The sequence below is a fragment of the Nicotiana tabacum genome, chromosome 12 (genome assembly GCF_000715075.1).
Source record: "Nicotiana tabacum cultivar K326 chromosome 12, ASM71507v2, whole genome shotgun sequence".
Lineage (NCBI taxonomy): Eukaryota > Viridiplantae > Streptophyta > Magnoliopsida > Solanales > Solanaceae > Nicotiana > Nicotiana tabacum.
The window spans coordinates 35,772,037-35,844,125 of record NC_134091.1 but is presented as its reverse complement, the minus strand read 5'-3'; the positions used below and the strand labels follow the sequence as shown (position 1 = coordinate 35,844,125).

At 36.7% G+C, this 72,089-nt stretch overlaps 1 protein-coding gene and 1 non-coding gene across 2 annotated transcripts; both read right to left on the bottom strand.

Annotated features, from left to right (window-relative positions):
- Positions 1-18,926: 18,926 nt before the first annotated feature.
- TRNAY-GUA (transfer RNA tyrosine (anticodon GUA)) lies at positions 18,927-19,014 on the bottom strand. Its single transcript is given in 2 exon segments — positions 18,927-18,962; positions 18,978-19,014. It is a non-coding gene; the product is annotated as a tRNA-Tyr (tRNA).
- Positions 19,015-21,209: 2,195 nt separating this feature from the next.
- On the bottom strand, positions 21,210-28,371 carry LOC107831723 (putative pectin methyltransferase QUA2). Its single transcript, XM_016659519.2, has 9 exons — positions 27,832-28,371; positions 26,619-27,345; positions 26,399-26,531; positions 25,831-26,071; positions 24,520-24,745; positions 24,212-24,387; positions 23,800-24,103; positions 22,347-22,485; positions 21,210-21,721 (listed from the first exon to the last, which is right to left on the bottom strand). The coding sequence occupies exons 2-9, from the start codon at positions 27,335-27,337 to the stop codon at positions 21,566-21,568; spliced, it is 2,094 nt and encodes a 697-aa protein (XP_016515005.1). The 5' UTR covers positions 27,338-27,345; positions 27,832-28,371; the 3' UTR covers positions 21,210-21,565.
- Between the last annotated feature and the right edge of the window lie 43,718 nt (positions 28,372-72,089).

The window sequence follows — 72,089 nt, the reverse complement described above, 5'->3', positions numbered from 1 at the left end:
TGGGAGGGGAAAGGATTTTGGTTTCCTTTCTCTTTGGTGGTTTGGGGGGGGGGGAGCTGGGTAGGATTTAGGTGGAGTTGGCATGAGTGTATTAGGGATGGGCCGGAAATTTTTCAATTTCTCTTTCTTTTTTTTTTCAAAAAACTTACCTGATGCGTCGCATAGTGCGACGCGCTAATGCATTTTGCTGTCTGCCCATTCTCTCATGTTTGTAATTGTCTGATGAAAATATATGCTAATGTGACGCATAGTGCGTCGCGCCCTGCGACACATTAGTACATTCCGGGATCTGCCAATTCTCTGATTAATTCTAAACTCTAACATTGAATTGCAATAATGTGACGCCTTATGCGTAGCATTAGGTGACATAAAAAAAGCAAAAACTTTGCATCGTTTTTATTTTTTTCTGCTTCTTGAGTCCTCCCTCGTGCTCGAGCTTCATTCTGCGTCAAATTCATTCCGATAACTCCTAAAACACAATTAGTCCTAATCTATAATCAATTAAACTATTCTAAAAAATAAGAAAAAAGATAGGTGAAAAAAATTAGAAATAGTTCTGAGTTATAGTTGTCAGCTTGACTCCGTCACTTAGGCTCACGTGAGCACGATGCTAGAGGATTGCTTGTCAAATCCTCCAACAAGGTACGGTTTCAACCTATGCCCATTCACTTTAAAGCTCTCATTCCCCTCCTCGTCTTGTATCTCAATGGGGCCATACGGCGAGACATATTTTACTACATACGGACTTGTCCATCTTGACTTGAATTTTTCGGGGAACAACCTACGTCTACTATTGTATATTAAGACCTTGTCCCCTTCATGAAACTCCTTTGGCTTAATCAGGCGATCATGCCATCTCTTTGTCTTTTCCTTAAAGATTCTCGCATTTTAATAAGCGTCCAGTCTAAACTCCTCTAATTCATTCATTTGCAACAACCTGTGCTCAGTTGTAAGACTAAGATCAAGATTAAGCATCTTAATTGCCCAATAAGCTTTATGTTCTATCTCAACATGTAGATGACACGATTTTCCATACATTATTTTGAATGATGGAGTCCCTATGATTATTTTGAACGCAGTTCTATATGCCCATAGAGCTTCATCCAACTTTACTTATCAATCTTTATGAGAAGCACTAACCGTCTTTTCAAGAATTCGTTTAAGTTCCCGGGATTAGTCACATCAACTTACCCAGTAGTTTGGGCATGATATGGGGTTCCTGTTTTATGTGTGACCCCATACTTGGACAGTAGTGTAGCAAACTGCTTGTTCACAAAGTGTGACCAGTGTCACTGATAATCACTCGAGGTATCCCAAAGTGGGTAAAGATATTCTTCCGTAAGAACTTACACACCACCCGAGCATTATTGGTCCTAGTAGGGATTGCTTATTTAGAGACGTTGTCAAAAGCTACTAGAATATACTCATAAGAATGCGACGATGGGAACGGGCCCATGAAGTCAATGCCCTAAACATCAAAAATTTCACATACCAGAATGGAGTTGAGAGGCATTTCGTCCCTCTTGCTAATATTATCTGCCCTTTGACACTTGTCATATGCAGCTACATATGCTCGTGCGTCTTTGTACAAAGTAGGCCAATAGAAACCAGCTTCCATGACCTTTGTTGTAGTGCAATTTCCACCATAGTGTACTCCAACTGCTCCATCATGGCAATGAGACAGAATGGTTGCCATATCTTCCTCGGGTACACATCTTTGTATCACACCATCTGCACACAATTTAAACAAGAAAGGGTCATTTCAAAAATAACTTTTTACCTCACCTTGAAGCTTCCTTCTTTGATCACGAGAAAGGTCACGAGGCAACCATCCACTAGAAAAAATGTTGGCTACATCAGCGTACCAAGGCGGTCTTTTGGAAACTACAACAATGGAGAATATCTGCTCATCAGAGAACTCTTCCATTATTTCAACTGTTTCAACCGGAGGTCTCTCAAGTCGAGATAGATGATCTGCGACTTGATTTTTTGTGCCCTTCCTGTCTTTGATCTCAAAGTCAAACTCTTGGAGCAACAACACCCACCGCATCAGACGTGACTTGGACTCCTTCTTACTCAGCAGGTATTTCAAAGCCGAGTGATCAGTGTGTACTATCACTTTACTCCCCACTAGATATGATCTAAACTTGTCAAAAGAAAAGACCACAACAAAGAACTCTTTCTCAGTAGTGGCATAGTTGACTTGAGCATCATTCAATGTCCGTCTTGCATAGTAAATGGGCCTAAATATTTTATATTTTCTTTGCTCCAGAACTGCGCTCATAGCTACATTACTGGCATCACACATTATCTCAAATGGCTGGGTCCAATCAGGTGTCACCATAATAGGAGCACTTACAAGCTTTTCCTTTATCAATTTGAATGCTTTTAAGCACTCTACATTAAAAACAAACTTGACATCTTTCGCTAGCAATGCAATCAACGGTTTGGTAATGCTGGAAAAGTTTTTGATGAACCTTCTATAGAATCCAGCATGTTCCAAGAAACTTCGTATGCTCTTCACAGAAGTTGGTGGAGGGATCCTAGCAATTACATCCACCTTGGCTCTGTCAACTTCAATTCCATGTGTAGTTACTCTGTGGCCCAAGACAATTCCTTCTTTCACCATGAAGTGACACTTCTCCCAGTTAAGAACTAGTTATGTGGCTTCACAACGTTCAAGCACGAGCTCCAAATTCTTCAAGCAGTCCTCAAAGTCATCACCAAAGATGGTGAATTCATCCATGAATACTTCTAGACACCTCCCGTTTAAATCAGAGAATATAGACATCATGCACCTCTGAAAAGTGGCAGGGGCATTACACAATCTAAACGACATCCTCTTGTAAGCAAAAATACCTGACGGGCAAGTGAATGTGGTCTTCTCAACATCTTTTGGGAAATGGGTATCCGATTGTAGCCTGATTACCCATCCAAGAAGCAGTAGAATCCATGTCCAACCATTTTCTCGAGCATTTGATCAATAAAGGGGAGTGAAAAGTGGTCCTTCCTTGTTGCATCATTCAGCCTTCTATAATCAATGCACATTCTCCACCCAGTAACTGTTCTTGTAGGTATCAACTAATAATATTCATTTTTCACCACTGTAATGTTCCTCTTCTTAGGTACAACTTGTACTGTACTAATGCACTGGCTATCAGAGATGGAAAAAATCACTCTCACATCTAGCAATTTGATTATCTCTTTGTTCACTACCTCCTCTAATATTTTGTTCAGCTTGCATTGGGGTTGCACCACTGGCTTGATATTTTATTCCAATAGAATTTTGTGCATGCAAATGGCTGGACTGATTATTTGAATATCAGTTATACTGCAGCTAATGGCCTTCCTGTGCTTCTTCAGCAGCTCCACCAGCTTTCGCACCTGTGTACCTGTCAAGTCAGCAGAAATAATCACAGAAAAATTATTAGTTTCAAGAAAAGCATATTTTAAGTGAGTGTGGAGGACTTTTAATTCTACATTAGGCTTAGAAGCCTCCTCTTTTAGTTCCTCGTCGTCAACCACTTGATCCTAAGCTTCAAGAGCTTCAACCTCTTTCTTTATTTCATGATCTTCATCCTCTATTGTGCTAGACTGAGTAATACACCTCTCCAGAGTATCCCCCACAAGCTTGTCAAACTTGTATTTTCAACCAATTCTCCAACAACATCTAACTTGAAACACGAGTAGGCGGACGCCTCATTACTGGGGTATTTCATCATCCTCTTCATCTGGAACACTACTTTTTCAGTGTCCACTCTGAGCATAAGTTGCCCCTCGTAAATATCAAGGATAGCTCTACCTGTACATAAAAATGGCCTCCCTAGAATTAGAGGCACCTACTTGTTTACCACCATATCCACCACAATAAAGTCTACTGGGAACACAAATTTGTCCACCCGCAGTAGAATATCCTTAAATGGTGGTCTCGTCATCCAGTTGTAGGGACACTGTCACGGCCCGGAATCTCACTTGTCGTGATGGCGCCTATCTTAATACTAGGCAAGCCGACATAATCAATAACCCACAATATCTTTTAAATACGGAAACATCATAATTAAGTTTAATAAAAAATCCCACAAATTCTAGGTAAAACATATTCCCACAAAAATCACTGAGTACTTGAGCATCTATACATTATAAGTTTGGAAAACACGGTCTATAATAGTCTAAGACCAAATACAGTAAACAAGAGATAGGGAAGGAGAGACAAGGTCTGCGAAACACGGCAGCTACCTCTGCATCTCCAAAAACAAAAATCAACCGTGCGAAAGAATCAACACCTACTATGTCCGGGATCACCTGGATCTGCATACGAAGTGCAGAGTGTAGTATGAGTACAACCAACTCAGTAAGTAACAATAATAAATAAGAACTGAAAGTAGTGGCGAGCTTCGCAGCTAAGTCCAAATACAGTAATTTTCAACATAAAAGGGTAGGCTTGCTCTCGGGTTCAACATTTAAAATTTCACAATAATTTCATATCAACTTTGACTAAAACAGCAGAAAATGTCTTTTAGAAATTTTTCCAAAACAATCATATATGACAGCTGAAATGCAGCAACAATGAAATCAATGCATCCTCTCAGAGTAACAGTCACTCAGTCCTCCCATTCACTCCAACCTCACAGTCATTCTTTCCTCACAATCACTTAGCACTCGGCACTCAGCACTCGCACTCGCACTCAGTAGGTACCTGCGCTCATTGGGGGTTTGTACAAACTCCGGAGGGGCTCCTTCATCCCAAGCACTATATCAAGCCAATCATGGCATATAACAATGAAACATGCTGCGGCGTGCAGCCCGATCCCAAAAATTTACTCATAATTAGGCCCTCGGCCTTACTCAGTCATCAACCTCTCTAGTCTCTCGGGCTCAAGATGTCATGAAAATCAGCCCCAAAATGATAATATGATGCATCAATAAATAGCAACGGAGACTGGGATATGATATGAAATGAATGAACATGACTGAGTGTGAAATTACAATTTGAACATATAACTCAACCACAGAAATGACCCTAGTGGGTACCAATAATAATAGCATATGTCTAAGCATGATTTTTAATACGAGTCTCAGCTCAATTTTCCTCTAACACGTAGAGAATGTACGGATATCAACAGATTATTCAACTATACAGTTCTATGGAATTTGACCAAGTCACAATTCCTACGGTGTATGTCCACACGCCCATCACCTAGCATGTGCGTCACCTCAAAACCAATTACATAACACATAATCCGGGGTTTCATACCCTCAGGACCAAATTTAGAACTGTTACTTACCTCAACCCGTGTAATGCTTTATTCCGCTATGCCCTTGCCACGAGAATTGGTCTCCTAAAGCCTCGTATCTAGCCACAATTAATTCGATTCAGTCAATACCAATTATTGTAATTAATTCCATAAGGAAATATAAATTTTCCAATAAAAATCCGAAATTAACTCAAAAATCGTCTGTAGGGCCCACATCTCGGAACCCAACAAAAGTTACAAAATATAAACGTCCATCCAACCACGAGTCCAACCATACAAATTTTACCAAATTCCGACATCAACTCGACCCTCAAATCTTCAATTAAAGTCTTTAAAGATTTCTACCATTTTCAACCCAATCTTTACCCTTTTGAACTCAATAATCTTTCCATAAACCTTATTGATACGTATAAATAATACTCTTACACCCAAGAATTATATTCTTAATCACCCATCTTTACCCAAACTCGAAATTGAAGACTAGGGGTTAGAACCTTACCTCTTGGGTGAAGATCTTGTGATATTTCCTTGTTGGATTTCAAAGCATGAACAAGATCTTGATGAACAAAGCACTTAAGCTTCTTCCTCTCTCTAGAACACTCTTCTTTCTCTCTAAAAATGTTAGATTTTTGCTCTAAAATGAGCTTCAAGGGCTATAAATCAAAGTTGGATTGGGTCAAAAATTAGAAAGAATTGAAGCCCCGACGCAGATTTGCGATCGTATAACACGTATGCGGTCCGCAAACTTACCGCATAATTGAAGCTCCAAAATGAGGGTTGTCTGGACAGGTTTGCGGTGATTATGCGGCTCGCATACCTATTTAGCGATTGCATAATGCACCGCAGATTTCCTCAAATCTTGCCTCGTATCTGCTTCACTCTGCGGCCATTATGCGATCCGCAGAGTGATTCTGCGATCGCATAATGGGCCGTAAAAATGTCCTCTTCTGCCAAAATTTTTACTTTACTCCTCAGTACATTGTTCAACCTAAGAAGTTCGAGCCGCGAACCTTTGTATTAATTGATCTACCTCGGCACCATAAAACCTTAATTTTCTTAGCAAAAAATTCTCCGGGGTCGTTACACATAAGTTAACATCTGGTCAACCTTTTCAACTTAAATTCTAAACCTTGGAACTAAGTGATCCAAATCATTCCAAAACCTCACGAGACCCGAACTAATTACCCCCCGACAAGTTACATAACAAATGTAAGGCATAAATTGAGCAGTAAATGGGGGAACGAGGTTGTAATACTCAAAATGACCGGCCGGGTCGTTACAGACACTGGTATTGATTTGATCACTCCAACCTCACCTTCCAGTTTCTAGAATACAGACAAAGGCATTAGATTTATAGACGCACCAGAATCACAGAGGGCTTTGTCGAATTTCTCACTCCCCAACGAGCATAGTATGGTTAAGCTTCCAGGGTCCACACACTTTTGGGGAATTTTGTTTTGCAATATGGCACTGCAGTGGGCATTCAGCTTGACAACTGTTGTCTCTTCTAATTTTCTCTTGCGAGACAGGATTTCCTTCAAGAACTTTGCATAAGCAGGCATCTGAGTGAGTATCTTTGTGAAGGGAATGTTCACATAAAGTTGCTTGAGCATCTCCAAGAATCGCCCAAAATATTTGTCAAGTTTCTCCCGCTTCATATTTTGATGGAATGGTAGAGCTGGCATATGTCTGTTTTCTTCAATCTCCTTTTGTACCCCACTACTCTAGCCTTTTTTCTCTTCACTTTTTTCCTCTGCTGGTGTCTCAGTCTGTTTGTTAACCACCTCAGGTCTAGCTTTCACTGCTGAGTCAGTCAATATTTTGCCACTTCTCAGAGATACAACTTTGATTGTTTCCTTTGGGTTCTTTTTAGTGTCAGTGGGAAGAGTCCCAGGAGCCCTCTCAGAAAAAAGAGTTTGCAATTTGTCCCATTTGTCTTTCTAAATTCCAGATAGCCGTGCCCTAAGTCTAGAATTTTTCATCTGTTTTGTTGATGAATGCATTCATAAGATCTTCCATACTATACTGATTTGCATGCTATGGTTGGTATTGCGGCCTCTGGTGGTTTTGAAAACCTGGTGGTCCTTGACCCTGGGGTCTAGGATTATTTTGCTGCCATGAGTTCAGACTCTCACTAGGTGAACTCCACGAAAACCCTGGATATCTTTGACCTATAACATTATAGTTGGTCACGCCTTGGTAGTTTTCTCTATTAAAGTTCCCTACTACGTTGACTTTCTCAGCTGATGCTTGACACTCATGTGTAGGGTGTCCCAATCCACAAAAGTCACATGCTGCTTGCGACTCACTCTGTACCTTGGCCAATGTAAGCTTTCTTATCTCCTTGGCCATGTTGTCTAGCTGGGGTTGCATGGATGTGTTAGAGTCCATCTGGTGAACCCCAACTGATTTTCTCCTGTCATTACTTTCATCCGGCCACTGATTAGCATCCTCAGATAATTCATCAAGGATTAAGACAACCTCCTCCGGTATTTTCTTCATTAATGGTCCTCCACATGCAGTATTTAGAGTTTGCTGTGAAGACGGTGTCAGCCCATCTCAAAAATCTTGGAGTTGCATCCACAAATCAATTCCTCTTGAATCTCCCACATGCTTCGAAAACCGTCTCTATCTCCTTCTAGCAGAAATTGTGGATTTCCCTTCTGAACTTCCCTGTTTCTGCAGCTGAGAAGTACTTGTCAAGAAACTTATTGGTCACATCTTTCCATGTCCTGATCGAACCTGTGGGTAAGCTACAAAGCCATTGCTTTGCATCCTCTTTCAATGAAAAGGGAAATGCCCTTAAGTAGACTGCATCCTTTGATACTCCATTGTATTAGAAGGTGTTCATGATTTCTTCAAAATTCATCAAGTGAATATTAGATCTTCGTTCACCTTCCCTCTGAAAATGCAATTGTTTTGGATAGTTTGAAGAAAGCCTTACTTCAATTCGAAGTTGTTTGCTGCTATGAGTGGACGTTTGACACTTGAAAGTCCTTGATTATAGACTAGCCTATCATAGTCACCCAATGATTTTACAGGCCTGGGTGCTGCATTCTTGAATTTGTCTTCAACCAAGGGTCGGTTTAGATTGAATCTTTGACCCCCATCATCGTTGATGATCTCATCAGCAATTCTCTATGCAGCTTCTAGTTGTGCTTCCTCTCTTGTAGCTAAGTCTACTCCATCATTCTCTTCGTTTGCCATGGTATCTTGAGTCGAAGTTTGACCCAAGAATTTTTCTCTTAAGTCTCTTTCTTTTCTCAGTTGTCGCAGGTGTTTCTCCAACTCTGTTTCATAGGGTATCACTTCCTTTGAAGAGGATCGAGTCATACACTAGAGAAATCAAACATGTATTCTGCACAAGTGAGAAACGTGAATACACTAAAGTAAAATCTGGTTCCTGGATTGGTGCTAAAAACTATTTGAAACACTACTGATTGCCAATCCCCGGTAAAGGCGCCAAAATTTGACGAGCGCAAAACACAACACAAAATTATTGCGCGCTAGTCAAAGATAGAATAGATTACTTATCGTCTCCACAGGGATTGGATTTAAACAGTATCGAATAATCTCCAGTTGATTACTATCCAAAAAAAATTAGCACTTGATTTGACGACTGTTACTACGGTTAACTACTAAAAATTAAGTAAATAACAATTGATCACGAAAGACAGCATATGAGCAACAAAGAAATATTAGTGAGAGGGATAAGGGTATTCGACTAGATTAGTGAAAGATAACTGCCTCGGGATCCAATTCTTGAGTTAATTCACTCTATAATATGGTTGATTCTCACGAATTCAATCGATAATCAGATTGCACTTGAAGTTAATGTTCCTCTTTCGATTAAATGTTAATTTAGTAATTAATCCAATTGAAGCGCGGTAAACAATTGCAACAATCAAATGCTGGTTATAATCTAAAGGGTAACTTCTCATGAATATTTTCCTATTTTCTAGTTCGATTAACAATTCAAGAGGCTCATTCGATTACCTATTCGAATCACGAATTTAAACTAGAGCATAAGATATGAAGAAAATCAATATCAAACTCCTCTTTCGATTAAGCAAAAAAAATAAATAACTCACAATACAAATTAAAGGTCCATCAATTAATTCTAACAATTATCAAGAATCGAATCCCTAATCAAGTTATCGAAACACCGTATTTGTCAACACTCTAATGAAAATTACTCCATAACAATGGAGTAATACATCTAAAATAAGTTTAAGAATAAGTAAAACACCAATTCTAATGATTCGATACAAACTCATGTATTGCACCGATTGCAGGTTGTAATATTGATGAATTCTTGAGTTTTCTTGCCTTGCCTGGTTCTCCAATCTCCCGTAGGTCAAAAGTCCCTCAAAAACATGTTTTCAGTATATTTATACCAATTAGTAATGAACTCAGACAAAACTACCCTCTTTGAGCCGAAGTGGGAAAACCATCAAACTTATTACTCTTCATGCGTCGCACACCGTGCCGCAGCCTGCGTCGCACACCGCGCTGCAGCCTGCGTCGCATCGATGCTTTTTGCACTCAGTTGCAATCTCTCTGAACTCTGCATGTCTGACAAAATTTCCCCTTAGTGCATTGCACTATGCGTCGCAGGCCGCATCACAACAGTGCCTTCTCTTGTCAGAACAAAGAAACCCAGTCTCTGAACTTAGCTAACTTCTGACGCATTTTTACACTAATGTGTCGCACCCTGCTATGCTTAGTGCGTCGCATTAGTGCATTTATTCTTGCCCTTCCAGTTTCTTCCTGTTGTCGTATGCAACGCCTTTCCAAGGGTCTCGGATGCGATCCCGGTTTAATTTTTTGACTTTTACTTAGACTTCAAAGCTCCAATTATTTGATTTAGCTCCAATTTATCCTTTTAACTCGGAATCATTTCTTGCAAGGCATAAAACACATAATAAGTGAAAATCACCATTGTTTAAGCTCAAACACACATAAAATGCAGTAATTTAGAGTGTAAACTACGGCTAAAACACAGGTTTCTAACCTACCCTCAACTAAAACAAAAGCTAAAAGGCACTAACATGCAGTCAAGATCCCCACTTATCACTCCTCCTAAGATGATCATGTCCTAACCTCGGGCTGAACTGGGACAACCCAGTTGTACTGGTATAACCTCTGGGACCTGGTCAACATGGACCCACTGCTCTGGGGTATGGGATGCCGGAGTCTGTGCTCCTCCCCCAGCCTGAGATGTGGCCAGTGCAAGTGGGATCAACCCGCCTGAGCTAGAGTACCAAACATGCTCAAGATTTGAACAAGAGTCTACTGAAGTGCAGGGGTAGCAACAGGCGCCTCAGGTTCCTGCCCCCCCCCTAACTGGAGCTACTGGTGGCTCCTCTGTCGCAGCTCGGGCAGGTGGTCTGGCTGTACCATATGCCCCTCATCGGCCTCTGCCCTAGCCCCGGCCTCTCGCGTCTCTACCAGGGGCCGCAGGTGTCTGATCATCGGATCCAGCGGTGTGTTTTCTGACCATCGGTGAGAGAATAGAAAGATAAAGTTTCAGAATTTTGAAGTCAACAAATTCGCATGACAAGGAATCAAAGAAGTGAAGTTTCCTCGAAGATAAGCACAGACGTCTCTGTACCGATCCGCGAGACTCTACTAAACCTGATTGTGACTCGTAACACCTACGAACCTACAACTCTAATACCAATTTGTCACGACCCCAATTTTCTTCCGTAGGATGTCATGATGGCACCTAGTCTCTAAGACTAGGTAAGCCTAACATACATGCAGAATTTAACTGAGATAATGATAAAACTTTCAAATTAACCAACTACTATCATAAAAAGAACTCTGAAACTCAACAGAACAAAACTCCCAAAATTTGGTGATACTAAGTCACAAGCTCTACAAGAGTATACTAAACATCCCTATACAAAAGGGCAGCCCGGTGCACTAAGCTCCCGTTATGTGGGATCCAGAAAAGGGCCGGACCATACGGGTCTATTGTACGCATTCTTACCCTGCATTTCTACAAGAGTCTAATTCCACAGATCAAAAAGGGAAACAATGAAATAGAACTAGATAGAGGGTGACTCTGAGGCCTGCGGACGCCGGCAGGTATAACTTGAAGTCTCCAAATCCGAGCTCGACTCACTGGCGCCTAGGCTGGTAAGAGGTATCTGGATCTGCACAAAAAAATATGCAAAAGCATATTATGAGTACACCACAACGTTACCCAGTAATTGTCAAGCCTAACCTTGGTAGAGTAGTGACAAGATCAGGTCAAGACCCTACTGGAATAAATAAGAAAACTGAACAGGTATATGACAGTATGATAAAGATAAACAATGAAAATGAAACAATGAAGAAATAAACCAGAATAGCTACACTAAATTAAGGCAATTAAGGCATCACAGAAGAAAACAAGGAAATATATTCCAAGGAAACAAAGCAACCAAAACACAAGTGATGTAATAGAAAGGTATCAATAAGAATCACTACTGAGGTACTGCCTCGTAGTCTCATATCACAAAATAAATCACAATCATTCCTTATATCACCGCTGGAGCCTTGCATTTAGTTTTAAATTTTTTTAATTTTTTTTTTAAATAGCTTCTGGCGTCTTAACCCACCTTATTACACTGCGTGGCTTCAAGTAGTTCCTTTACTAGAAACATGCGTATCAAGCCCACCTTATCTCACCGTATGTTTTTCAACCTCAATCCTTATACCACTGCATGCGTATCAATATCACAACGTATCACAAATCGCACCTCAAGTGCCCAATATCACAACTTGCCAAAGAAGTCAACAATAATAGTATTTCCACAATAAATAGCCCATTGCTCAACCACAATATGCACAAGAGTCTCAACAATAGCAACCAAAAGTGAATAACTCAACAAGAATGGTATTTCAACAATTTACAACTTTGCCTCAATGTGAATCACGACCTTTATAATTCAATACCAAATTCAACAGTAAGATATTCCAAGAAATAACAACTTCAAGTAAGAAACTCAACGATTAAATAATGAGAATATAGAGAACAATAACTTTAACTAAGCATGTAAAGACAATTTGCAAGTAAGAGTTAAGACAAGTATTAATGATGACAAGAAAAGCATGTGAAGATAGACTAATGATGATGAATATAACATATTATGGCAACTCAATTAAACGCATGAAAGGAATCTACACAACTAAAACCGGTCAATTATCATATTTAGCCCGTGTACACACTCGTCACCTTGCGTATACAGCTTCTACATATCACAATTAACACAAAACAACACTAATCCTAAAGGGTAATTCCCCCACATAAAGTTAAGCAAGACACTTACCTCAACACACGCTAACTCAATCCACTAGTAAGCCTTTTCCATGATGGTCCAAATCCGAACAGCTCGAATCTAGCCAAAACAACTTCATACCATAAATACAAATTATAGGAAGCTATTCTGAACAATAAAGTTACAATCTTTAAAGAGAAATAAAAAGTCAACTCAAAAAATCAACCCCGGGCTCGCTTCTTGGAACCCGACCAAACTCACAAAATCCCAATACTCATTCGATAACCAGTTCAACCATACAAGAATTACTCAAATCCGACTTCAAATCGCCTTTCAAATCCCCAAAATTTAGTCTAAGAAGTTTCATAATTTTCCCCCAAATTTTACAACTCAAACTATTTAAATGACAAAAATAACGATGGATTCATGTAATATAGCTAAATTCGAGTTAGAATCACTTACCCCAATGATTTCCTTAAAAATCCCTCGAAATATCGCCCCAAACCGAGCTCTCTAGGTCCAACATATGAAAATGAGATAAAATCCTTGAACACCCCCTTTTCTGCCCAGCAGTATCCGCTTCTGCATTCAAACAGTCGCACATGCGCCCCCACACCTGCGAAAAATCCATCGCATGTGCCGTTCGAACTAAGGCCAGGCAAGTTCGCTTATGCGGAAAAAATGTGCACCTGCGCATCCGCTCATGCGGAACCAGGGCGCACCTGCGGAACGATCTCCTCTTCTGCGACCCCATGCTTGGCTAGCCCTTTCCGCATCTCTATGACCATGTGGCACCTACGTGTCCGCACCTGCGGCCAAACCCTCCGTATGTGCGATGACACCAGAACAACAACAGTTAAGCAAATCAACCAAGGTCCGAAATGATCCGGTTTCAATACGATTCACCCCTGGAACCCCGTCTGAATATTCCAATAAGTTCTAAAATACATAACGGACCTACTCGAGGCCAAAAATAACATCAAGCAACATCGTTTCTACGTCGCAACCCAATTTAATCCTATTAAAATTATGAACATCCGACTTCTAAAACTAACACCGATTCATACCAAAATAACTCCGATTGACCTCAAATTTTGCACACAAGTCATAAATGTCATGACAGGCCTATTCCAACTTCCGAAATTGGAATCCGACCCCGATATCAATAAAGTCAACTCCTAGTGAAACTTCTCAACCTTCCAAACCTTAACTTTTTAACTTTCGCCAATTCAAATCGAAACGACCTATGGACCTCCAAATCAATATCCAGACACACTCCTAAGTCCAAAATCACCATACAGAGCTATTGGAACCGTCAAAAATTTATTCCGTAGTCGTCTACACAAAAGTCAAATTCCGGTCAACTCTTTCAACTTAAGCCTCAAACTTAGGGACTATGTGTCTCATTTCACTCTGAAACTCACCCGAAACCAAAACCAACTACCCTGGCAAATCACATAACCATAATATAACATAGATGAGGCAATAAATAGAGGATCGGAGGTAAAATACTCAAAACGACATACCGGGTCGTTACAAGTATGTATTTGAATCAACAAAATTTAAGTTATTCCCTTTAAATTTGAGAACAAATAATTAACTCCCTAAATTAATTAACTAATTAGCAATTAAAAGTATCCAAAATAATCCCTTTCCAAATTCATTATATAAGTAAAATTAACTTTAAAGTTGACAAAACTCTTAGGCTACATAAATTATTTTTTATAAGAAGAGCATTGACAATGAACGATATTAGAAAACAGTATTAAAAGTCTAATTGGTAAAAATATAAACTTAAATCAATAAGGATAAAATAGTAATAGACAAAATGCATCCTAACTGAGTTTCTATCATTAACGTTTTGTTCCTTTTCACATTCATTTCAATAAATAATATCTCCCTATATTTTTTTATATATTGGGTTATTTTTGGTCAAATATTAATTCAATATTAGTCATTTCTAGACTTTGTATCATCACTTTTCAATTTTTTCTATGAGCTATAGGGCCAACTTCTTCTTTCTTAATCTCTAGGGATTTTTTCATTCCTATACACTATTTGAAACCTTATTACGAAAAATGTTCATGTTTTGGTATTTACCCGACCTAAACACATTTTAGTTACAAAATGTATACAATCCACCTTAAAAGGCTCTCAATCCATTATTTGTGCCTTCAATCAAGGGATTTAGTTACACCATTTTTTTTTTCTCTACTCTCTCCTCTCTTACAATAAACAAGATCAGTGAGCACGACTGAGAAATTTAAACATGCGTAAATTTCACCGAAAGCAATAGTAAAATACAGGAGGGGTCATTGAAAATATCTCAGTATTAATAGTCAGATCGTGAATTACCTCTTCAGGTCTTCCTTCAAGATTATTCACTAAATCTATCATAAACGGGTTTTGTCTAGCCTTTCGCAAGTTCATTGTCTCCTTCCTCGATTTATTTTTCTCCTACCTCGACATTTTATCTTCTTCCATAAGAGCAGGTACAAGTTTGGGGGGTCGATATACATTGCTGCCATCCTGTAGCTCAAGACAAGAAACATTCAACCATCTCTTTTACTTTAGGAAATCATATGGGAGAATGAGAGTGTAAAATCATAATTTTAACTTTTTGAACTGCTAATGATCGAGTCAACTCTTTGAACAGGAAAAGGAGAAGGGAACTAAAATGGTCATTTCATGGTCAAGTACCAATCACCCAACAAATTTAAATATATTTTTTATACAAATTTTATACAAATATATCTTTTGTATATTTTGTATCTGATTTATACATAGTAAAAATAAATTTCATACGACTAATTATATATTATACAACTTATCTACAACTTTCATATATTATTTCTACCCCAGTTATATACAACTACAATATCATACAATTGAAATACAATTTTTATACAATATTGTTCAACTTTCATACAAGATTTAAATAAAAAAAATATATATAAACAACATAATATAATTTTTCTATAATTTTACTACAACTTTACTACAATTTCGTAAGTATAATGTATGTCATGTCTTCTTCTTCTTCTTCTTCTTCTTCGAGTTTCAATCTGAAATTCAACCAAAATCAAGTCTAATCTTCACCAAAACACCCTCAAAATTGAGATATAAACTACAAATAATATTTCTAATTGCTTGCAACAATACCCAATCCAAACAAATCATGGTTTTTGAAAATTCAAATTCGAATTCAAAGCTTCAAAACTTTTTAATGGCTGTCAATAGTGGAATTGCTGCTCTTTTACTGGAATTAGGGCCGATCTTCGAAAGTGTTTTCTTCTTCATTGAAAGTTAATCAAGCAACATGTATTAATGGAGGTGTGTGGTAGAGTATTTAGAGCTTAAATCTATAAAAATGGAGAGAGATTTTTGAAGAAGAGTGAAAAAATATAGAGGGATTTTTAAAGAAGAGTGAAAACAGGCGTTAATGGAGGGAGTTAATGGAGGGAGATACTGAAGGTCCGTAGGGGGTGGAGAGAGAAACGTGAGGGGAGTGGGATATAGACATTAGAGTGATTTTAGGATTTAATTATTATAATTAAATGCCTAAAAATGTACATAATTGGTAATTTTGTATATATTATGTAATTAGATTAAAACTTAAAACTTGAGTAGGGAGGGTAATAAAGTTTGAAATAGTGTATAGGAATGTAAAAATTTCATCTCTAAAATACCAAAAAACTCAACTTGTTAATTTATTTTATTTGACAAAGCATTAAAAATAGTGATAAAAGTATCGTTGTGATTTATTTGTTTTCAATATTTGGTAATCGAAATAACAATAATTTTATCACAATAAGGAATCTAAGGACTTTGGTTGGGCAAGGTTTCTTCTATTGAGTTAGCTAAATAAGATAAATATTCATCATTTTCAAGAACTTACCCTTTTTAAATTTTTATTTTATAACTCAAATACATTAGCGAAATGTTGTTTCCTTAGCGAAATATCGTTTCCTTTTTTACCTTTTAAAAATAACGTTCACAAATTTAACTATTTTTTTTAATATTTAGGATTTCGAAATCAACTAAATTTTTTATATTAATTTTTATTTAAAAACCTATATAAATATACCATATTTATAAAAGAAATACCAGCAAAATTAAAGTAGGAAACTAGATGTACTTAGACTCCTTTTTAATTGGTTTACGAGTTTTATCTTTGTTATAGAATTATTGCTTTTATAATTTTTACTATTTTCTTAAGAAAGAAAAGAAAATTAATTGAACGAGATTAAGTAGGAAGCAATAAAGTCTCGAAAACAAATTAACTAAAGGAGATTAAGAGTCCGTTTGGCCAAACTGCCAAAAATTGCTTATTTTTAAAAGTACTTTTAAGAAAAGTATTTTTGGAAAGTAACAGTTTGTGTTTGGCCAATTAATTTAATTAATGCTTTTTGTAAGCAAATTGTGTTTGGCTAATCTTTTCAAAAAGTACTTTTAAGTATCAAATTACGAAAAAGGAGAATTTAGGTTCACTTTGCAATTAGTATTATTTAAAATAGAGAAATAAATTCAATTCAAATATAAACATAAAATAAAACACAAATTAAAATGTATTTTATTTATAGTAGAGAGAATATTCTAAAAAGGGATAGAAGAAAGAGAATAAAAATATGATGAAAATAAAAAAGAGAAGAACAGTATGATAGAAATGAAAAGAAGAAAAAAAAGGAAAAATTTATATATAAGGGATAATTTAAAAGATATAAATTTATTGTAAGGATATTTTTGTCCTAAATAAAGTAATTTTTTTTCTGCTTCAATTTCAGCTTCAGAATCTCTGCATTCTGCGACTGTTGCACCAGGAAGCTGAGTTTAGTTTAAAAGGTCTGAAAAATGAAAATAGGTCTTTTAAGGGGTATGCCCAATCCATGTAGCATACCCAAAAAGTCTCTTGCTGCCTTTACCAATTCAGTTCTTGCCAAAATTCATGCCACATCTGCTTTTGCTCTTCTAAAAAGAAAAATTGTATGAAGCTTTGACCACCTTCATTTATAATTTAGAAATGTCCAAAGAATGTAGCGCACTGTTCGAAACTTTGTGAATAATGGGTCCACCTCTCTATCTTTCACCACTTGATACCAAACTTTTGTCTATGGTATGGTTCAAACCTATGACTCCCGTTTAGCTCACACATCATGCATTACGCTCTTATGACTAGACTAATACCCCGGGGAATGAAGCTCTGACCACCTTTCTGGACCATTGCCCTTACGTGCCATACTTAGTTGCAATAACATTTCTCCACAAAAACTCTTTCTCAATGTTAACCCTCCAAAACCATTTCATCTGCTATGTTTCCTCAAGTCTTTGAAGCCCAGACCTCTTGCTTTTGGTTAGAATAACTCCTTTTAACAAAGCTAAAATGTTTTCTCTTGATTACCTTGCACAAAAACTCTCTTATCTTGTCAAGCCCTTTCTCAATCTTGACCGTAAATACATGACATACATCGGCAAGGAAACCAAGACATTGTTGATCAATACTAATTTTCTCCCAAGTGAGAGATTTTGTTTCTTCTAACTTGCTGATCTTTTCTCACACTTCGCATTTCACTTCACTTCTGATGTGTGCTTAGCTCCTATCTGACACCCCGCAAATCACAATACTAACCATTGTTTCTTTTAGAAAAGTTGCTATTAGTAAGAATGTGGCTTAGCGGTCAATAAAGTGAATGAAAATCATGTGAGATTAGAATTCAAATCCCAACGAGATACAAAAACACCTACGTGATTCTTCGCATCTTATGCCTTAGTGGATAAAGTAATCCAATATCTATATTGGTGAAAGATAGTTGGTACCCGGTGAAATGGTCAAAGACTTGTGAAACTTGTAATCTTAAAAACTTAAAAGGGTTAGAAGTTTTATGGGGATATTTTACATTTGCGTTGCTATAAAAATTTCTCTCAAATGGGTAAAGTAGAAAGTTAAAAATTAAATTATTTTCAAATATATGAATGTGTCATTATTTTTGAAACAAACTAATATGAAAATGTATCACATAAATCGAAATGATCGGAGTATTAGTTTTAGCACCAGAAGTTCAAAGCAGTGCAGTGAAGGGAAAACAATACTCCAAACAATATTTTGGAAAAAGTTTTCCACTCACCAACCAAACAAAGAAAAATAAGTGATAAAATCATTCATTTTCCTTCGTACCAAACACACCCTATATCTTGTACAACTTTTGGAATTGATGCCATGTGGTAGCTAGCTACTGGTTTTGATCGAATTTAGTTAGTATGTCTTTCTTCATCCAAGTATTTTGTCATTGATTTTTTAAAAATAACTTTGTAATGCAGTGTGATAAAAAAGAAAACAAAGGGTTTAGGATTCTGTTTACAGAAACCAGAAAAAGAAAGAGATGAAATTAATTAAAAATATAAAAACTCCGACCTGCCGGATTCGAACCAGCGACCTAAGGATTGCTATGAGAGCATACTACAGTCCTCCGCTCTACCAACTGAGCTAAGGTTGGCTTGGTAATTAAAAGATATAGAATTTTTTATTATATTTGTATATTTTCTTAATATCTAAATTTAATTTCAAAAATTTGATGAACTAGTACTTTAATATATACATAATATATTTGTTTAGATCTTCAAGCTCCAATTATGTCTTTTTCCTTGGAAAGCGAAGTATATCACTACGCTGATACAATTGTGTACCCAATAATTTAACTTATCTATTGTAATTTTTATGTTGAGATAATGCGGTTTATATCCAAAATTTCATACTCGTTACCGTTTTACTAATATTGTTTAACAAATTTGTATAGTTATCTATTTTTCAAGTGATTTTTATCGTTTAATGAAAATTTTCTAGCATTGAATTGCGAAATGTGACTTTATGTCATCACTCACAGCTTAATACGTGGAATTCTGCCCATCTACCATTCAAAATGCAACTAAAGGCCACGAATGTTATATTAAATATTAAGATATTTGAATATGAATACATATCTAGATCTAAATACGGGATAATTATAACTGTTTTTCTTTTTTAGAATCTGCTCGAGTATAATTCACTTTATTTAAAAATTAATAAAAATAAAATTCAAATAAAATATTAGTAATGCTTAATTACTACATTAAGAACAAAATCTTAATCTACATGGTGATGGCTGGCATCCTATATTCCTACAAGCATTTTACAACTGATTATCAAAGTACAGAATTAAAGCCAAAAGAACTTTTAGGGTGTGTTTGGTATAACGGAAAATGTTTTTCAAAAAAATATTTTCTTGGAAACAGGTAATAATTTTACTCATTTTTCGGTGTTTGGTATGCAAATTAAGGAAAATAACTTCTCAAGAGTATTTATAAATAATTTAGATACAATAAACATGAAGCCATAAACTTTCGAACCAACAATCTTCTGAACCCACAAATTTCATAAACTTCTGAACCGCTAAACTTTCGAACCCGCAAACTTTCGAATCCGAAAACTCTATAATTTCTAAACCCCCAAACTTTTAAATACATAAACCTCTGAATTCATAACTTTGGAACTCGAAAAATGGGAGCATTGTAAGCCAGTTGTAGTAGTTGATGGCACCTTCTTGAAGTCGGCATATAGGGGAATCATGCTAACAACTGATTAATTATAAAAATATTATAATAAAGTTATTTCTGAGACTGTATTTTTTATATTTTCAAGTTTTATTACTGAAATTGAATTTATTTTTGGTACCTATGTGATAGGTAGCATATTACCACTAGCATACGCTGTTGTTGATTCAGAAAATGACACATCATGGAAGTGGTTTTTTGAGCAATTCAAACATGCATATGGTGAAAAATCAAATATGTGTGTTGTTTCGGACCGGAATGAGAGTATCTTGAAGGCAACATCTACGGTTTATACTGGCATGCCACATTATGCTTGCATGTGGCATATTTGGACATCTAAATTCAAGAAAGGCCATCTAAAGTTAAGCGAATTGTACTTTGACACGGCACTTATACACGACTTGATGAATTTAATGAAAGAATGTCAAAGATTGAAGAGATCGATATGTGTGTTAAAGATTGAAGAGATCGACACGCATGTTAAAGATTGAAGAGATCGACACGCGTGTAAACTGAAAAATAAAAAAATCAGAACTGAAAATATTTAAAAAGAAAATAAAAAAATTGCAGGGGGGAGTGAGGGGTTTGGGTGGGTGGTGCAGAAAAACGAAAAAACAAAAAATTGAAAATACAAAAAAAAAATTAAAAAAAATTTGCACGGGGGTGGTGCAGAAAAAATTTTCCAAACTATTTTTTGCAACAAACAGTGAAAAATGGGAAAACATTTTCGTCATACCAAACACACCCTAAAACTTAAATACCTTGATTCTCATTTTTAAACTTAGATACAAAAACTGATGATGTGGCAACTAAGTAGTAAATTTCTAGATAAGTTAGGTTGAAATTCCTTTGTTTTGGGGTGAGTTTCATGAGTTGTATTTGAGCTACTTAATAGGTTAGTCTAAGGAAATCATTTTCCTTCAATTTCAGAAAAATATGATATCTAGAAAAATATTTTTCAAACTATTTTATGTAACCAAACAGTGAAAAATGAAAAAACATTTTCCGAAAAATGCCAAACACTTGCCAAAGATTATTAAGAATAAACTACCAAAAAGGAGAAAGAGTGCGGGGAAAGATGTCAATGCCAAAACAATTGATATGTTACAGTAGCTAAGATTGCCCTTATTGTATAAAATGCCTTCACAATTTTAATCAACATATGGCTCGTATAGTTATAATGAGACATCACAAGGAAAAACTATAGCCCTATCAATTCTCATTTGCCCTGTGCCTCAGAATGTTTAATTACATGGCCCTATGTACACCTTACGGCTACATAGGAGATGTGGTTGGTGCATTTGCAGAACCATTTGTTTTCTTCTGTTATCTTGTTTCTCTGAATGTCCAAAATTTTTGGTTCCACCCTTCTGTTGTGAACTTTATGCTGTTTAATAATATCATCAAACAAACAAATGAGTATTATCATCTACATCCTTGAGATCCCGGCCAATATTTTTAGCTTGCTTGTCTTCTAGAAAATGGTTTCTGGCAAATTAGTAGCTTCTCGTCACTGCTTTCAACCTCTACAACTCTCGCGTCCCATTTTAAACGTGATGCATGAACTCTTGCTAACTCAATAAGAGGGACAGTATCACGTATAATCACCCAGCCCTGCAGCATGTAATTAGAGGTTAGCGAAAATAACATAGACAGAGTCTAGCCAAGTGATTACGACTTTCCTAAATGAGCATGATGCATGCACTATGTTTGATTTTAGTCAGCATTCAGCTACATTAACAATGACTAGAAGTGGGTGTGTCGGGGTTTTAGTACACAAGATCGGAGGGTAAATGGCATGTTGAGGTAGAAATAATAGATATCTCATAAGTAGGGTATAATGTTCAGGTTGTAAAGAACGAATATAAACCATAATAACCTCTACGACCTCATTCCAAGTTGCAGTCTAGTGCACATGAATGGGAAGAAGAAAAGAATGCTTATAAAAAGGAAGACGGGAAAAAATGGGAAAAAGACAAGTGATGGGAAAAGTGACTACTAAGAAAAAAAGGAAATATAGTTCTCTTTGGTTCCATACCACACTTTGGTTGCTTATAAAAGAAGTGGATATATCAAAATAGAGATATCTTAATTCTATCTTGTTGCACCATTATAACCATTAGAGCTTGAAAAGTCAATACCCGTTGACCATAAATAAGTTCATCTAACTTCTGCATGATTTCAAAATGAGGTTATGCAAGGTATAGCAACAAATAAACATAGCAACAAATAAACATACCTCTGGACGAAGAACACGATCTATCTCAATAAACAGATCAAACATCAGACATCTGCTATGTTGGCCAAATTCCACTGACAGAAGTCCATTAGCATGTACTAGATCATAAGTTCTCGGATATGTTGGAAATGCCTCACACCTGCAAAGGAAATACTACGCAAAATTAGTCACTGAATCCAACCAAAAGAAAATAAATAAATAAACAGATAAAAAAGGCCGTTTTGATAAAGTTTATGAATCGAGATGAATTGCTTTTATGTGACTCGCAATCAACTATTTTGATAAGTCAACATTTTCATTACTGAAAACCAAGTCGGTTTCAAAAGTATTTAGAAGTTCGCTTATGTGTGTTAAGATGAGTCATCAACAAGCATGTATCAATCTTGCCGACTATCTATGCAATACGGTATTCCCTCTTAACAACAGAAATATAAGTTGAATAAAGAATTTTTTTTTGCTGCTTTGTACATCATTTTCACAGTTTTGAAGCAATATTCATATACACGGAAATTTGCCCTGAGAACTTCCAACACTATAACTCCAAGTAGTGAAAAGCTATATCGCAAGCTCTGTCCTCCTGCAATTCTTTCAAGACTACCTATTTTAGCCCCAAATCACACAGGCCGTTAAAGAAAAGACATTTTTTTAGGAAGCATGAAATGCATGACAAAGCTGTCTAATTAGTTATCACATCGTTACCTCCCCACCTGATTTTGTATCTCTGGTAGCTACTAAAGAAACCCCAGATGAAGATTATCCACTGACTAACTAGCACAATTTATTTTATTTTATTTTTTGCTTTTGATTAGTCAAGCACAAACCAGTACCTATAAGTACCTTCAAGAGGATAAATAAAGCTCCCAAAAAGCTAATAAAAGTGACAAGAGTTTAGACTGACAATCATATTACTCAGTTATCAGTACTTTGTTCTTTATTATGGTACACACTAACCCTCTTCATTTCAATCACAAAAAATGAGTTAATTAGCATAAAACTTCTCCAACTTTTAAGTGTCTAAAGTCAAAGCTAAAAGATAAATTTCATGTAAATAGGTGGAAAGGAACTCTGTGGGACGGTAGCTTGGTTAGGGAAATCTAGTCACTGAACATAGTTATGAGTATGACTGAATAGATTGCAGAACCAATGAGTTGTGAAAGGTGACAACTCTAAGGGAAGGATCAACCTTGAATAGAACCGACGAACATAGGCTTAATAGTGATCTGGTAATTCCAGTTCGAGATAGTACTGGTCAACCAAATAATATGACTTGTGAGGCTCATCAATTATAAAAATCAGAGTTAGGACGATCAGAAGCTGTCATCCAAATTCAATTTACTCACAGATTTATGCATCTAGCATTCTCTATATCATGTAAACAAGCAAATGTTGCATGTATTAAGAGTTGACCTTAAACAAGAACATTCCTTCACTAGAGAAAGTGAGAAGAATTTACCAATCATGCAAAACACCAACAAATCCCCTGTCGAGAATTAGGGGAAGATAATTAGGCCCACTACTGGGAATCACATTCATGACCCACGCTGACTTTCTTGCATCCAGTAGAGCAGCATTCAGACCACCAAAATGGGCATTCATGTCCAACACATTTCTAAGCATATTATAGGGAGGAGAAGGATCATCATCACCAGGTCTCTTTGGGTGATCGGAAAATATTAAAGGTGAAAGAAGTGACCAATAATTGTTAACTGCTGAATTCCAGTTAAGGGAATCCTCAGCAAGAGCTTCAGATTGCAAACCTAACAAAACACAGAGCGTTATCATTAGATGTTTAGAGGAAACTAAATAACAACATGAAACAGAGTGCTTCACATTTGAAACTTTTGAGAATGAGGATAGCCCATTACCATGAATCTTAAGTTCGCTGGAGTTTAATTTTGCCCTAGAAGGCCACTTTGTCCTTTCTTCAATTGGAATCCACCGGCGGCTTTGAGTTCCTGCAATGCATGCTTGGAGTGGTCGATAATACGGGGATTCAATGTCCTGTCCTTTACTGCAGAGAGAAGGCCCAACACCTGGTCTCCTGTAAATAGAAGCAACTTTTCATAGTCACACAATCATTGCTCACATGCCCCTTGATTAAAGATATTGCACCTATAGAGGGTCAGGGAATGGTAAGAATCAAAATGAAGATATGTGGACATGGTCTGCGCACCTTGCAAAATAACATTTCTTTAAACTTGTCTTTTTCCATACAACAGTTTCATCTTGTTGTGACAACAGCTCCCAGCACATACTTTCAGCAAAACTCCGGACGAAGTTCCATATTTTCAAGCTCACTTTGTTGCGGAGGGAGCGCTGAGTATTCGTAACAGTTGAAGTCCAGACAAAATATCCACCAGGCCTCAATAATCTATCGACTTCAACAAGAAGAATACCATCTGTACCAGAATTCAGATTTTATTAAGGTAACAAATAAATCATATAAAAGATTTAAGTTGTACATTAGTTATAGGGCACATATTTGAGAGGTGGGAAGAAACTTTATGAAGCTAATAACTAGTATAGTACCGAATCACAGAGACTTTGAAAAGTTTGCTCCTATGTCATATCAGTTCCTAAAAGGAAAGAGAAGCATTACACCCAAGAGTATGGCTTAGTGGTCAATGAAGTGGGAAGAGAACCATGAGGTCTTAAGTTCAAGTACTGGCGGATGCAAAAAATACTAGGCGATTGCAACTCTTCCCATCAGCCTAAACCTTGGCTAGTAGAGTTAACCGATACCTATGCTGGTGGGAGGTAACAGGTACCTAGTGGAATAGTCGAGGTGCGCGAGACCTAACCCGGACACTACCATCTTAAAAAAGAAACAACCAGTTAAAGGAAGCACCAACGACAAGGCCTCCCCCAAGATTCATTACTCTTCAGTGAAAATGTGAAGTAACATTTGAAAGGATCAATATAAACTAGATTATTCCCAAACTTTTGTTACCAATCGCAGTATGCAAAAGATACTGGACATCAGATTACTTGTTAAATGGCTAATGTCTAAGAACTTTTGTCAGATCCCTCTTCTTCAGGGGAGGAGCAGAGAAACCAGATAACAAATCTGTATTTGAGAAAACAAGGTGTTATTTGTGAAGGTTTATGGGATCAGCCTTGGAACTGCATCACAACATATATAATATATAAATAATATGTATAGGAGCATAGTCTGGTTGAGTAAAACACTATTCGTCAAGTTTCCACTTATTTCATTACAAATCGCCTGATGCATTTATAGAAGCTTCTTCTATGTTCCTAATGCCATTTTTGAATTATGAAATATCACTTGGTTACCAATTTATACCAAAGTGAGACCGAAATGAGGTTCTACCCGAACTTTGTACTAAACATGCGCATATGCGTAATTTTCCAGATAACGAGAAATGAAAATATTAACAATATACATATTTATGCAAGCGTCTTAAAACAAATTGGTAAATATCAGAAATTGTCACTTTCTCCAACTGGCTTATGAAAGTACCTTTCTGATCCCAGTCAACATGACATTCTGCACAATGTATCATATCAAAGGAAAGAGATGGATAAGGCAACTGCTTTGAATTGAATGATCCAATCATTGCGGGAAGACCTCTTTCAAGTGTTAGCTGAACTTGACTTCCCGAAGCTTCATAGTTTGCAACACACATGGTCAATAGTTGACTAGAAAAGAGATGTGCCCCAAAACTGCCATAACCACATCCAATATCCAAGATAGTTCGGACCTGAAAAGGAAGCAGGAATATCAAGTAATTAGAGTTTGGTGCAACTTTAACAGCACCAGACAAAAAGGAAAACTGGGGCTAAATAGAACTAATATTTCCAAATCTGATAGATAGCCGTCCTTCAAGAGCCGAAGTGAAATTTAAACGAATGTTCAATGAACAAACTATGGAGAATAATAAAAAAGATTTCATAACAAACTACAAGAATGAAAAATTTCCTTAACAGAAGATGATATAAGAGAAGGATGAAGGATGAAGGATGAAGGATGAACTTGCACAAGTGAAAGTACAACCAGAAACCAGGCCTAACAATTAGAATCCACTTACTCCAGCTTGTGCAAAATTCGATTCATTCCGTAATCCAATCATTTCTGCTATTTGATGTGAGTAGTCTTCAATGCTGTCAAACATAGCAGAGTCCGAACGAAAGGAAATTTGCTCTTCTTCTAACATCATCAACCTAAGATTGCATGAAATGAGGAGAATAAGCACAGGAGCAAATAATACAGCCATAGTTAAGCAAAAGAAACTTGTATTTTGCACTCACCTTTTTGTCAAACTTCCAGAGGAGAGTACCTCCTGTGCAGTAATATTAACATTTGCATGCCAAATGACGTCTCTACCGGTAGGCCACCTAAGAGGAATCTTGTAATTGACAGGGGGAAGTACCAAGCAAGTTTGTCTTGAACCAGGTCCACATCGGCGGTCAAACTCCTCGCCTTTAGAAAGGCCCAAATCAAGATTTTCTGACACATTGAAGCATGGAACAAAGTTCTCGGATTCGGGAGGACAGTATTCCATATCTTTCACATTTGCAGCACCAAGAGATAGCTTCCCTATGTCCCTCAAGTCCGATACTACTTGCTCCTGAAGCTGTCTGTATCCATGGTATATTTGACCTCTCGATGAAGAAGTTATCGAAATTGTCCACCAAAAGGATCCGGTAAGAGCAAGAATTATTATGACAACTAAGCTCAGCCTGATCAAAAGCAAAGTGTACTTAAGCCGATTTCGGCCAGTTCCAGGGCTAAATGGATCAGATAGTAAGCCATTTTCACCCAAACTTTGTTTTGAAGGAGAATTATCCGGAAACAGAATCCGGGAAAGGAATTTGATAGACAAAGGAGTCTGATCGCCAGCTGAGCGATTACGCTCCAAATCTTCCTTTTCTGTTTTATCTTTCATCTGAGAATCATCCCAAATATCAGGGCCATTAACTGATAACCTCCCCCCACCTAACAAACCTCTATGGAGTGGCCTTGACATGTTCCAACCTGTAACCCCCAAGAAGAAAACGTTATTCAAATAAATAAACAATAACATGAATAAATAAACTCTATCTATAGGAACAAGATCAAATCACACTTTTCCAACTAGATCCATAAGACCCCCAAATGAACTTCCATAACAGTATTATTTGCAAAGCAATAAAATGTAGCAATCCACAGTCAGAAACAGTTGAACAAAAGCAGATACATTAAACTAAACTAAAATACTAAATGCTTATGCTACTATAAGAGTGTGAACAAGTTCTTTCCTTAACCACCAAGTAAAAGCTGAGATTTAGTTGAGTAAAAATGGAAGTAAAGTCAGTTCAGTTTACTAAACAAACACAGAAATAAAAAATCCAGAACACCCCATTTTAGATCAATTCAATAAGTAAAAGCCATTGAATCTTTTTACAAAAACAAGCAAAACCCACCAAGGAAAAAACCAAGAAATCAAAGGAAAGTAGTTGCAAAAAGAGAAGCTTTGAATACCTCAAGAAAAAATAAGTGAAACCCAGTTTCTTAATAGCAAAAAGCCTTCAACTTTGCTAATCAAATTCCCAAAAATCAAGAATTGTCTTCTTGTTCTTCCTGAATTTCAGCTCCCACTGGAAAACACCACAGTGCTCTTCACATTCAAACAATTTTCACAATCTCTGACTATAAGCTTTTACCAACGCGGTTTTGGATTGTTTAGAGAGAGAGAGAGAGAGAAAAAGAGAGAGAATATAATGCAGTAGAAGTATGGATCCAATCAGTACAGGTTTGCTCACTCGTGAAAAAGAGTAAAAAGACACTCTTTCAATCTACTCCTCCTGCAAATGAGAACTGTGTACATATACATGTAGACATAGCTAATAAAATAATCAAATTTTAATTAATACGTTGCAGTAGTAATACTAATAAATTAATTAATCAAGAAACTACATGTTCTGAAAGAGGCATACACATTTCAGGCTAGTTAAGGCAGAGAGAGAAAATGAGATTACTAATAAAGACGCTAAGTGGGGGGTATTAGTAGCTTAGACTTCAAACACAACTGTAATTCTTCACTATTTTAAGATTTTTAGAGAGTGACGCAAGATGATAGGAACCGACTTTATTGAAGTCACTCGTCTTTCTTATTCTAAGATTTTCTAGTGGGTGAAATACCATTGAATAATCTTTCATTGGATCAATTATCATTTATATATATAGATTTTAAATTTTATATACTGAATATATATATGTAGATCAAATCAATATACTTAATTTTTTTTCTTTTACACAGAGGTGGATCCAGGATTTGAACCCTATGAATATGCGAGATAAGGTGGGATAAGATGTGATATTAAATTTATACCATGTTTGATTGATGGTATAAATTTATTCCAGGATAAATTCATACCGTCAACCAAAGATGGTATAAATTTAATCTCAGACTTAGTACTGAATATCTCACCTTATCCCATCAAAGTTGGGATTATTCTATCCCACATCCCAGTTGGGATAAATTAGTCCTTAGCTTGCGTACTAAACGACCCATATGGGTTCAACTTTTAAAACTTTTAGCATTAAATTTATTATATTTTTAAAGTTATGTGTTCATATCTACTAATTTTTGTAATTTTAATAAATTTTTAAATATAAATATTTACTCCGCGTTAAAAATTATGAATTCAATTGAACTCGTCGGTAATACACTACATATAGCCCTTGCTACATGTAGTTATTGTTGTAAGTCACTTTAACTTATACAGTGACGATAGTTTACTACACATTCTTCTGTAATACGTGAAGAAATACTAATAGGCACAAATATATATTATTCAAAATAGGCTCTTGGCTAAAGGCCAAATTGAATGTTTCTAATTTTCTTCTTATATAACAGCTTATGCACTTTTAACTTATATATATGATATTGATTTATGGGAAGAGTGAGAATTTGAGGGTGAGTGAAATAGTAGATCTAGGAAGTTTCTAATTTTAACAACTTGCGCCGGATTTGCCGCACCCTATTATCTTTGCTTACCCCATCCTTTTTTTTAAACATAGATAACATGGGAGTAAAATGGTCCAATTGCGTACATGGTATTGGAAATTATGTTATATGATTCGAATTGATAAACATTTCAACGTCAAAAAAACTTCATACTGTTTGTAAAATTATTAGGAGTCTAAGTTGTGGTCCAGCTGTTATGTCCACCTATTTCAGATTTTTATCAATTAATGATTGTTTTGTCACATAGACTTCCTAAGTTTATATATCTTCACCCACTAGATAATTTCAATGATTAGAACTTTCTAATTTTCAAAAATCAAATAATTACTATTTTATGTTGGACTTATTTCCTATTTGCCCCAAAAAGGATACTATTAGAAATAGTTGGAAAGGTAGTGATTCCTTCACATCTAACTACAAATCCTACGAATTTGAGAAGTTTTAATCGCCAAGCCTAATATGCTTTTGGACATAGCGAAAAAGTTATTGTTTACCCGTAAAACGGTACAGTTGAATTTGTTCGTGATTTCTAGATAAGTGAATTAATTTTATCCAACAAATAATGAAATAATTGATAAAATATAAAATATTTAGCCTTAGAATGTAGATGGAATGACAGAGCTGATGAGTCCGTGAACAGGATTTTCGGGCACAACAATGATGAGACCAAAAGCGAGAAAATGAAATTGTATTAAAATGCTGTATAGAATGTAGTTTAAGTTAGCCAGAAAATTCGTGTCACTTACAATGATAAATGAGCTCTCTATTTATAGTTATGTCTAGGGAAGGAAGTCCTAGAATCATGTCATTCTTTAATGTCAATTATGAGGGTCATTGATGAAGATGTAACGTTAGACATAAATGTCAAATTTCTTGTAACGGGCCATCATCCTTAATGTTGCAAACTATTATGTATTAAATGTTACCGGGCGCAAAGCATTTAATACTCCTTTTATGATCGTTATTCCTTCCGGTGACAAGCGGAATAGCTATGTTCGGTGGCCATCCCCATCTTGTGTTCCACGTGTCCTTCCTTTAAGCAGCCACGTGTCATGTCATATTTTTCCCTATACAGATAGTCCCACTGCTTTCCGGTGACACAATCTTGAGCTATCGGAAAGTTGGTAGAAAGCACCTTTTTGGCAGGAATTACTATAACTCTCTTTGAAGTTTTCTGACAGTTGATTAGACGCACGTCTCTCCGCATTTAATGCCCCGAACATGCGTCATCCCACGATTTCAGCACAGCTTTTGCCGATTTTCGAGGTAATCATGGCCATGAATTTAGCCGCCAAATTACTTATACGCATCATCCTCCTCTTATGTACTTCATAATTTCTCAAACTTCTAACCTGCATCTCTATTTCCCAACCTTTCTCTGGTCTTCTTCGAACTAGAAATTTTCCTTCCTTCTATTCCAATGGCTTCCTCTTCAAAACGTGTTAGTTCTTCATAGGACAAGAACAAAACCGAGGATTCCATTCCTCCAACAGTGGTTTCCATCATCCCAAGTAGTCTTAGTACTTCGAAGGATTTTGAACAAAAATTTTCTAATGTTAACCCTCGCACATGGGTTGGTAGTAGGTACCCTTCTTCTATTCGTCCATCCAGTATTCCTGCTGTGAAGGGGGACTGTTACTTCCCCGAGTTAGATATTATTGCTCCTGATTTATCGGAGCGAGTGACCCTTCCCAAGGAAGGTTTTACGTATTTTTTCACGTATCACTTTACTTTGGGTGCTTTTTCTTTGAGCGGAGAGCTCGATCCCGTGATTGCAGAATTTTGCCTTCGCTACCAATTGTGCTTGGCACAAGTGAGCCCTTCAGTATGGAGGATGGTTGCCTGCCTTCGACGCTTGTGTCAGGAAACTGGAGAAGAGCTATCATTAGCTCGTATGGTGAACCTTTATTCCCCAAAGATTTTTCGGGAAGGTATGATAATCTCTATAAATATGGCCCCCATGCTTTGTTGACTAGCATGGATGATGACAACGACCGTGGGTAGATGGAACGGTTCGTTGCAGTTGCCACCAGTGACATTATTCCAACAACGGCTTCATCCTTTCTGGTTGCTTGGAACTGTTCTCATAAGTTCCCTTTAATACACTTTCTCTTACTGAATATTCTTTCATGCCTGTATTTATCCTTCAACCTTCGTATGTTACAGCGACTCGATGGACCCCACCAGTGGTAGAAGGCTTGGACCGGTGGGTTTAGAAGATCTTGGACATCACAACACCCGAAACTCGTTCGTGGAAAGAGTTATCCCTTAAATACGGGTGGAAGGCCAAATATCATGGTAACTTTATTTTACCTTGTTTCCACTTTTTGTATATGAAGAACTTAGTTGAACCCTTCTGACTTGTTCACGAAATAAGGTCTACCTGCTGGCTCAGTTGATGTCCCCGAGGAGGATGTTTTGGCTGACCCTGCTGATGCGACGAGGCTGCTTCAGGAGGCACTTACTCGAACAGGCATCTCCGGGCCTGCTTTGGGCGCAAACGTTTCTTCACAGAGTCCCCGGCCAGAGAACAAGCAACCAAAGAGAAAATGTTCCTCTACGGTCAGGGAAAAGAATAAAAGGGCAAAGATTGATGCCCCCGAGTCATCTTCGATGGCAATGATGACTGGTCCTCCTTCCGGGCCGGTCATAGACACTGTGATGATCGATGATGATGATGAAGCTAGTGATGAGGGAGCTTCTTTACATATAAGGATATGATTATCATCATCTCAACAGGATGTTCAACCTGTTGAGACAATTGCACTAACTGACGATGACGTCTTAGCACTTTGGGGAGAATCTGATTTAGTTGAATATGCTAACTCCCACTTCTGGTCCCCAATTGTCGTAACAAGTACCGCGGGGCTGAGTACCGGGTATGTGCCGTCTTTGGTTGGCGAGCATCAAACAACCAACATTGCATTTAATGCAGCTGCTTCTCACTCTTCAACTCCATCATCTTCATCTCCACCTTCACCACCACCAGCAACTGCTAAATCATTTCCATCTTCATCCACTCTTCCAACAACGGTTGCTACATCATATCCATCGGTCGTACCTGGCCATGAAGAAGGTATCCCTCCTCCACAGTCCCCAGTTCATGGGAATTTTGGGCAAAATTATGATGCCCCTTCTGAAGATCCACAAAGGATGAGGAACATTACTCTTTTGGTCTCTACTGGGTGCAACCTGCTATCCCGGCCGGTGTAGCTTGCTAATTATCTGAAGCGTTTGGCTTCAGAAAAAGACTGGGAAAAGATTCAGACACTCTCGGGGGAGTGTTTGTTGAACAATACTATGCACAACGCCGCAGCGGTACGTTGCTTTCTTCTTCTGTTATTCTTCTACTTTTGAACAAATGTACTTGAATTTTTACCTCCTCTTGTTTTGTAGGCCAACTTTCTTGCTTCTGATGGACTTCAAAGGTTGATTCGTGAGAAGGAAGAACTTACTTCTAAATGGGATTAACTTTTGACAGAACGGGACCAGACTGTTCTCTGCCTCTCGGAACTGGAAACCAAGGCTACCGAGGCCATTGTTTTGGAGGCTCGTTTGCAGCAGAGCGAGCAATATGTTGTAACCTTAGCCAAGAAATTGGTCCGCTGAGGCTTAGATTTGATAAATTCAAAGCTTAATGGGCAGAAGTATAGAACGTCATTCTTGCTGCAACCGATTCTGAGGTTGCCTCCATTGAAAGAGTGATTAACTTGAAAGCAGCCTTGAGCTCCAAAAGTGAAGAGCATACTGATGTGGTGACAAAACATGCCCAGCTAGAAGAGAAGTATAGGAAAACTATCGAGCATAATAGGCTCTTTAGTTCAACTGTCTGTGAGTTCGATGTTAGTCTCAAATCTGCTGGGTCTGCTCGGGAAAACCTTTCCGCCAAAGGTACTCAACTCAAAGAAGAACTCAAGCGCTCAACGGCTTCCCTCATTGTTGAAAAAACTTATTCCATGTATAGCATGAAGAGAAAAACCTTGGAAGAGGACAAGACTGGTATCATTGACATTGATGCCGAAATTGCTAAGGCTCGAGAGCTTGAGTTGGCTGCAAAAAATGGGCTCCCGACGCAGTCTGACGCTCCAGGTTCTTCTGATTCCAGTTCCAAGTTTTCGGAAACTGAAGAAGGATCGGAAGGCGATGATGCCGAAGACCAAGCTGGGGAAAATGTTGAGCCATCGGTGGAACATCTACTACTCCCGGGGATGCGGATACTTCTCTTCCTCCTGATTCCGGAGACGTTGCAGTTTAACTTTTTGTTTCTTTTTCTATTTTGTACCTTTATCATTTTGACGCGTCCTTGTAAATAAAAATATATTTTTTGCTCAAGTATCGTTTGAGTCTTACTTTTGTTTGAATATTCATGCAAGTCTTTAACTTTCGTACTTGCTCAAGTATTCTGTGCAAGTTTGCTTTTTGCGTCTTTTTCGTATGTGGCTTCGGGTGTATTTTTCCTCGATGGCATTCTAGATTCCGGACATTGATTCTTTCGGAATCAACCCTTTAACGAGAGGGTTTTTATAAGAGAGGGCCCTATAAGGTTTATGGTGCTCTTAAAGAGGACCTCTCTTGTTCATTACGGCACTAACATTTGAAGTATATGTTTAACTTTCAAATGGCAAAATTAACTCATCGTTTAGATAAGAAACAAGATTAAAACAAAAGGATTTCTTTTAATTTAATTCCTTCTATTTTCAAAAGTACATAAGCATTTTGCTATGCAGAAAAGAAATTGACATGACTTGTGGTTATCTTGTACAACTTTTTTCTACGAGGCTGGCTGCGTAGTCCCCGGTCCCGATGATATATTCTATTCCCGAATTTTCGTTACCCGGTTGACGTGGCATTCAGTGTTGTCGTATCCTCATATCATTCCCCCCCAATGTTTGAATGTGAAGAATGCGAATTGGAATGCTGGAAGTCTTGTATCTTCGAAGATTCCACCAATGAATTGTTAGGTAATACTTTACTCGACAACATATCTTGTTTCCCATTAGGAACACATGCTATCAAGCGAAATAATACCTAACAGTCCTCTAGTGGTTTGTGCTCGTGAATGATCGGGTAACCTCTATTCGGTAGCAAACTTAACTTCCCGGTGGGAATTTGCTATCGAACCAAATATTACCTAATCGCCCACGAGTGAAGCCTTGGCATCGGAGATCTTATTGCTGTTGTCTTCGTAGTATACTTTCCGTCGCTGCCTCGTTAAAAACGTTGCCAAAAAACCCAATTGGGAAAAAAACTGAACGAAGGGAAAAAGAGTGCAACATATACTTTTCGTTTGACTGTTGTTTTTCAGTAGTAATATCTTTTGAGGTGAGCCACGTTCCAGTTGTTGGGCAACTTATCTCTGTTCTGGTTCTCCAACTAGTATGATCCTTTCCCAGTGATAGCTGAAATTCGGTAAGGGCCTTCCCATGTTGGGCCTAACTTGCCTGCGTTGAGTTCCCGGGTGTTTTGAGTTACCTTCCTCAAGACCAAGTCTCCTACTTTGAAATAACGGAGGTTGGCTCTTCGATTATAATATTGCTCCATTCTCTGCTTCTGAGCTGCCATTCTGACATGCGTCCAGTCCCTGCGCTCCTCGAGCTGCTCCAAGTTCATTAGCATTGCTTCATTGTTAGATTCTTTGTTCGCCTGGAAATACCTTAAGGTTGGTTCCCCTACTTCCACCGGTATCAAAGCTTATGTGCCGTACACAAGGGAAAAGGGTATCTCCCGTGCTTGACTTGGTCGTTGTTCGGTAGGCCCATAGAACCCCAAGTAACTCTTCGGGCCAGTTGCCTTTTGTTGCTTCCAACCTTTTCTTTAGATTTTGTATAATCACTTTGTTTGTTGACTCTACTTGACCATTCGCGCTCGGATGATAAAGTGAAGAGGTAATCCTCTTTATCTTCAAATCTTCAAGAAACTTTGTAACTTTTACGCTGATAAATTGAGGCCTATTGTCACATGCAATCTCTTTTGGTATTCCAAACCTGCAAATTATGTTTTTTCACAGGAATTTAACCACTTCGCGTTCTCCGATCTTATGATAAGGACCTACTTCCACCCATTTAGAAAAATAATCACTCAAAATTAAAAGAAATCTTACCTTTCCGGGAGCCGGTGGTAGTGGCCCGACGATGTCCATCCCCCATTTTATGAACGGCCACGGGGAAAGAATTGAAAGTAGGGGTTCTGGCGATTGATGTACTAGTGGTGAGTATCGTTGGCACTTATCACATTTTCGTACGATGTCTTTGGCATCTTGTTTCATACGGGGCTAGTAATATCCTGTCCGAACTAATTTCAGCACCAATTAATCTGCACCTGAGTGGTTGCCGCATATCCCTTTGTGGACTTCTCTCATGACATAGTTAGCTTCTGATGCTCCTAAGCACCGGGCCAACGGGCCTTGAAAGGATTTTTTGTACAATTGGCCTTTCTTGAAGCTATAACGTGCAGTTTTGGCGCGTAACGCTCTTAATGCTTTAGGGTCTTCGGGCAACTTTCCATGCTCGAGATAATCGATTATTTCGTTTCTCCAGTCCCAGACCAAACTAGTCGAATTCACCTCATAATATCCAAGACTGAGTTCATCAGTTGTACTACCGTTCCTGATTCTGATCCCTGGACTTCCGTTGATGAGCCCAAATTTGCCAATGCATCTGCTTCCATGTTATCTTCCCTCGAGGTATGAGTAATTGACCATTCTCAGAATCGTGCCAATAAAGCATGAACTTTTACCACGTATTGCTGCATACGTTCTTCTTTGGTGTCAAAAATTTCGTAGACCTGATTCACCACCAACTATCAATCATATTTGATTTTGATGATTTCGGAGTCAAGCCCTCGGGCCAATTCGAGCCCTGCAATCAAAGCTTCGTACTCTATTTCATTGTTAGTTAAAGGAATCGTTCTGATGGCTTGCCTTAAGGTTTCCCCCGAAGGCATGATCAAGACTATTCCAATCCAAGCCCGGACCCTTTTACGTTTGAATCTCCATCCGTAAAGAAGGTCCAAACTCCCGATGTCGATTCTGACACAATTATTGCCTCCTTGGCCGCCAGAGGCAATAGTCCCGGACTGAAATCGGCCACGAAGTGAGCCAAGACTTGTGACTTAATTGTAATCCTCGGTTTATATTCTATATCGAACTCGCTCATTTCAACGGCCCATTTGGCCAATCTACCAGAGAGCTCGGGTTTATGGAGGATATTCCTCAGAGGGAAAGTAGTCAACACAGCTAGCAGGTGGTATTGGAAGTAGGGCCTCAGCTTTCGAGCGGTGACTACGAGAGCTAAGGCCAGATTTTCCAGATGTGGGTAGCGAGTTTTTTCTCCCGTTAAAATTTTACTAACGTAATAAACGGGAGATTGCATACCTTCGTCCTCCCGGACTAAAACTGTACTTACCGCAACTTCTGAAACCGCTAGGTAGACTAGCAACGTTTCACCTTCTTTTGGTTTTGAGAGCAACAAAGGGCTTGACAAATATTTCTTCAACTCCTTCAAGGCTTGCTGACACTCCAATGTCCATTCGAAGTTGTTTTTCTTTTTGAGTAGTGCGAAGAAGCGATGACATTTTTCCGATGAACAGGAAATAAACCTGCTCAAAGCTGCCAATCTCCCTGTGAGCCTCTAGACTTCTTTTACGTTAAACAATTGATCCGGGATGTATTCTATGGCCTTGATTTTGTCAGGATTTACCTCAATTCCCTTTTGTGAGACTAGGAATCTGATAAGTGGGGATTTTGACTACTTATTAGTATTTTTTAACTTTCGTTTTAGTCCAAAAGCATTTAATTATGTTTCCGAAAACTGATAAAATATGCTTAATTGCAGAAATATTAGAAGATGAGCTTCCAAGATGAAATCCAACTCAAGAATGAGTAATCTGAACTCAAGAACAAAAATAGGCACAAAAGCTCAAAAGTGCGGACCGCAGAATATCATCTGTGACCGCAGGTCGTGAAGAAATTCCCATCAGAGAAATGTGAAAAGTGCGGTCTGCACATAAATTGTGCGGCCGCAAGAGCTGGGTTAGAGAAAAAGTTTAGAGAACCTGCATCTCAAAGTGCGGATCGCACAATTATTGTGCAGCCGCAGAAGAAGAGCCACGCGGGCGCACTCACATTTGTGCGGATCGCAGAAGAGCAAGGCGCGGCCGCACTCAGAATTATGCGGACTGCAAAAAAAATAGTGCGGCGCAGATCAGAATTATGTGGCCGCAGATTTCCACTCCTGTCAAGCTGAAGAAAAGTGCGGACCGCACATGGAATTGTGCGGCCGGAGAACCTCCGAAAGGGCATTTTTGTCCGAAAATTCCAGCTTTGTATAAATAGAATAGTTTCACCTTCTTAGGTCAATTTTTGATATCAGCTGCTACAGTAGACGGTTTCTTTTACTCATTTTAGTAGTTTTTTCTATTTGAGCTTTTTGAATATTGATTTCATCATTTTAATTATCAATAAGGGTTTAATTATCATTTCTTCTCCCGTTTCTTCTAGTTTAAGTATGAGTAGCTAAATTTTCACTAGGGTTGTGACTCAACCCTAGTGTGTAAACTTAATGGGTGTTTGATTTATTGCTTGTTTATGGTTGGGTGTTTATTATCTAGCCTTGTTCTTATTTTTAGTTGAAGAATTAATGGTTGCAAACATTACTTCATGCCTATTTGATTTAGTCTCTACTTGAGAAAGAAAGACTTACTCTAGGAAAACTTGGCTAGCAAGAAATTGGGTCAATCTAGAGATTGATAAGCCCAATTAAAGGGTTGAACCTAGAGATAGTAAAACCCGACTTGAGCTTCTTATCAACTATTTTGTTCAATACCCATTTGGACTTGAGAAAGCCAAATTGGGCAAAATCACTCTCTGACCGAGAGGTATTGAGTGGGTACTTGAGTGTTGATTGCTATAATACACCCCAACCAATAAAATAAGATTTAAAGTTTACAACCCATTAGGTAAACACCTAGGTGAAGGTCATAGCCCTAGGCCTTTTATATCATTTGGAAAACAACAAAAATAATTTCTCCATCTACCACTTCGAAGAGAGTTGTCTTCATTACTCCCTCAGCGTTTGTGAGCAGAAAAATTTCTCTCCGGGTTGTCACATTTGTGAGGTTGAATCTGACGAGGAGTTTCGTTATCGGGATAATGCTTCCAGTGAGTTTAGCTTGCTCCAATACTCTCCATTGTATGATATTAGTTGAACTTCCTGGATCCACTAAAACACATTTTTAAATTTTAAAATCTAACACATTTAAAGAAATTACCAGTGCGTCATTATGCGGTAGCAGTATTCCATCTGCATTTTCATCCGTAAATGTGATACGTCTTCCCGGAGCCTTTTACTATGAGTTATCGATACTTTTGTCTTCTTCGCTGCTGAAAAGGTGACCCCGTTAATTTCATTTCCTCCGAAGATCATGTTGATCGTTTGGCTTGGGTGATTCTTCTCTTGCTTTTGAGGTTTCTGCGTCGCCCCTATTCCGACCATAATTGTTTTTAGCTCGGTCACTCAAGAATTCTCTGAGGTGACCATTCTTTAACAATGTTGCCACTTCTTCCCAGAGGTGTCGACAGTCCCCAGTCTGGTGGACGTTAGTGCCATGGTATTCACACCATAAATTGGGATCCATCTGGTTGGGATTAGATTTCATAGGTCTCGGGAATCGTGCCTCTTTGATATTTCTCACTGTTGATACCAACTCCACCACACTGACGTTGAAGTTATACTCCGACAACTTTGGGTAAGAAGAATCTCGTGACCCCGAGATTTCTCTATCCTGTAGCGATCTGTTGTTCCGGCCACGATCGGTCCTCCTATCAATGGTGAATTTGTGTGATGTCCGGAAGCTCCTGCCACGACCTTCTGTCCGTTCATAGGGCAAAAATCGACCCCTCGAAGTCCGTCTATCTGTGTCAATATCATCTTTCATTTTTTCTCTATTCTTTTCCCGTCCTTTGTTCGACAATGGAAAGCCAATCTGATTATCTTCGATCCTTATTTTCGACTCGTACTAGTTGTGGACATCTGCCCAAGTCGTCGCTTGATAATCGAGCAGACTTTTCTTCAACTTCCGGGAAGCGTCCGAACTTCTCGAATTTAAACCTTTAGTGAACGCTTCATCCGCTCATTCATCCGAGACTGCCGGTAGTACCATCCTTTCGTTCTGGGATCGGGTAACGAACTCTCGTAATAATTTGGATTCTCCCTGCGCGATCCTGAATATGTCGGCCTTTCAGGCTTGTACCTTTCTGGCACCAGCATGAGCTTTGATGAAAGAATCTGCGAGCATATCAAAGGAATCGATGGAATGCTCGGGAAATAATGAATACCACGTTAAAGCTCCCCTGGTGAGAGTCTCACCAAAGTTTTTCAGCAACACAGATTCAATTTCGTGAAGAGCCAAATTATTTCCTTTCACTGCTGTTGTGTAGGTGGTAATGTGCTCCTATGGAGATGAAGTTCCGTCATACTTCGGCACTTCGGGTATTTTGAACCGCTTCGGGATTAATTCCGGGGCCGCATTCGGTTTGTACGGTAATTGAATATACTTCTTCGAGTTTGGGCCTTTCAATACTGGTGGTGCACTCGGGATTTGATCCATGCGGGCGTTTACTTCCTTCATGAATCGCAAAAATTCTTCCTTGAACGGATCGTTACAGTTGTTGAGGCCGGATCTACTCCCCCCAGCCCCGTCGGAGCCAACTTCGTCCCTGGGAGTGTCATTGTCGACTCTCTGCATCGTTTGGTTTGTGGGAACATCGGGAGGAATTGGATCTCACCTGTTCACATTATTTGAAGCACCTAATAGTGCCTGTTTTAGTTCCGTCATAACCTGATCCTGCCGCGTGAGATGGCCTAGAATGATTGCTTGTTGCTCTTGCAGGACCCTCACTGCATCCGCTACATGCTCCTCATCAGCACCATCAGGAGTCGTCTCCCGAACCCGTCGAGGGTACCGCCCGTCATGCACTGGTGTGGCGTCATTCCCCTCATTGCGAGTGTCATTGATTGAATCCTCGAAATGAGCTTGTTCCCCTTGAATTTTAGGGTTGCATGTGCCGTTAACAGTGTTATCCGCCATTTCTTTTGTGATTTTTGCTAAGACAAAATAATCAAATACGTTAGTAAAAAAGGCAAGGATCAATTTAATCGCATGACTGTCTAGGCCCCACGGTGGGCGCCAAACTGTTTACCTGTAAAACGGTACAGTTGAATTTGTTCGTGATTTCTAAATAAGTGAATTAATTTGATCCAAATAATAATGAAATAACTGATGAAATATAAAATATTTAGCCTTAGAATGTAGATGGAATGACAGAGCTGATGAGTCTGGGAACAGGGTTTTCGGCCACAACAATGATGAGACCAAAAGCGAGAAAATAAAATTGTATTAAAATGTTGTATAGAATGTAGTGTAAATTAGCCAGAAAATTCGTATCCCTTATAATGATAACTGAGCTCTCTATTTATAGTTATGTTTAGGGAAGGAAGTCCTAGGATCATGCCCTTCTTTAATGTCAATTATGAGGGCCATTGATGAAGATGTAACGTTAGACATAAATGTCAAATTTCTTGTAACGGGCCATCATCCTTAATGCTGCAAAATATTCTGTATTAAATGTTACCGGACGCAAAGTATTTAATACTTCTTTTATGATCGTTATTCCTTTCGATGACAAGCGGAATAACTATGTTCAGTGAACATCCACATCTTGTGTTCCACGTGTTATTCCTTTAAGCGGTCACGTGTAATATCGTATTTTTTCCGGTACAGTTATAAGTGTTCACGCAAACAAGTGTGAGAAAAGCGAAGTACAAAACTACTGCTTCCCCTGACGGACTAAATACAATAATTATCGCTTCCCCGACTAACTAAAATACAATAATTACGACTTACTTTGATTCAAAAGAAAGGCAAAGAGTGGTAATAAACTTTGTGTACTCAATGGTTAAACCACAAAAAGAAAGGGGGTAGGGGTGGGGGTAGGGGAGAGGGGAGTAATATAGCTAGTTATGTAAAAACAAGATTGGACATGGAAAGGGGGTGGAGAGAGAGGCTGTAGGCTCCACACAATTAATGTGATTCGAGAAGATAAATGAATAACGGCAGAGACTTGTTATAAAATACAAATTCCTATCCTTCATAGGTATGCAGGTCAAAAATCATGTACTATAAAAAGTCTGCACTTTTAACTATAGCTTGAATGGCTTTACTCTCCTTTTGCTATTTACTCAAGTACAACTATGTCCATGTAACTTTTCTCAGGTTATATATGTGTGATTTCATTTTCAACACCAAATAGAGCAAAAAGAAAGTGATCAAGACTGTAATATTTGGATACAAAAATTCAGGAATTGTTATTTGTTATAACGAATGTCATTAGAATAAGTACAGATAGAAATGCTGTACTAGCTTTTAGCAATTGGTTCTTTCTTCAAGATCAAGATTGTCTAATGTCGTACTTAATCACTGCTAGTAACTAGCTAATTGTAATAAAAATTCTCTTTTTAAATGACACATAGAATCACGTATTTGCTTTATGATGGATTTAGCTCAGTTTGATTGGCCGACAACCTTCTCTAAATCTAAGCTAGGTCTGGTCCATAAGTTTCCTCTAACTGAGGGAACATTAAAGAAAAGGAAAGAAGTGAAAACAACGTTGTCGTTTCAACAAATTAAACAACAATAGAGATAAGGAATAGACTGATAGTTCTATTTTTTTTTGGGTAATAATAGACTGGTATTCAAGGACATATTGGAAATTGCAACAAAGTTATTAGTAACGTTAAATGGAAAAAAGAAAGAAAGAGAGGGGGTGATAAAATATGAAAAGTGCATATTTTTGAGTATATTTGCATATTAATTCTTATGGGAATCGCGGGAGATTAGGTGATTTTTAAAGTGAAATATGCTCATTATGTGTTTCAATGTATAGGAACGATTTTGGATGATAAATGATCAAAACATGACAATTTGACACAAAAAGGAAGAGATGAAAAGAATTGAGAGCTCGTCCAATCTCGTGCGTGGCACGAAAACGGACGCAAAAAAGGAAAAAACTGAAGACACAAAACAACGAAGTGAAGTGAAGGCACGGATCGCTTCGCGAACTAGAAAATTGCAAAACCTGAGTCGCGTCCATGGGCGCACGAAGGCAGACGCAGATTCCAGCTCTCCTATCCGAGATTGGATTGTATTAGATGGCCCTCCACCCTACCTAGGTCATATAAATACATCCTAAAACGTAACTTTGGAGGAGAAGACACTACTTTAGGGTTACACAACACCTTTGGAGGCAAGAATACACTAGGAACAAGGAGGAAGATTCAATCATGAGTTTTTCCTTTCTTCTTCATGTTTTCTATTGTTGGTTATGAATTTTAGTATTGTATTTTCACATACTACTATGAGTAGCTAATTTATTATTTAGGGTTTTGATGGAACCTTTTGGAGGAAGAATTCTTGTTAAGTTTCAATATAATTTAGCTTTTGAATTTCTTTACTTGTTCAACTACATGCTTATTTTTGTTGATTGAATGGCCATCAATTGACTGTGCTTATTTATTATGTATTGCTTGGGAAATGGTACATATTTAGGTAGTTGTTGAACAAAGTCACTCCTAACGTATATGAGGAGTCAATACGACATGTTTAAAGGTGGGTTTAGGAAAAATAAAGCCTTGACGTGGTCATAGTGAGCGGTAAGATTATGCCAGCTAACGTAATTCGGAAGAATATGTCTAGTAAATTATTGTAGTTGATCAAGAGAGAATTACGACACCTGAAGTGCTCATGATCAGTAGAGAATAATTAGGCGAAATTATAGGAGACGTAGCGGGAAGGATTCCGACAATTGGAGAAATCATAACTCTAGACCTTCTTAATCTTGTCTCCAACCCTTAGTATCTTTAGTTGTTAATTTACTATTTTAATTTGTCAGTTAATTAGTTAGACATAAGAATCTTAATATTTATAACTTAGGAATTGTTCAAGCTTGTCTTCTTGGTAATAGTGAACAATTGTAGCTAAACCTTAGTTCTCTATGGAATTTCGACTCCGGACTCTTAGACCGAATTATATTTGCAGTGATCGCTTATCCTTTTTAAGACTAGAGTTGGGCATGATCAAATTTTGGCGCCGTTGCCGGGGAACTAATGGTGTAGCTGTAGGTGTACATATTGTTATGTTTCAAATTTGAACTTTTATTTTGTTTTCTAGTATTTGGCTTTTTTTATTTTTGTTTTACTTGTTGATTTGAGAAACATGGCATCTTGAAATTATGAGAGTTTTGATGTTGATACTTCTACTTTTGATCCTCCTTATGCATATTGTGGAGAAAATCACCCACGGCAAAATTATTAAAATATTTCCGAGAGCGAGTTATGTGCACCAACTCAATCTTATATGCGGAATGTGTGTGATGTGTGCGGTGGTCAAAATAGTCACTTTCATGGTTGTGCTTATATTTCTTATCCTCCTCCAACTCCTTACTATGATAGTTCTACTTTTTTTTGTGAGGTTAACAGGAACAAAGAACCCGGAGATGACGACCTGAAAAAGATTAAGGAAATGCTAAGGTACCTTGTGAAAAAAATGATGAGGCACAACTGCGGATACAAAGGCAAGATGCAACTATTTGCAACTTGGAGGCTCAAGTGAGTCAACTAGTTGAAGCTTTTAATGCTCAACATGTTAATATTATGGATAGTAGCCAGGAGCAGTGTGCATTAGAGATGGAAATTGAGGTGTGGAGGGGTCCAAAGTAGAACACCAACACTCTAACCAGCTAGAATTTGAGAATGTCGATGTTGAAGAAGTAATTAGAGTCAACCAAGGATATTGAGGATACAAATTTAGTTGACTCTAGTGTGATTGGTGTTGAGGATGTCGAAAATCTTGAAGTTCATGTATTTGAGCGCGTTGGACCTCATTCCAAATACTTCTCTACATTATGTTCGGATGGTGAAATGAGAATGGATCCTTACGAACATTAAAAAGAGTCCAGGAAAGAGGTAGATGAGCCTTATGTTTTGAAATTTTTAAGGCCGTCTAGGCAAGGTAACACTCCTCGGTCGAGAGCTAAAAAGTGCATGAGAATTTATTTAATTTTTGGCTCGCAAGAATTTATACCGCCCCAGGAGCATAATCATAAACTTGAAGCAAAACTTGGGTTTCGATTCACAAGCTCGAGGTGGAGGCAAAAAGTGATCGTGTCGTGGCGCGACGTTAAATTAAGCGCTTGTTGGGAGGCAACCGAACTTTACTGCTTTTTTATTTTTAATTCTTTTTAAAAAAAAATTGTAATGTCACTTTTTTATTTTCTAGGAGCATGAGAAGCAAATCCATTAAAAGAAAGCAAAGCAAGTGAGATGGTGAGAACTAAGTGTGAGGTGCCCGCACAAAGAATCAAGTCTGGAAAAAGTCTGAGTACCCCATGAACTGCTAATGCTTCGGTCTATGGCCTACCAGGGAGTTTTTTTTACCCTCTTGTATTTATGGGTGTGCATTGGGGACAATTCACAATTTTAAGTATGGGGTGAAGAGACTATTTGGGTGGATTCCTATGCTAGTTTAGTTGTGTTATTTTATATGTGTTCAAAATAAATTGAAAAATAAAATTAGGTAGAAATAATCCCTCTTGGTTTTTCTTATGTCCACGGTTCTTTTCCAAGGGATGACTTTTTGAATCGGGTAGTAATTTTTTTTAAAGTAGAATTTTCAAAAAGATTTGGACTTTTCTCAATGATGGACTTCCTAGACAGTTTTCTTTAGGGTATTAAATCTAAAAAAAAATACAAAAAGATTTATTTTTTCTTTCCCTTGGTTGTTTTGAACTGATCATGGAATGAGAAGAACTTGAGTATCTACGCTTTTTGATATGTTTTATATCGGGGCTTAGAACTGGAGCATTTGTTCTGAGTACTTTCTTCTTGATTCTTGTGACTATATGCCTTGAGAGTATATGTGACTTATTTTGACACTTAGGCTCATCTTTTAACTCCTATTATGTATGTCTTATGTGATTGAATAATATTATGACTGTGCTTAGTTGCCTTAACTTGATTCGAGTCTGAGCCGTCCTGAGTAGTCATGTGCATTGTGTGAGGTGAGATATTTGATTGTACTCTGTGTCGTCCCTTGCTAGTCTAGAACTTGCCTTGTATATGAGTTGAAGCGAAATAAGTAAGTTTTGCGAGTCTAGAAAATGATATAGGCTTTTTTTTGATTGACCTCCGAGCTACTTGCCTACCAGTGATAAAATTATCCTTTGTTAGCCCATTTGAGCCTGTAAACCTTTTCTTTGGTACCCACATTACAAGACGAATTCCTTTTGTTCTTTATTAAATCTTGTTGAACCTTTACCTCCTAAAGCATTTAAGTCGCTAGAAGAGAAGGAAAACAGACTGGGGTAGTTTTTGAGTGGAACCATAAAAAGGTTAAAAGGCGCATGTGTGTATTGAGAGAGCCAATACACACATGCATATACCAATTTATGGAGGGTGTTGAAAAGATTTTGAAAAAAAAATAAAAAATAAAAAAATCCCTCCAATTCAATTTGATATGTGCTAGTGCTTATGTAGATATTCTTAAAGTCAATAGGCTACATTATGTACGGTTTAGTAGCGATATGTTGAGTGATCATGAAGATGATGTGCTTAAAAGTTAAAGTGTATTGTATTAAAAGTGCTTAGGAGGGTTAGTCACTATTATCCATATCTATCCTACCCGTCTCTTAGCCTGCATTACAACCCATGAAGACCTAATTAATCCTATACTTTACGACCTTAAATTAGTAGAGACTTACATTACGAGCAAGCCTATGGTACGAGCTGTGGGGGCACATTAGTTTCTTTGCGAGAGTGAGTGAATTCTTTCATTCTGTGAGTCCTTAAATTATACTTGAATTCATATTTGAGTGTGCGGACTGAATACTCTCTTTGTTTTGTTGTTAAAGGCACATGCTTATAATGGATTGGCAAGGAACTCGTATCTTTAGTTGGCACAAGAAGCGAGTTACAAAGAGGAATATACTAAAGTCATCTTTTGAGGCTAGAATGTTAGAAAGAGTCACACAAATATCTTAAATAGCCTTGGCATAATTATAAACCTTGAGGAAAAGTATAAATAGTGCTTATGCTAGGTTCTAAGCATTGATATAAACCATTGTCATTGGTAGGATGCTTGGGTATGTTTTAAAATGTGTTACTTGCCGACGTGCTTAATTTTAAGTTGCTCGAGGACGAACAAGAGTTTAAGTGTGAGATGGTGATAAATGATGAAAAATACATATTTTTGAGTATATTTGCATATTAATTCTTATGGGAGTCGCAAGAGATTAGGTAATTTTTGAAGTGAAATATGCTCATTATGTGTTTCTTATATGTAGGAATGATTTTAGATGATAAATGATCAAAAGATGACAATTTGACACAAAAAGGAAGAGATGGAAAGAATTGAGAGCTCGTCCAATCTCGTGCGTGGCACGAAAACGGACATGGAAAAGGAGAAAACTGAAGGCACAAAACAGTGAAGTAAAGTGAAGGCACGGATCGCTTTGCGAACTGGAAAACTGCAAAACCTGAGTCCACGTCCATGGGCGCACGACGTGCGAAGGCAGACGCAGATTCCAGCTCTCCTATCCGAGATTGGATTGTATTAGAAGGCCCTCTACCCTACCTAGGTCATATAAATACATCCTAAAAAGTAATTTTGGAGGAGGAGACACTACTTTAGGGTTACACAATACCTTTGGAGGCAAGAATATATTAGGAACAAGAAGGAAGATTCAACCATGAGTTTTTCCGTTCTTCTTCCTGTTTTCTATTGTTGGTTATGAATTTTAGTATTGTATTTTCACATACTACTATGAGTAGCTAATTTATTATCTAGGGTTTTGATGGAACCTTTTGGAGGATGAATTCTTGTTAAGTTTCAATATAATTTAGCCTTTAAATTTCTTCACTTGTTCAACTACATGCTTATTTCTGTTGATTGAATGGCCATCAATTAACTGTGCCTATTTATTATGTATTGCTTGGGAAAGGGTACATATTTAGGCAGTTGTTGAACAACGTTACTCCTACGTATATGAGGAATTAATACGACAGGTTTAAATATGGGTTTAGGAATAACAAAGCCTTTACGTAGTCATAGTAAGCGGTAAGATTGTGCCAGCTAGCGTAGTTCGGGAGAATATGTCTAGTAAATTATTGTAGTTGCTCGGGAGAGAATTACGACACCTGAAGTGCTCATGATCAGTAGAGAATAATTAGGCGAAATTATAGGAGACGTAGCAGGAAGGATTCCGACAATTGGGAAAATCATAACTCTAAATCTCCTTAATCTTGTCTCCAACCCTAGTATCTTTAGTTGCTAATTTATTATTTTAATTTGTTAGTTAATTAGTTAGACATAAGAATCTTAATATTTATAACTTAGGAATTGTTCAAGCTTGTCTTCTTGGTAATAGTGAACAGTTGTAGCTAAACCTTAGTTCTCTGTGGGATTCGACTCCGGACTCTTAGACCGTATTATATTTGCAGCGATCGCTTATCCTTTTTAGGACTAGAGTTGGGCGTGATCATGTGGTTAAAAAAAAAAAGTCGATCTCAATTGCGTGGACTGTTATGGTTTTATTTATGGACCAAAATTAAAAAATTAAAAAATTGCATTGTATAGCCGCTACATAAATTCCAACACACGTATATTTTTGTATATTAATATATAATATACATATTTTATGCATAGTCAATGTATATTTTTTTATATATTTATCTAGCGAATATAATTAATTATGACCTAACCTCCAAAAAAAAAAACGATATTGTTACATATGTCAAACTGGGACTTCAAAGTCTTTAATTATTGCGAATCAAATGAAATTTCCAAAATATAGTTCATTTGATGTTGTGCATTAGCAACGTAAACGATATCATCAGATCACAATTCACATATCAAATGGTAGTAGCAGTGAGATACATACTTTTTGTTCTAATGATGTCGACCTATTATTACAAATTAATTTGTAAAGGTTCTAAAGTTTAATTTCTTGTTTCAAATTAATATTTATCTTACGTTATTTTCAAGAAGGGCCTGAATTTTTTTACGAAGAGCTATCAGATGGGTGTCTCCTCCACTGCCAAGTAGGAGACATTAAGGTTTCATTACTATCTGCCTATTAAACCTCAAATTTTGATTACTGAACAAATCGTGTGTTAAGTCCATTTCTATTCTTGACATATTGATTAATTTAGTACTCGAAAAGGACAGTACCAAGTTACATAAGACAAATTAGCATCAAAGAGTCACAAACTATGCATGGTAAATAAAATTAATCAAGCGTATTACTCTCTACACTAGTAACTTTAGTTATTAACTTTCTGTATTTTCTGTGGAAAAAAAGAATAAGTACGAAAAAATAAATCTAATTATAGGAGCAGATGAAAAAACAAAAGAATTTATTCGCTGGAGAAATTAATTTACTATAGAAAACTCACATGCAGCAATAGAGACACGACGTTTTGCATTTTTTTAATTCATAAATTCCCTGACGAAAAACAAATGATAAAATTCCCATGTGGGGTCCATATAAGCCGCGTTTGGGTGTCGGTGTAGCAGAGTAGGCTGACGTGTCGGCTGGCTGTGCAAATGAGTAAATGTGAGCGGCGCCGTAGGATATCGGCTCCTCTTGTTCAGTTGGAATTTGACTCTTCACGGGTTCTCATTATGTAATAAACCTGGTTTTTCTGGATAATCGAGCTCAGATTTAACCTTGATTATATTTCTTTTGGTTGTTACTACTATTTGTTAGAATCTAAATACCTTATTATATGTCTTGAAACTCGGACGATCGACAAAGGTAAAATTCCTTATATTATTTAATTAATAACTCAAACTTTGTCGGTATTTTTCTTTCTTTGTTTGAAGTAAGTTTCACTGCAACATCATCAAAGTAGTTGAATTTTCTATATGTTTAATAAGAGGAATTTGATTGTCATTTCACATTTTTCATTAATGTGAGGAAGTTGATACTATGGTTTGATATGATGCAATTCATAAAAATAATTCACTTTTTACTGAAAATTTCTTTTGTTATAATATAAGAGCTTTCTCGAGATATTGTCTTATTCTTAGTTCTGTCCCAAATAGAAGCGGATTCAGAAATTGAAGGTAACGAATAATACATTTCTTTTAATGTACACCTTGACTATAAAGTTTGTTAGACATGTATAACCAGTTTGGTTCAGTCTCTTCCGAATTTATTCAAGTCACCTTAATAGGATTTTAATTTGCAAATATGAAAATTACTTTTTTTATATCAAGAAACAAACGGAATCAACATTTTCAATAAGAAATCACATCTCTATTATTAACAACACAAGTATAAATAACATTTTCACTAGGGGTGACATTCTTTTTTATATAGTTTAAATATAAATTTTCACATTTAAAATTAATAGTAATATTTTTTATTTAGAGAATCACACCCTCTCTATTAAAGAAAAACTTGCACAAGTAAAATAAGATAAGAAAATTTCACCATTTCAAAGTAAGAAAAACAGAAACAAAAACATCGTTAATAGCTAAATTACACCACATAAGTAACTTTAAAATTATATAAAATACAAGTCCCAAAAATTAAAACCATAAATTTCATGTTTTCTCTATGCAATACAGATGAAAATTTTGTTATAATTTAAAAGTAAAAATATTTAAGTTGAATACAACCATAGAAAAGCACAAAATTGTATGATATATTAAACAAAAAAAGCTTACAAATATTGAATCCAAAATTCTCACCGTGACCCAAGTTTTTCAGTTTTGAAGGAAGAAAACTCACATATTAGAAATTAAGAGCAATGCTTATATTTATCACACCTGATGTTTATACTAAATCGTACTAATTTATCATGGTTAAATGATAAATTAATGTGAAAATGTATATTAACTAACTATAGTTTAGCGTTAACCTTATGAATACATATGTCATGTATTTATTTGGTAAATGAGCCTTACAAGCAAGAACAACCAGTAAAATGTCTTTCTAGCCATGATATCTTTGTCTAGTTTGAGACTACAAGTAGCAAGATTAAATATTTAATACTACTATTATTTAAGAAAATTTCAGGATATTTATATTAAAAAAGTTACCAGGTGCCATAAAACCCATAGGGGTCCCATGCCACCTCCACCTTGAAGGATGGACCTGCCACTGGTCCCATATAATTGTTGTTTTGATAAATCAAATTTGTTTTATTAAATTAATTTTTTAAAATATGTGTTTATTGGTCTAAAATGTTAAATAGAGACGATTAAAGACATGTAAAGGGTAATTTAAAAGCTGAATATATATATATATATGGAAATACCCAAAGTTGTCATGATTTTTTATTTAAAATACCTAAACTAGGCCATGTTCCGATTAAACACATGTAATAGGCTCAAATGACATAATTGATAGCGTGAGGTGTACCTGCAAAATGCTCGAGTTCATTGTCCTCTACTGATGTCCTAGGAATATTTTTAACGCATAAATTTATGTTCATATCACTTTTATCTCTTAATTACACTATTTTCACTTAAAAGCCTACTAATTATGGTTTTTTTTGGGCAAACTATAGCTAGGAATATCAAGCCAAAGAGCATTTTACATGCATGGTGCAACTCGCGTTATCAACAATGTCAACAAAATGTGTCTGATTTGGTATACCTTGGGTCTACTACTGATGTACAATCGGAATAAGGTGTAGTTGTTATATCTAAATGAAAAATCGTGACAACTTAGGTGACTCCACATGTATTCAACCCAATTTAAATAAATACTATCATGATTAAGACAATTAGTATAACATTTTTATTAAGGGTATGTGCAATGACAGTTGAAGACATATAATATGCAAGACTGAGCTACAATATTAGTTACATATTAACTGCTATATTAATTTTTTTTTTCTTTATAGCTTGTTTTAATTATTGTGAATTCAGTAACTAAAACGAGTTATAAAAAAAACATGAACGATAAGTCTAATGTTAAATTGATGACTCATACACTTCAAATTTTGCTCTGACTATGATGGAATAACTTAAATACCAATAATTAATTACTCTCTCCTTTTCACTTTAAGTGATTTTTTGGTCTTTTTTTGTGGTCCATAATATTTGATTTTTTCAAATATCAAGAAGGAATTAACTTATTTTTTCCAAAATTGTCATTGGAGTAGTTTGTTATATTTCCAATGAGCAAATTAAGGTTAATATGGTCAATTTTATTGTTAACTAATGTTAAAAGGTAAATTTCTTAATATTATGAAAAGATCCAAAAAATCACTTAAAGTGGATCGGAGGGAGTAAGATCTTAAGGGTTTTGTTAAGTTTTAAATTAATAATAAGAGCTACTCCCTCCGGTCCAAAATAAGTATTTTTTTTGGTTATTTTCACACATATTAAGAAATTCACCTTTTAACATTAATTAGCAATGAAACTGATCATATTAACATTTACTATCTCTTTACATAAACACTCCTAACACATACTCCAACGCTATTTACTTTAAGGACAATGTAAAAAAAAAATAATTAATTTATTCTTGAAATCTGAAAAAATCACTTATTTTAGACCAAAAAAAAAATTCTTATTCGCATTCCAAAGAAAAGAGGTCCCATAGCGCTGAAACTGAGGACCCCTAATCGCACATATGGACAGAAAAAACTTCCCTAATTTTAGCGAATTTGAAAGCTAAACACAGTTGACCTAATGACTAAAGGCAAGACTTGCCACTAGGCGTGTTTTTCGGTTTGAGAAATCCCAAGTCAAACTAGGGATCGGAATGGTAGGACACTGTTACACACCAATAATATAATGAAATCTCATTAAAAATCTTTGCAGATAATTAAATTATAATCCATACCACACCAAGCTTTCTAAATCTTCATATTCAATAGCAAATTTCTTATTATCTTATTATTATGCGAATAATCACTCCATTATATAATAGTGTTTCCACTGATCAACCAACTCTATTTGTCACCGCTTCCATTTACACTTGATATTCAATGAGCTTCTTGTTATTTAGTTAGGCATTTGCTATTTGGATATAATATCTGCTGTATTCTCAGTTGGGCGTACACAAATTTTTTTTGTAAGTGGTGTTGAAAGTTATAATAGAAGAATGAGAATAAATAACTTTAATATCATATTTCTAGACAAGAAACAGCCTTAATATGTTGGTTTGGTTGAGTTTTAAGTTAGAAAAGGTCTTGATTTCAATTTTATTTGATCACAACTTTTAACCATAGAGACTCTTTCAAATATTTACAAAAAAAATATATATGCTAGTTGAGATTCGAATCTCTAACCTTTTAGAGCAAAATCAAACGCATAATTAGCCCGGGTCACAACCTCATTTTACTCAAATAATTAAAAGAAAAAGTAGATACAAAAACACTCATTATTAATAATCGAATGGGTAGATTTGATTTTGTTATTCATCACAAATGTTATTTTAGTTAAATGACTCTTTCCACGAGAGATCAAATTCATTAAAAACTTTATACTTTAAAAAAGGAGCAGAAAAAGAAACCGAACTAACTAATATGTACACCGACAAAAATGGCCTACATTTCTGGTTTGGCAATGGAATGATATTAATTTCTACAATTCTCTTATCCACACTGCGAGTAGTGGAGTACAATTTTCAGTTTGTTCTTGAAAGGACTGAAACCAAACTAACTAATGCGCACTTTCTATTCGCGCAGACTAGTTATATTCAATCGCTTTCTCGCATTGATAGCAATTTATGTCAAACTGTATTAAGATTAATTTATGACAAACTAAATTGAGATTTTTTGGTGATTTGTGCTTTTAAAACTTAATTAGTAGCTAATTAGAAACTCATCAATAGAAAAAAAAAAAGAAAAAAAAAAGAGACCCACATTTAGTAAAGCCACAGCCACAACAAACCTTTGGGTTGTGACTTGTGATATGTTTACGTTTTCTTTTCCTTTTTATGTTCAGTGGCGCTTTAGTAATTTTTAGTGCATGCTACTTTTAAGATGTTTCTACGTAACCCACGATTAATATAAATTAATTAGTGATCTAGAATGCATTATACGGAACTTATAATAAAAAATAATGGAAAGTCAACAGTGAACTTTTAACCGGATCTTTTTGCCAATCTGTATCTTTGACTCCAGAAGAAGCATTTCTTTAAAGGAACAATCAAATCTAACAAAAGAAATTACAGCAGGGAATGGCCCTAAGTATGGGCTTTCTTGTTTCTAGTGAACAGCTTAAGTCTCTACGCGTCAGTTCTCCTTATTTGCTGGTTCTATATGCATTTGACCTCCAAACTTTTACTTTTCACACACAAAAATATAAATATGCATATATAGAGTCCGGAAACTAAGTAGCAAGTTTTGGAGTCTAAAACAAATTGAGCACAATTTAATATATAGCACATGTACAACATACGCTATATATTAACGGGCAGTTAACCCGTTAACGTATAGAGCATGTAATACATGCGCTATACACTTTATTTGTACTAAATTACTACCATGATAATTCATTACATACACTATACACTTATCAATTGGTATAGTGCATTATTACATGCATTATATACTCAGTTTTCTTGACTTTTTGAATGACAACTCTAATAATTGTATGACAAAGCACGTATTGTATGCACATTTTTCAGGTGCCAAAGGCACTTCTAGTTGTTTACTTAAGCCCGAATGTTTATTCTTGAAGAAATCATTCTTGAGTAAATTTGAAATAATTTGCCTTTGTTCTTCAGCATCCTTTATATTTTCCTTCATCTCCGTCAATCTATACAAAGTTCTCTTTGAATCTTTCTAGGATGAGTGATGAGCGAAGAGTTAGGGTTGCGTTATACTGGGGCCGCGAGACTCTGGTGGAGAATAACTCGGTGGACTATAGTTGTTCTCCACATTGTATTGTTAAGCTATCACTCACATTGTAGTACCACACATTGGTAGCTTTGGTTTGTAAAAGAATAAGAGTGAGTAAACGTTCGGTGAATCCTAAGGTAACCAGAAGATATCCATATTTGCTTACTCCACAAGATGTTGCTTGTTATGCCGAATTTAACATAGATGATAATGAAACTTTGCAAGATTTTTTATGTACTCCGGATGAACACATGGATGTTCTTGCGATAAGCATGATGGAAATGTATGTAAAGCCCGAAGACGTCAACGTGACTGATGTTTCGCAAACTACGACTAACACTTAACCATCTGGAGGTGTTTTTGGAGCTGTTTTATCAGAATAGGTTCCTTATGAAAGAGTCTGGCCTAATTTAAACTCATCTCCACGGGTTAACGAGGAGCGAGGACATAATTTCTCGTCAATACAGCAGCATGGAGGGTCACCAAATTTACAGAATTCACAGACTGACTAGTAAATTGCAACTTGCTTTATTGTAGTGTAACTATTTGTTTTATGTGTATAATAATAACTCATATTTATTTCATAGGGGTTACTGGTCCGATATGAATTTTACTAGTTATGAACCAACCAACAATGAGAATCTACCTACTTTTGGAGGGATGGATCATGCTGGTCCATCCTCGAGTCATCAACAATTTAATAATGTACATCATGGGTTATCTACAAATTATGAATGATATGTTTAAGCATTAAAGTTAATATATTCTGTTGAGATGTACAAAATATTAATTATTCGATTGGTTGTACTGGGAAAATGAGCAACATTGCGGTCTGTCTTAATTCAGTTGGGCGATGACGATATTCTGATTCAGGATATGGAAGATGCACAGAGTGAGGAAGATGACAGTGACTATAACAACAACGCTAATGAGTCAGGTGATTAAGCACTCTTCTCATATGAGAGTGATAATGAGGAACCACCCTTCACAGATGAGAGTGACAATGAGCAACCAGATTTGATAAATGAGCATGATGCCAACACTCAGCATGCTCTATATATACAGACTCTACCTACCATGAGACCAGCGGCGTACGAGCGGCGTGTGCCATTTCATTCAAGGGAGATTCCCTGCCTTGATCATTTGCCAGGTTTGCTGGTTGTGGATGCACTCACAAGGGATCTTGATAAAATTCGTATAGCAATATGGGATGAAAGTAGACCAACGGAGCTTTGCAAAAATAAGCTTTTTAATGACAAGGCTCACTTGAGTAGGGCGATGCGAATATTCAGCATAAAAAACTGACGTGAGATCGAGGTTGCGTAGTCATCTAAAAAATATTTAAAGTGTTTTGTCGTAGATGGGACCAAGGTTATAAGTGGATGCTTCGTGAAAAAAAGTTAAAAATTAATATGTGAGTGGTGGAAAAATACATTGGAAAGCATACTTATAATATGGACACATTCAATGAGAATTCATTTTAACTTGAACGTTGATTTGATTTCCTTGTCTTGATTTCACACACTGAATTATCCATAAAGCACAAGGTGAAAGAGTGTATAACATCAGTTGTGCAGGTATATGGGTATACGATTACCAAAAGAAAAGTATTTCTCGGGCGTAAACGTGCGCTTGAGATTGTTTATGGCAACTGGATAAGTCATTTACGGCTCTACCAAGGTACATGGCCATTTTGCAACACTTTAATATAGGGACAGTTGTTGAATGGAAGCACGGCCGACTTCTTAACATTCCAGAAAATATATTCAGATATGTGTTCTGGATATTTAAAATATCCATTGATGATTTTGTTCATTGTCGGCTGGTCCATAGACGACACACATGTGTACAAGAAGTATGATATAAAGATGTTGATTGCCTTTGGGGTAGATGCTAATGGCCAAATATTTCTCATCGCCTTTGCTATTTGTGCTAATGAGAGTCAAGAGACTTGGATATGGTTTTTAAACCACTTGAAAGAGCACGTTGTGAGACAACGTTCAGCTATTTGTCTAATATCTAATCGGCACGTCGGGATCTTAAATTCTATGCGTGCTTTGGATGAATAGAAGGAGCGTACGGTTACCACCGTTACTGTGTTAGGCACTTGAAGGCCAGCTTCCAGCGGGCTTATCCGAACAAGAGGTTGCACGATCTAATATGGATAGATGCAACAGATCATCAAGAGAGAAAATTCATGATGCGGATAAAATTGATTAGGCTGGAAAAGGAATGAGCTTATCGTTGGTTGATGGATCTTGAGGTTGAGAAATAGACTCTGCATAAGGATGTTAGCTAAAGATGGGTAATTTTAATTACAAATGTCTCAGAGTCTTTCAATGGGTTGTTGAAGTCAGCCCGTGGACTGCCAGTCACTGCCATGGTGCAGATGTCATTCAAGCAGTTGGCGAAGAGGTTCGTTGATAGATCCCGCAGTGCATCCTGCTTGGTTGAAAGGGGTGTTCAAATTATGCCAAAATTGATGCAACGGTTTGAGCGTTATAGGAAGCGGTCACAGTGGCATACATATGTTCAATACTGCAGCGATCAAAATATTTTTGAAGTTCGAACCAATTTACATCAAGGCCGCGATAATAATGCTCACACCAACAATGAGAGCACACAGTTATGTTCCTGTTGTAATTGGGCGATGTATCACATGCCATGCTCTCATGTTATGAAGTGCTTTGAGCATACTAGTTTGCGACAACGAGGTATATTGATCGAGAATATAGTGTGGTTACATACGCAAACACCTATAGTGGGTACTTTCAACTAGTGGGTTCTGAGTTTTATTGGCCGCAGGAACCATTTTCAAACACTACTAAAAATCTGCTAAAAATCGACCAACTATTTCCGACCAACGTTGGTCGGTCAAAAAAAGCGACCAAAAACCGTCCAGGTTGGACGAAAACTGGGAAAAAAAAATATTTACATTTTTTTAAAACTAAATACCGACCAACGTTGGTCGGTAAATTGGTCAACGAATTGACCAAGCTGGTCAGACAAGAAAATTTTGGATTACCGACCAATGTTGGTCGGTAATCTGGATCCAATTTTTTAAATTTTAATAATTATTTTATTATTTAAAATATTTTATAATATTTAAGAATTTATATTTAAAATTACCGACCAACGTTGGTCGGTTAATGTAGGGAAAGCATTTACCGACCAACTTTGGTCGGTAATTATTATTTTCTGTAAAATAACTGACCAAAGTTGGTCGGTTATTACGTCAACATTGATCAAACTTTCGAATTACTTTTATATTTACTATGTAAATAATATAAATGTAATTCGTTAACACTTTTGTAATACAAATAATTAATACACTAACATATACTATATATAACATGCTATTTGTAAATTGATTCATCGACTTATAACTTACTTAGATGCATCGATGAATATTAAAAACAAAACGTTTGACCTATATCGACTAATAGTAAAAACAAAACGTCTCGACTTATATCGATTAATCTAGCTATGCCATGTATTATTAGTGATGAATGAATGAAAAATAAAAGAATTAATACTAAACATCTGTGACACACACACACACACACACACACACACACACACACACACACACACACACACACACATATATATATATATATATATATATATATATATATATATATATATATATTGAAATAAACGAAAGAAGATATTAATATTAAGTAAACGAGTTAAATTAATAGGTCAAACATGGTCAAACTTTAACAAGCTATATATATACACACTAACATATACTATAACAAGCTATATATACAGTTAAAGTATTACAATGAAGTATTTTTGTATGTGTGTGTGTGTGTGTGTATATATATATATAAAAGAACACGAAGCGCTAGGACCACAAGGTCGGGTTCTTTTAGGGATAGACTTGGGAAGATACTAATTAGTATATATACTTTATCATCAAATATATCTATTTGTAAATTGATTCATCGACTTATAACTTACTTAGATGTATTGATGAATATTAATCGATGATTCATCAAAACGTCTCGACCTATATATCGATTAATCTATGTCATGCATTATTAGTGATGAACGAATGAAAAAAGAAGTTATTAGCATCAATTACAATATAGTGTATGTGTGTGTGTGAGAAATTACTCACATACTTAATTATAACTTAGAAAATTTACTTAGATAGATGCTATTATAATTTATTAAAATTAAATAGTTAATATAATTATTTATAAAGATTATGCTTATAGTTTATAATTATTTATAATAATTGCATAGTTAAATAAAATAAATGCTTGTAGTTTATAATATTTTTTTTATAGTTTATAATATTTTAAGGAAAAAAACACAAAAAAAAAAGAATTTAATTTTTTTAAAAAAAAAACCGACCAAAGTTGGTCGGTTTTTGGTCAAACGGTCAGCACTTAATGTACCGACCAAAATTACCGACCAACTTTGGTCGGTAATTCTAAAATCAGAGAAGTGAAAAACGGGGGAAACCCCCATTTCTCTGAAATTTTTCCCTCTTCTTCACTCTAAACCTTCATTCCCCTCTCTCCCAGCCCTCCCCCTCGCCGTCCAGCCCTCACCCTCGCCGTCGCCGCGCCGTCGCCGTCGCCGCTGCCACTGCCACTGCTGCCCCTCTCCTTCTCCATCTCCTAAAAATTCTAGGTTTGAATTACAACCCATTTATTTATTATTTCTATGTTTTGTTAATTAGTTATGAATTAGTTTCAATTGATTAGTGTTTTAATTATTTGAACATTGTATTTTATTGAGGATTAGGGTTTAGGTCTTGTTTTAATTAGTTTTGTTAATTAGTTTTATTAACTAATTAGTTTTGTTAATTAGTCAATTAGTTATGAATTAGTTTAGTTTAGGGTATGGGTTAAATTTCTTTAGTTTAGTTAGTTTATGTTTAAACTCGTAGGATATGAATTGAAATTTTAGTTTTTAGGATTTGTTCTTGTGAATTGAACTTTTAGGATATGAATTGAACTTTTAAGATATGAATTGGACCTTTTGGATATGAATTGAACTTTTAGGATATAAATTGGTGTAATTAGGGAAAAATAATTATCTTGAATTAACTAAAAAAGATATAATTAATTTATAATTGTAGAATAAATTAATTTATTGTTGTGAATCGAACTTTTAGGGTATGGGTTGAATTTCTTTAGTTTAGTTAGTTTATGTTTAAACTCGTAGGACATGAATTGAAATTTTAGTTTTTAGGATTTGTTCTTATGAATTGAACTTTTAGGATATGAATTGAACTTTTAAGATATGAATTGGACCTTTTGGACATGAATTGAACTTTTAGGATATAAATTGGTGTAATTAGGAAAAAATAATTATCTTGAATTAACTAAAAAAGATATAATTAATTTATAATTGTAGAATAAATTAATTTGTTGTTGTGAATCGAACTTTTAGGGTATGGGTTGAATTTCTTTAGTTTAGTTAGTTTATGTTTAAACTCGTAGGATATGAATTGAAATTTTAGTTTTTTGGATTTGTTCTTGTGAATTGAAATTTTAGGATATGAATTGAACTTTTAAGATATGAATTGGACCTTTTGGATATGAATTGAACTTTTAGGATATAAATTGGTGTAATTAGGAAAAAATAATTATCTTGAATTAACTAAAAAAGATATAATTAATTTATAATTATAGAATAAATTAATTTGTTCTTGTTTTATTTGTATAGATGGAACATCGTACTTGGATGTACAATATAAATTATCCTAATCGGCGGGGATTGCGGGAGGATTTTGTAGAAGGGGTTGATGACTTTATTAGACATGCAATGTCACTTCCACCATACCAAAGTGAAGGAGTAATTAGGTGCCCTTGTGTCAGGTGCGATTGTATGAAGTTTAAAAAATCGGAGGAAGTTAAGCTTCATCTTTATAAGAAGGGGTTTATAGAGAATTACTTTGTGTGGACTAATCATGGAGAGATCGATGGAGAGATTGGTTTCTAAGTTAGAACTTTCGTCAATGAGAATTGATTGTTGTGAAGATGGTTGCATGTTATATTATAAAGATGATACAACTTTAGACAGTTGTAAATTTTGCGAAAAGCCTCGTTTCAAGAGGCTTTCCAGCGAGAATATGGTCGCTGTCAAGGCAATGCATTATTTACCTCTTATACCTAGGTTAAAGAGGTTATATGCGTCGATGAGTTCTGCTCCTCATATGAGATGGCACTTTGAAAATAGAAGACTACCTGGTGTTATGTGTCATCCTTCAGATGGAGAAGCTTGGAAGCACTTTGATAGGACATATCCAGATTTTGCTAGTGAACCAAGGAACATTCGGTTAGGTCTGTGTGCCGATGGCTTCACGCCTTTTTCTATATCTGAGACACCATATTCATGTTGGCCTGTCTTTCTTACACCTTATAATCTACCACCTGAGTTGTGTATGACTAGTCTATATATATTCTTAAATTGTATTATCCCCGGTCCACGTAATCCGAAAAGTTTGATTGATGTATATTTTCAACCTTTGATTGATGAGCTAAAACAATTGTGGTATGATGGTGTTGAAATATATGACATATCAACCAAGCAGAATTTTAATATGCGTGCTAATTTAATGTGGACTATTAATGATTTTCCTGCGTATGGAATGTTGTCTGGGTGGATGACTGCTGGGAAGCTAGCTTGTCCTTACTTCATGGAAAATAGTAAAGCGTTCACTTTGAAACATGGCCGAAAGCAATCATGGTTTGATTGTCACCGTCAATTCTTGCCTGATGATCATGAGTTTAGAAGGATGAAAAATGCATTCAAAAAGAATAAAGTGGAATATGATTCTTCACCTCCGATACTTTCAGGTGAGGAAATTTGGGAGAGGGTCCAGAACTTCAGTAAAGTTACTGAGGCTCCACCTTATAGATTCTCCGGATATGGTGTTAATCATAATTGGACGAAACAGAGTATATTTTGGGAGTTGCCTTATTGGAAGGATAATCTTCTCCGACACAACCTTGATGTCATGCATATTGAGAAGAATTATTTTGATAATTTGTTCAACACAGTGATGGATGTTAAAGGTAAGAAAAAAGATAACCCGAAGGCTAGAATGGACTTATAAGAATATTGCAGGCGGCCTGAATTATACTTGCAGACAGCAAACAGTGGTAAGGTGTTCAAGCCCAAAGCAAGTTACACATTCACTTTGGAGGAAAGATGACAAATTTGTGATTGGGTTACGAAATTAAAGATGCCTGAGGGTTATGCGTCGAATCTTGGAAAAAAAGTAGATATGGAGGTAGGGAAGTTGAGCCATTTGAAAAGTCATGACTGCCATGTTTTCATGGAGACCTTAGTGCCTATTGCATTTTATGGTTTACCTGAAAGAATCTAGAAACCCATCACAGAGATTAGTTTGTTTTTCAAAGACTTGTGTTCTACCACATTAAGGGAAGAAAACCTACTTCGGATGGACCAGAACATCCGTGTAATTTCTAGTAAGATGGAAAAAATATTCCCATGTGGTTTCTTTGATGTGATGGAACACCTTCCAATACACCTTGTACACGAGGCACGACTTGGAGGGCCTGTTCAATGCAGATGGATGTATCCCTTTGAGAGGTAATATTATAAGTTTGATGTAATATTCTATTTTATTTGAATGTTCTTGGCTAACATGAGATTATGTAGGACAATTGGCAAATACAAACAATTTGTTAAGCAGAGGAATAAGATTGAAGGATCTATATGCGAAGCCTATCTTGCAAAGGAAACTGCACATTTTTTTTCTTATTATTTTGAGAGTAACGTGCCATGTTCTAGGAATAGGCCCAATAGGCACACGGTCGAATGTGTGAATGATCCATTATATGCACTAATGTCCATATTCAATCAACCAGGCCGATGTTCTAAGGATGTTAGAAAGAGATGTTTGAGTGATATGGAGTACAAGTCAGCTACAATTCATGTGTTGCTAAATTGTCCCGAAGTTGTACCATTTCTCAAGTAAGTATTGATTTATTAGTTATCAAAATGTAAAATTTACTGTGACTACATATTGATGCAACTACTAAAAATATTTGATATGTCACAGTCACTTCGTGGGTCAATTTGGCTATGATGCTGTATATACGAGATTTGATACGTGGTTCAAACAGTTTGTAAGTGTATATATATATATATATATATACATATGTAGTGAATGTATAAAAATTGATTCATAAGTTGTGCTAACTTATGAATTTTTTTAACTCTATGTAGGTAAATAATCCAAATAATGGTGTAAATCAATTTTTGAAAGATATATCTTGGAGACCTGGGCTTCAGGTCACAACAATGTCTAAGTACGTAGTGAATGGTTATAAGTTTCATACAGAGGATTGCTCTAAAAATAAAAATAGCAACAACAGCGGGGTGTGGGTTCAAGGTGGTGATGGCAACCAAGTTGGAGATATTGATTATTATGGTGTGGTCAAAGAAATATTACAACTAGAATATACAGGTTGGCCATATAAGAAATTGATACTCTTTAGATGCAAGTGGTTTGACCCAAATCCAACAAGAGGTACAAGAGTACACAACCAATACAACATAATTGAGGTTAATCATACGAAGGAGTATGATCGCTATGATCCTTTCATAATTGCACATAATGTTAGGCAAGTGTATTATGCTCCTTATCCATTGCAGCGGAATAAGTCCGATTGGTGGGTTATAATAAAAACTAAGCCTGTAGGTAGGGTGAAAGTCGAGAATGTGTTAGATGTTTCATATCAAAACGATATTTCCAGTGTTCACCAAATAGTGGACGATCAGTTAGAAAATGATTTGGAACATCCTGAACGCATATTGGAAGAAGTTGATATAAATGAAGTAACAATTATAGAAAATGAGGACGAAGAATCAACTGATGAAGCTCAAACAAGTGAGGACGAAGAATTCTCGGACGAGGAACAATACGTCGATGAGGATTAAAAAGTTGGTTTTTTAAAGCACTCTCATTTTATAGCTAGTTTCTTATATGTTTCAATCTAAATGTGTATTATATTATGCAGATGGCAGGCAAGGGTCAAGGTAACAATGACCCTACTAGTTCTTGGGGTCGAGAAAAGGGTAGGAAGGGAAAGAGGAGGGTAGAAAATAATACTCCCTCTTATCTACCCTTTTCAGAGATGCCTATGTCTTATCCTCCACCACACGGCTATACTGAGGTGCCACAGCATCACGAGCCGTACACCTTCATTCAGACACCCAGTCTTCCATCACAGGGCTACAGGACTATACGTCCGACATACAGTCCAGCTGCCTCACAACCATCTGCATCACATCCACATGGATCACATCCCTATATATCACAGCCACATGGATCGCATCCACCCATGTCACAGCCACTTGGGTCACAACCACTCGGGTCACAGCCACTCGGGTCACAGCCATCGGTATCACATCCACTTGGGTCGCATCCAGCTATGTCGCAGTCACAGGGATCGCAACCATCTTCATCATCGACTCCATCTATTGCAGGCCTTCGCCTGCGAGGCATTAGCTCTGACCCGCCTACACCGTCTTCACATGCCTCTGATACACATGCTTCGGATGGTGATGACGAGGTAGTGCATTATGATCGATATTGCAGGATCATCATAGTCCCTGAGGGTGATGGGTAAGTGTTATTCATTATTTTTGCGTCTATTGATTTGTAACATTTTTACTAAGATATTAATGTGTTTTTATTATTAAATTGCAGGTTCAGGCCGGGTAATAAGACTACGAGGATAATCACCAATGCCATCAGAAAGCTTTGTGATGGCCCTTATGCGACTTGGACTGATTGTCCATTCTCACTGAAGGAGCAAATTTTCAATCAATTTAAGGTATAAATATTCTTTTAAACAGTTTAATAATTTATATTTATGATATTTTTATCTAATATTTAACTTTTGAAATACAGAGCAAGTATGTATGGGAAGACCGTTATAGCGCCGAAGTGGCTACAAATTTTCATCATAAAGCTCGCAAGAGATTGGCGGATGCTTTCTCGGATGCTAGAAAGAAGAACAAGAGGCCTGGCTGGTTACTTGAGAATTTGTGGAATGATTTGCAAAGGCAATGACTTACCGCAGAGTTCTTAGAGAGGAGCGAAAAAGGAAAGAAAGCTCGCGCATCCGAGAAGAGAGGCTCCTTGCACACTGAAGGTGCGATCAGCCTAGGGACAATAAAAAGAAGATTGGTACGTAATTGCTTAAATTATTTTACTTTTCTAAGTATATCTATTCTGTTTATTAACTAAATTAATTTATTTTCAGGAAAAGAAGTATGGGCGTCCAATGAGTCATGATGAGCTATTCAAGGAGACACATATTGTGAAGAAGAAGAAAGAGGGGGATCAAGATAGGTGGGTTGAGGACCGGGCCTCGACTGCATATGTAAGCTTTCAATTTTCTTTAAGTATTATAATTTACTTTTATAAAAATTTTGAAATACTGATTTAATTTAAAATAATATAGGGTCGCTACCAAAGTAACGTGGAGGAATTCATCCGTAGTCATCCAGCTGGTGAATCGGGTGAGCCAACCCAACCTTCGGACGAGGATGCTGAAAGAATATGGTTGGAGTCTATTGGCGGTCCAAAATGGGGGAAGGTATACGGGCTTCCTACTAAAAACTTCCATCGCTATAAGTGTGGAATGCGAGGAATAGGGACTTCCTCACAAGGCGAGCAACTTAATAGGGAGAGCCTCTCCGCTATGCGGGAGACAGTGACAAAGCTCACATCAGAGCTAGAAGCGGCCAAGGAAAGAGAAAGGCTTAGAGATGCTCAATTCCTTGGCATGCAAGCTCAGATCAGAACTCTCCTAGCTTTTCCGTTGCCCCGATCTCGTGAGTCATCTCCAGAGGGTCGACCTCCACGTGATCGCTCCACCCGCCCTGCTCGTGATTGTTCCTCCCGTCCTCCCCGTGATCGTGCTTTCCGTCCTCCACAAGACCGTTCTCTATATCGTCTTGTAAATGAAAGTTCATCAGACGGTAATGATGATGTTATAGAAAATACCCCTTGACTTTTATATTCTTTGAACTAGACAAATAGAACCAGTTTTGAACTAGTTGTAATTAGTTTTAACTTGGTTTTGGATTTTTATATTCAATTGAACTTTAATTTGTTAGTTTTAAAGTATTTATTGAATGTTTTGGTTGTGGTTGTTGTATTGTTGTGGTTGTTGTGTTGTTGTTGTTGTTGTTGTTGTTGTTGTTGTTGTTGTTGTTGTTGTTGTTGTTGTTGTTGTTGTTGTTGTTGTTGTTGTTGTTGTTGTTGTTGTTGTTATTGTGTTGTTGTTGTGTTGTTGTTGTTGTTGTGTTGTTGTATTGGTATGCTGGCAGGTGGTGTAGCTGCCAAAACAAACATTTTATGCCAAAATTAAACCCAGAAAAATCGACCAAAGTTGGTCGATTTTTAATAAAAAAAATAAATTATTCCAAAATACCTACCAAAGTTGGTCGGTTAATGAACATTGAATTCCCAGAATTCAACACTACCGTCCAACTTTGGTCGGTATTTTGCTTGCATTGTTGAGATTACCGACCATAGTTGGTCGGTAAGGTTTAATTTTAATTATTTTTAAAAAATATATATTTTCAATTACCGATCAAAGTTGGTCGATTTTTTTTAATTTTAATAATTAATAAAAAAAATATAATTTAGTTAAACCGACCAACTTTGACCGGTAAAATTAAATTAATAAAATATATTTCCGACCAAAGTTGGTCGGTAAGTAATTAAACTTGTCAGATGGTCGTTTTAATATACCGACCAAAGTTGGTCGGTAATTTCTGACCAACTTTGGTCGGTAAGCCATTCCGACCATCAAAACACCGTCCACACCGTAATGGTCGCGTTTTGGTCGGTAATTTGCCATAACCGACTAACGTTGGTCGATATTTTTGGTCGGTTTTTAACGAATTTCTAGTAGTGAAAGGTTTGTAACAAGGCATTTTTTCACCGCAGGGGTGCAAACGGAACCAAATTTACATTTAACTACGTGTATATTAACTAAGGCCCCGTTCGTAAATTGTAGTGCTATAATTCGAATTTTGATATCTTAATTAACAGGTTGTTTAACATGTGTAGGATTATTTCTTAACCATCAACTTGTTTTGAAATCTCCGTTCTCTTTTCAATTGACATTAATAAGTACCAAAATTACAGAGGTAAAATTAAAAACGATCCGAGCAAAGCCACAGTGGTCCATTGGGGTACTTGTGTTTTGGCTTTGTTATGCAACAACATTAGAAAACTTCGGAAAGTCAAGAACTTTATTACTATGTTAGAATAAGTCGTGTTCCCTTTAATACTAAGAAGATAATTAAACGAGGCTAATAGGATAGCGCGAAGCACAGAAAAATTTACTATTTTATAATGCATAGGAGATAGGCTACAAAATAAGTGCCATGGCCATGTCCTGCCACGTCCGACATGGTCACGCCCTGCCATGTCCTGCCATGTGTCATGGTCGCGTCCGACCACGCCGTGCCTTGTCCTGTAGCGTCCGACGCCGTGCCATGGCCATGTCCGACCCTCAAGTGGCCGATTATCACAGCATAACACAACTTGCACCTTAAGTGCTCAAATATCACAACATATTATAAATTGCACTTAAGCATGGCCAAGTTGTAAAATAACTACTAAAAGAAAAAGGAACAAATCAAACTTTTTTCTTCCTTTTCTTTTATGGATAGCAAAATGGAAATATAAATAAACAATATTTTCTGTTTTATTGATTTCTATAGTTGCTTTCTTTCGTCTACTTTATGCATGAAAAAGACAAAACTGGTTTCGTAAATGTCAGCCATGATAACATTAGAATCGTCGAAATAATTGCTTCGGACGCGCATTTACATAAGCAATATCATTCGTTTTTTTTCTTTTATAACATTTTTTCCCCCACTTATGAACACAAAACCTGTCTATCTGTATAGCACTAAACGAAGCAGCCTCAACCTAGCAATCAGAATCTTGGACCAACTTGTGATTTCTTGAAATATCTGATTTTTCTTATTATTTTTTCTTTTTGCTTTAAATAAATACCCCTCTTAATCTATATTGCTGAATTTATCAGCCATAATGATTTTCTGTTGGACCTAATTTGCAGGTTGAACTAATAATTCAGAAAGAGACCTTTGTTTTTTGTCGGTCTTCCTTTTTTAGGGTTCCCAAGTTCTATCAAATAGAATTGATTAGTTGTAATACACAATATTTTACGTTGGTTATGTCTTTTTCTTTTTCTTTAGTTTTGTCAAGTACCATAGTTTACACAACTTTCTCTCTTACACATTAATTATGAATCGCCAAACCACTATCTACCAGACAATCACATGTTTTTTGTTAATAACTGGCCCCAAATTTGACATATACTAACTAATATACTACGATGAGATCTACATTGAGATGTCAATTATATCATATTGTTAATTAATAACATGACTACTAAATTCAACATATATTTGTAATACTGTAATGAGATCTGCACCGAGACTTCAATCTCATAGGGTGTATTTGGTATGAAAGGAAAATATTTTTTGAAAATATTTTTCAATTTTCTCATATTTGGTTGGCTTAAATATTTTAGAAAATATTTTCCGATCTCATGAACTCATTTTCCTTCACCCCACCCCTCCCCCCAACCCCCGCCACCCCCCCCCCTAACCCCCACCATCCCCACCCCCACCACTGCCACCCCTACTTCGCCACCGCCACCCCGGCCCCTAGACCCCGATTGACCTACCACCTTCGCCCACCCTTACCATTTCATCTTCTATAGTGTTTGCCTAAGTTATATGTTTTTCAAAAAATATTTTCTGCATGTTATCTAACCAAACACAAAAAATAAGCAAGAAAATCACTTATTTTTCAAGAGCGAATTTTTTTTTCTTCGTGCCAAACACACTCATAGTGTTAATTAATGATGCAAATACCAAAATCAGGTTTGAACTGAGATGACCATCATCTTGTACCTGAATCTTAATTGCTAGTGAATAAGGATCGGAGTCATCGACTAATATATGTTAAGGATATTTGAGAACACGAAAAAGGAGTATAAGCCTAAGAAGATTTAAGTTCAGCTTCCAAATTCCAAGCAATGAATAAACTGTTGGCTTTCAACTGGTTCGGATATTTTTTCACTGATCAGTGGATCATAAAAGATTTTATTGGATACAAGCTCTAGCTAAATACAAGAAAAAAGAATATGGTACATAGGAAGTTGGTCTTTAAATAATAAATAAAAATGATAAAGGAAAAACAAGGTGGTTTTGGACCTTTAGTAAAGGGCAAGTGAATGATATGATTAGAAGGTTGAATCGACATCTCTTGTGTTTGCAATGTGACAATAACATTTAAGCATCACTAGAAGTACGATGGGGACTCATCAAGTGTTTTTGACTTATACAACACTGATTAAAACTCACTACTGATTTTTAAATGTCAGTTCACATCTGACTCTCTCAAATTTAATTTGGCCAATTCATTACAGACGTAGCTCTATATATGAACATGATGTTTCACATTGGCTACATTTTAAGCTTACAAAAATTTTAAACGTGGACAATTTTAATTTTACGAAACATTAAAAAAGGACATATTTCTATGCAATTTAATTTCATATTTAAAAGACAAATATTGACAATATTGATTTAGAACACGTCAAGAAGAACATATTTCCCGGAAATTTTGACAGCAAAAACAAACGTATCTGGCGTTACTACTTATTTCAATTGGCCAGCAAGTTGGCTAGCATTTTGATTTGTATTGGGCCGGTTAAATTTTGAGTTTTGTTGGAACCTAAATAGCCGTGCACCCGATCGATTGAACTAAAAATACGTAACGGATGTATAATATATGTACAAAATCGATGCAATAGCTTCGGTTAGAGCAAAGCCTAAAATGACAATAACCAAATAATTATTTTGCCAATGATGAATTTCGCGCCATGAAATAAAACGAGGACCTAAGGACGTTTTCAATATCGACAACAGCTGACCTAAAACAAAGAATACCATCTCCCAAGGAGTCTTTTTATTTTGCATATCTCGAGTTTAGAATTCTTCTCACGCTTTTCCATTACGATTTTCTCTTCGAGAACACTCGCCTCATCGATTCTTCCCCTTGTTTCTTTTTATCTTGGACATTGAGATATTTATCATATGTGTACGATAATATTTAATCAGTGTATAATCTACGTATACTAATTAAAAAATATAAATAATAAATCCGACCGGCTAGTTGTACGAAGCTCCCAATTTTTGTTCCCTCACTCTTCAAGCAATTAGTTTTACATTACCTAGAGCAAAAGTATTTAGTCACACGATCATTGTATAAAAGTAACTTTTATTAACTGACAATGTAAAATAAAAGTATGACCAGTGCTTATCTGGAAAATAAAGCAAGTTTCCTGCGTTAATATTTTAAAATTTTGATAGTGCATAATTCTTTATACCGTTAGTGTAAAAAAGGGCAGTCCGGTGCATGCAACATCACGTATTTACACAGGGAAAGGTTGTACTCCAAAGAGTGTGATGTAGACAACCTACCCTGATGGAAGTATCAGTGATTGTTTCTACAGCTCGAACCCGTAACTTATAGGTCACACGGAAACAACTTTGCTGTGGCTTTTAAGGCTCTCTTTCTACTGTTAGCGTATGTAAGTTATATATGAGAAATATGTTAATATCTTATTGATGAATGAAACTTGGAAAGGGAAAAGAGAGGTCCATTGTCCACCCTAGCAGAGGCTCAAAGTCTCAAAGTTGCATGTGCAGTGTTTTATATAAGGGGGGCGAAAGGCAACTGTTTCCTTAGTGACTAAGAAGGGTTGTGTTTGTAGGGAGTGGGGGACACAGTGCCTAAGGGGTCTCTTCCATCTTTTTATAGTAATAGAAACAATAATGCAACCAAGTAGCATGTGGTCTCTCTCTTTGCATCATATCACTTGTGTTCAGTAGAGAATAAGACACGTGCAAATTAATTGTGTACATGAACCATATGGCATTAACTGATTTTCTGATGTGAACCATGCATTCCAACAGCAAAACTTGATCATAATTTCCTGAACAAAAATGGTAAGTTGTTATTGTTACTTTTGCTCTCTTCTCAAACAAGGAATACCGACATGAATTGATGAATCAATACATTTAACTCGTCCAGCAGAAAATCGAGTGGTTAAATAATCGACCCAACAGTTGTACGAATATAGCATTCCAGTTCATAGTGTTTCTACTTTACGTCGAAAATACTATACAAATAACAGTGATCTTTTTGCTCAAGATTGCAAGTAGTTTTTCTTGTCACTATATGTTTTACTGATCAATAGTCTATTACTTCCATCTGTAAGGTTTTGTAGGCAGGGGCGGAGCTACCGTATGAGTTACGGGTTTGTATAGGGTAAAATTGATTCATATTAAATATTCGTATAATAGAGCGACACGTGGAACCGAAGACAGATGGAAAGCGAGACAGGTGAAAATCAAGACCGGGAGCAACAGTTTCGGTTGGCACCGGGAAGCTCCCGAAGGGAATATTGCTAATAAAGACAAAAGAATGCATGCCACCTGATAGCATTTAATGAAGAATATTCTGCAGTATTAAATACATAGTCCGTTATAGAGAATATGACATTCATAGCCTGCCGTTACACATTCTTCAATGGCCCCCATAATTGTCATTTAAGAGGGGTTTGATCCTAGGACCTTGTTCCCTAGATGCAACTATAAATAGTGACTTCAACAGCCATTAGAAAGGGACGAATTTTCTAACAAACTTATGCTATATAGTATTCAAAAGCTCAATAACATTTCATTTCTGGTTTATTAAGATTCATATTGCTTCCTTCGGAAGCTCTGCTCCCGGAACTAGGCTATTCATTGTCATATCTCGATTCAACGCTAAGTCTTGCATTTTATTTAATTTATTTATCATCTTGGGATAAATCGATTCGCGTATCTATAAACCACGTTAGAAATTCAACTGTACCGTTTTACAGGTAAACAGTTTAGCGCCCACCGTAGGGCTTAGACAGTTGTATAATTGGGCTGATCCTTGTATCTATTACAAACCTGTTTAATTCTTTGTTTCTTAGCGAAAAATCATAAAAAATGGCAGATAACGATGTCAACATCACGCACAACGTTGAGGCCCAAGGAAATCAGCCACCACATGAGGATTCGATCAGCGATACCCGCAACGAGAGGGATGAGGCCATGCCGGTCCACGCCGGGCAATATCCACGACACGTTTGGGAGGCAACTCCTGATGATACTGAAGACGAGCACGTTGTGGAAACAGTGAGAATCCTGAGTGAAAAACAAAAGGCTATTATTGGTCATCTCTCGCGACAGGATCAGGTCATGACGAAGTTAAGGCAGGCGTTGTTGGGTGCTTCCAACAACGTGAATGGAAGAGGTTCAGTTCCTCCTAGTGCTCCCGCAAACCAAGCATCACAAAGGGTTGATAACAACACCCCGAGGGGTGAGGTCAGCTTCGACAGGGTCGGGGGGAACGACTACAGATCCGGTAACAATAACGAGAAGGATCCCTTTAAAGTCGAACTCATGTGGTTTATAAGGGAAATAAATGCCTGAATGGATCAAATCTCGGGTGCACCGCCAGTGTTGAAAGGACCGGACTCAAAGAAATACACCCAATTGCCATTTAAACCAAGCGCGACATCAGAGTTGATCCTGAAGCGGTTCAAAATGCCAGACGTGTCAAAATATGATGGGACTCCGAATCCTCAGGAGCACATAACCACCTATATAATGGCGGTGAAAGGAAACGACTTAGCTCTGCGTGAGATTGAGTCAGTCTTATTTAAGAAGTTCGGGGAGACCCTCACGAAGAG

What these genes read in the sequence shown, in the direction of transcription:
- LOC107831723 (XM_016659519.2), bottom strand. Translation starts at nt 27,337, where the DNA reads ATGTCAAGGCCACTCCATAGAGGTTTGTTAGGTGGGGGGAGGTTATCA. An exon ending in TCTGGAAGTTTGACAAAAAG is followed by an intron (nt 26,532 to 26,618) that starts GTGAGTGCAAAA and finishes ATGCAATCTTAG; the next exon opens with GTTGATGATGTTAGAAGAAG. An exon ending in CGAATTTTGCACAAGCTGGA is followed by an intron (nt 26,072 to 26,398) that starts GTAAGTGGATTC and finishes CTTCCTTTTCAG; the next exon opens with GTCCGAACTATCTTGGATAT.